This window comes from Plecotus auritus (genome assembly GCF_963455305.1).
Source record: "Plecotus auritus genome assembly, chromosome: 6".
Taxonomy (NCBI): Eukaryota; Metazoa; Chordata; class Mammalia; order Chiroptera; family Vespertilionidae; genus Plecotus; species Plecotus auritus.
Window position 1 is genome coordinate 95,803,745 of NC_137773.1, and position 54,358 is coordinate 95,858,102.

General features: G+C 49.1%; 3 protein-coding genes across 8 annotated transcripts; 1 reads left to right on the top strand and 2 right to left on the bottom strand.

The window, feature by feature from the left end:
- Positions 1 to 378: 378 nt before the first annotated feature.
- CALR3 (calreticulin 3) lies at positions 379 to 19,216 on the bottom strand (the record flags this gene model as incomplete). Its single annotated transcript, XM_080673494.1, has 9 exons — positions 379 to 522; positions 1,941 to 2,033; positions 2,726 to 2,857; positions 2,951 to 3,058; positions 8,423 to 8,611; positions 12,222 to 12,316; positions 14,318 to 14,521; positions 18,847 to 18,948; positions 19,126 to 19,216. The coding sequence occupies 9 exons, from the start codon at positions 19,214 to 19,216 to the stop codon at positions 379 to 381; spliced, it is 1,158 nt and encodes a 385-aa protein (XP_080529620.1).
- A 214-nt stretch (positions 19,217 to 19,430) lies between these two features.
- Positions 19,431 to 37,471, top strand: LOC308249982 (uncharacterized protein C19orf44). 4 transcript variants are annotated; one of them, XM_080672164.1, is made up of 9 exons: positions 19,431 to 19,538; positions 22,804 to 23,569; positions 25,259 to 25,583; positions 28,999 to 29,072; positions 29,784 to 30,201; positions 31,313 to 31,408; positions 32,801 to 32,967; positions 34,184 to 34,265; positions 36,884 to 37,471. In XM_080672164.1, exons 2-8 carry the CDS (start codon positions 22,805 to 22,807, stop codon positions 34,253 to 34,255), a joined length of 1,917 nt encoding a protein of 638 aa, XP_080528290.1. In that variant the 5' UTR covers positions 19,431 to 19,538; position 22,804; the 3' UTR covers positions 34,256 to 34,265; positions 36,884 to 37,471. The 4 variants fall into 4 exon arrangements, 3 of the variants coding, with proteins under 3 accessions (XP_080528290.1, XP_080528292.1, XP_080528291.1); XM_080672165.1 differs by having other exon boundaries at positions 19,468 to 19,538; positions 25,265 to 25,583; XR_013960807.1 differs by lacking the exon at positions 32,801 to 32,967 and having other exon boundaries at positions 19,468 to 19,538; positions 36,884 to 36,902.
- Positions 34,737 to 53,957, bottom strand: CHERP (calcium homeostasis endoplasmic reticulum protein). Of its 3 annotated transcripts, none has more exons than XM_080672162.1 (17): positions 53,876 to 53,957; positions 53,393 to 53,566; positions 49,161 to 49,345; positions 47,987 to 48,124; positions 47,547 to 47,698; positions 45,834 to 45,945; positions 45,650 to 45,739; positions 43,804 to 44,056; positions 42,902 to 43,077; positions 41,092 to 41,527; positions 39,530 to 39,768; positions 38,565 to 38,698; positions 37,745 to 37,831; positions 37,156 to 37,305; positions 36,946 to 37,062; positions 36,418 to 36,512; positions 34,737 to 36,161 (listed from the first exon to the last, which is right to left on the bottom strand). In XM_080672162.1, the coding sequence occupies exons 1-17, from the start codon at positions 53,898 to 53,900 to the stop codon at positions 35,968 to 35,970; spliced, it is 2,757 nt and encodes a 918-aa protein (XP_080528288.1). In that variant the 5' UTR covers positions 53,901 to 53,957; the 3' UTR covers positions 34,737 to 35,967. The 3 variants fall into 3 exon arrangements, with proteins under 3 accessions (XP_080528288.1, XP_080528289.1, XP_080528287.1); XM_080672163.1 differs by having other exon boundaries at positions 36,418 to 36,461; positions 45,834 to 45,978; positions 53,876 to 53,956; XM_080672161.1 differs by having other exon boundaries at positions 45,834 to 45,978; positions 53,876 to 53,956.
- Positions 53,958 to 54,358: the final 401 nt, after the last annotated feature.

Consider the following 54,358-nt stretch of genomic DNA (forward strand, 5'->3'; position numbering starts at 1 on the left):
ACCAAAAGGTTGCAGGTTCGATCTCCAGTCGGGGCACATACAGGAGGCAATAGATTGATGTTTTTTTTCTCTCTCCCTTCCTCTCTCTCTCTCTGAAAACAAACAAACAAACAAACATGTCCTCAGGTAAGGATTTAAAAAAAAAAATAGCATCAGGTTTTTTTTACCAGACTCTCACCAGCCTCTGGTTCCCAGTGCTCAGGTTTATCCAGAGGAAACATCTTGTGCACGGGGTGGGGGCTTGAGGAAACCACCGAGAAGCATAGGAACATTTCTCAAAGAAAATCGGACAAATCCCCATGTGTGCAGACATTTGAGCTTTTAAATGTAGATTAAAGTAACAAGGTTTACCAGTCATCTTTATCTGGGGTGGGGTGACTAAAGTTCATCCCTCTTGTGAAATCTCCTGAAATTATTTTCTCTCCCATCAAACCTGCCCATCAGCAGGTCATCCTCATCTTCCTCACGGGCCTTCTTCACTTCCTCCTTGGCCTGGATGGCATCCATCTCCCTTTCCGGGCCCTGCAGACAGAAACAGAGACCCGGGTGGCCAGGGATTATGCTTCCTGGAAGCTGACCAGATGTTAATGTGCAACCTGCCCCTGCCTTCTGGAAGCTTCCACTCCAGCTCAGGGCAGCTAAAAATGAGCCCCCAAACCTATCAGTTCCTAATCCCTGGAACCTGTCAATATGACCTGATATGGGGAAAAGGTCTTCTCAAATGGGATTAAATTGTGTTGAGATTATCCTGATTTATCAGGTAGACCCTAAATTCCATCATTAAGTGTCCTCATAAGAGAGAGGCAGAGAAATTTGAAACACACACACAGAAGAGAAGAATGCCACATCAAGACAGAGGCAGAGCCCGGCCGGTGTAGCTCAGCAGTTGAATGTCCATCCAGGAACCAAGAGGTCACCAATTCGATTCCTGGTCAGGGCACATGCTCCGATTGCAGTCTCAGTCCCCTGTGGGGAGCTTGCAGGAGGCAGTTGATCAATTATGTTTCTCTCTCATCGATGTTTCTATCTTCCTATCTCTCTCTCTAAAAAAATCAACAAAAACATTAAAAAAAAAAGACAGAGGCAGAAATTAGAGTGATGTGGCCACAAACCAAGGAATACCAGAAGCCACCAGAAGCCACCAGAAGCCACCAGAAGCTAGAAACGGCAAGAAAAAGATCCTCCCCTAGAACCTTCAGAGGGAGAGTGGTCCTGCTAATGGAGTTCTGGCCTCCAGAACTGTAAGAGAAAAAATCTGTGTTGTTTTAAGCTAGCCACAGTTTGTGGTGATTTGTTATGACAGCCCCAGGCAATGAATTCATCCCTTCTTTCCGTTCCCAAAGCAGTGGGTCCCTGTCCTTCAAGCAGCTGACCAGCTGAATGGATGATAAGAGGAGACCTTAGAGCCTAAATGAGAAAATCCAGGGAATGTAAAATAAGGCAACACATTGATAACAGTTTGGCTGTGAGGGACATTGTAAACCCAGCCTGTTCACTCCTGGGCTGTTCACTGAAAGATACATACAGGAATGATTGTAACAGCTTTATGCATAAGGCCACAAGCTGGAAGCCACTCAAAGCTGCCTTGACAGAGAATGGATAGATACCTTCTGGGATAGTCTCACAGGAAGATGGAGCTACTGATGCATGTGATAATATGAGTGCATCTGAAACACTGCCTAAATGAGTAAATATGACTCCATTTATATGAATTTCAAAAGGATGTCAAATTGATCTAGATAGAACAGTGATAGAATAGTGGCTCGTTTGGGGGTGGGTGCCGGCTGGGAGGGGATATGAGGAGGCTCCTGAAAGCATTCTGTGTGTTGATCTAGGTGGAGTGTTCATTAGCAAAAACTCATCAAGCCCTTTCCTACATGTTAGATTCAAGTACAGAAATAAATAAATAATGAAAGAAAAGTTCTTTGCACTCATCGTACCTTGGTTTCACCCCAGGTGGCCTTGCCAAAATTCTCAGCATACTCTTCGTTGTCTGTGATCAGGAAGTTATCGAAGATGGTTCCAGATCTCACCTGCAGATGAAAATAGGGCCTTACTTATTGGTGTGAGAAATGTAACAACTTTCCACCAAGCAACAATTGTATTCTTCCCAGTACTGTGGCAGTAATTAGTTCTCAAAAGCAGCACATGCTTAAACCCATTTCTAGAATGCCATTCCCTCCAGGGTTGTCAACTTGGCTGCCTATTGGGATCACCAAGAACATTTTTGAAACTCCTGATGCCTGGTCTCAACCTTAGGGATGCTGCTTTAACTGGTCTGGGAGCTGCCTGGGCATTGAGACTTTGAAGAGCGCCCCAATGCCTGGAGCACTCAGCAATATTTAAGAAATCCAGTTCAAGAACCTTTCTCTGCAACGTGTGGGCTGTGGACTGGCAGCAACAGCACCACCTGGAAGCTTGGTGGGAATGCAGAACCTCAAGCTCCACACCAGACATGCTGCATCAGAATCTACAACCTTGTCCTAAAGCTGATGGACCCACAGGTCAGCTATGAGCCGAGGAGTGACCAATTCCCAGGGGGCAGAGGCAGACAGGATGTGCCCAGAGGGTGAGGAGGTCATCTGTTTTGGCCACAGCCTTGGGTCCAGCTACAGGTACCAGGCACACAGCAGGAGTTCAAGAAATACAAGCTATGTAAATTAAGGAATTTACTGGTAGGCTGAAATTCAGTTATTAAACTAAAGCAAATTTAAAACCCAGTGACCTGCCAAAGCTCCAGCCCAATGGCACCAATGTTCTCAAATTCTGAAAGGTCGTATTCCGTCAAATAGTGGGTGTTTTTCATCTTTTGATGGAGCCAAACATCTTTATCTATTCCTTCTGGTTTCAGGCCATCCTGCAACAACAAAACGCATGTGGTGGTCCCCAGTGATGCAGCAGGGGAGGGGGCAGCCTGAGGGTGTCACAGGAAGAGGATGCCGCCATGTACCTGGTATGGAGGTTTCTGAAGCATTGGCCCCTGCCAGTCGCCGTCCAGTTCACTGTTCCAGTCACTTGGCTTGCTGGCACTAGCATCCAGAAAATGCTTCTCCCAGTCCTTAAAATATGTGTAAGGAAAAAAAAGATTCTCAGATTTGAGAAAGGAAATTCTTAGCTACCAGGAAATGGCCAGGCCTGTGACCCAGGTCACTATTTCCTCATCTCCTTCTCAATTTGGTGGTTGAAGGGCCGAGTGCTCAGGGTCCAGATCCCACAGAGGGCCTTGGGACCATGCATTGCCGGAATGTTCTCTCTAACCCCCCCGCTCAATCCATGTGACGGTACCACTTTCCCCATGCTATTGACAGGAATAGCAATGTGGAAAACTTGTCTAAAGGTAAAATGATGGGCAAAAAGTGATGATGGGAGAGGGGACCACACATTCACTGATGGTTAGCTGAAATCTGTCCTACATCACAGTCACACATGGACTATTCCAGAGAGAAGCTGGATAACTAAGAAATGTCCCAATATTTACCTGGATAGCAGGAGAAAAGCAATTACTATTGAGTCATTTTATAGACATAGAAACACTCACCTATATACACACAAAAATACTACATATACATGCATATATATACAGTTAAATATACAATCTATGCATAATATATATAAGTATATATATTCAAGTTTATACAAACTCACATATATACACATATATACATCTATATACATATGTGTATGGCTTAATAGGTACTGAATAAATAGTTGTTGAATAAGTAAATGGATAAGAAAAAATTGCTTAGATTAATATTCAGATCAACATATATAAAAGCATAGAAGTTGTATACAATGGTGTTTTCTCTTTTAGAACTGAGAAATTGTAAACATTTTTAAAATATATTTTTTATTGATTTCAGAGAGGAAGGGAGAGGGAGAGAGATAGAAACAATGATGAGAGAGAATTATTGATTGGCTGCCTCCCACACGCCCCCTACTGGGGATGGAGCCCGAAACTTGGGCATGTGCCCTTGACCAGAATCAAACCCAGGACCCTTCAGTCCACAGGCCAACGCTCTATCCACCGAGCTAAACCGTCTAGGTGGTCGGCAAACTCATTAGTCAACGGAGCCAAATATCAACAGTACAACGATTGAAATTTCTTTTGAGAGCCAAATTTTTTAAACTTAAACTTTTTCTAATGCCACTTCTTCAAAATAGACTCGCCCTGGCTGTGGTATTTTGTGGAAGAGCCACACTCAAGGGGCCAAAGAGCCGCATGTGGCTCGCGAGCCTCAGTTTGCCGACCACGGGTCTAGGGCAACGTTTTTAACTTAGCAGCTTTTTCATGATACTCTTAACTTTTCAACAACTGAAACATGGGAGTTAGTCACCTCTCCTACTGCTTTTTGTTGTTGTTGCTAATTATCACCGAGGATAGTTTTCCATTGATTTTAAGGGAGGGAGGGAGGGAGGGAGGGAGGGAGGGAAACAGAGAGAGAGAAACATCGATGTTAGAGAGACACATCAATTGGTTGCCTCCCATACGAGGCCCAACTAGGGTTGGGGATCAAGCCTGCAACCGAGGTACATACCTTTGACTAGAATTCAACCTTGGCTCTATCTACTGAGCCAAACTAGCTAGGTCTCTTCTGTTTTTTGTTTTGTTTTGTTTTGTTTTGTTTTAATATATTTTTATTGATTTCAAAGAGGAAGGGAGAGGGAGTGGGAGAGGGAGATAGAAACATCAATGATGAGAGAGAATCATTGATCAACTACCTTCTGCATGTCCCACACTGGGGATTGAGCCTGCAACCCAGGCATGTGCCACGACCAGGGATTAAACGGGGACCTACCGGTCCACAGGTTGAGGCTCAACCACTGAGCCTTGCCAGCTGGGCTCTCCTACTGCTTTTTGACCCAGACCACAAATAACAACCATGAACCACTGTTGTGTTGGGATCCAGAAAATAATTACAATTCAATCTGAGTAGCAGGCTCCCTAGTAGAATTGTGGGTTTTCAAATTCTAATGCCATAATGAACTAATTTGTTTAGGAGCTCATAGGGGTCTGAGCATAGGGATAAAACAGCCAATCCAGAAAGGAGCTTCTGAAAGACTGATTAGCCCCTGTGGGGACCTGTCTCCATCCAAACTGCTGGGGCAGGGGGTATTGCAGGGATGTTTTGTTGTTGTTGTTGTTTTTGCCATTCTGGGCCTTGTTTAAAGTGCTTTTTCTGGGTGAACACTCCATTTTTTGGTTTGTTTTTAAGGTAAGAACAGGAGGGGGAAACTTTGCCTTTTTTTCCCCCTTGAGATATGATGGAAAAATTTTTATGTTGGGGATTTGCTCTAATCTGAAGGCATTCTCATTGATTGGACATAGTTGATTCCAAATTCAAGGAACTTAACTTTCAATTATCTAAGGGGAAAAAAGGATTGCCAAATAACTTAATAGTCTAAACCAGTAGTCAGCAAACCGTGGCTCGCGAGCCACATGCAGCTCTTTGGCCCCTTGAGTGTGGCTCTTCCACAAAATACCACGGCCTGGGCGAGTCTATTTTGAAGAAGTGGCGTTAGAAGAAGTTTAAGTTTAAAAATTTGGCTCTCAAAAGAAATTTCAATCGCTGTACTGTTGATATTTGGCTCTGTTGACTAATGAGTTTGCCGACCACTGGTCTAAACAAGATGCCATTTTGATTTAATAATTATATTCAGTCTATTCTGAAGTATTTGGTTATTACATAGCAATGCTACCAATAAGTTCTATATTGTAAGAAATTAATTATAGATATCAGCCCAGTACTCATAGTTATGGCAAAGATGACTGTCTTCAGAGAAATGGCTCAGGTTCTGGTATAGTGTTTGATGCTCAAAACAAAATGTTACAACAATAAAGAAACATAGACTGGTCCTAGCCAGTTTGGCTCAGTGGATAGAGCAGGGGTGGGCAAACTTTTTGACTTGAGGGCCACAATGGGTTCTTAAACTGGACCAGAGGGCTGGAACAAAAGCATGGATGGAGTGTTTGTGTGAACTAATATAAATTCAAAGTAAAGGAGCGGAGGGGGGAGAGCAAGAGAACCCTCCGCTCTTTCGGCTCCGCGGGCCGGATAGAACAGCCGAACGGGCCGGATCCAGCCCGTGGGCTGTAGTTTGCCCACGGCTGGGATAGAGTGTCGGCCTGCAGACCTAAGGGTCCCGGATTTGATTCCAGTCAAGGGCATGTACCTCAGATGCAGGCTCCTCCCCAGCCCGGGCCCTTGTCAGGGCACATGCGGGAGGCAACCAATCGATGTGTTTCTCTCACATCGCTATTTCTGTCTTTCCCTCTCTTTTCCACTCTCTCTAAAAATCCATGGAAAATATCCCGGGGCAAGGAAAAAAAACAAACCAGAAACATAGACTGAAAAAAAAAAAGTGGCTGTAGTGGGTAATTCCAAAAAAGATTTATCTACATCCTAAATCTGGGAATGTGAGCTTAAAGGGGGGTGGGGAGGGTCTTTGCAGATCCTATCTAATAAAAGAGTAATATGCAAATTAACCACCGATCCGCTACACCCACAAGCCACGCCCACAAGCCAATCAGGAGCGAGTATGCAAACTAACCCAACCAAGATGGCTGTGGCCATGGAGAGAGCAGGCGGCTTGGGTTTCCCAGGCAATGGAGGAAGCCAAGCTTTCTGCACACCCTATCAGGCCCAGGCCTCCACTCAAGGCTACAAAGTTTCAATTACAGAAGATACATAAATCCCAATAAAAATGGCTGCCGCCACAGAGCAAGCAGGAGGCTTGGCTCTGCTCAAGGCCTCAAAGTTTCAATTATAGAAGATAAATAAATCCCAGATACCAGGGCCTCTGCTTGGGTCGCTGGGGGGCATGGCCGGCCTGCAAACCACCACAGGCCCCTCGCCTAGGCTGCCCCATGCCCCAAGGGAACCCCCACCCTGATCCGGGACAACCTTCAGGGCAAACCAGCTGGCCCCCACCTGTGAACCAGGCCTCTATCCTATCTAATAATCCTATCTAATAAAAGAGTAATATGCAAATTGACCATCACTCCAACACACAAGATGGCTGCCCCCATGTGGACACAAGATGGCCACTACAAGATGGCCAGCAGGGGAGGGCAGTTGGGAGGGACCAGGCCTGCAAGGGAGGGCAGTTGGGGGTGATCAAGCCTGCAGGGGAGGGGAATTAGGTGTGACCAGGCTGGCAGAGGAGGGAAGTTGGGGGTGACCGGGCCTGCAGGGAAGGGCAGTTAGGGGTGACCAGTCCTGCAGGGGAGGGCAGTTAGGGGCAAACAGGCTGGCAGGGGAGCAGTTAGGCATCAATCAGGCTGGCAGGGGAGTGGTTAGGGGGTGATTAGGCTGGCAGGCAGAAGCGATTAGGGGCAATCAGGAAGGCAGGCAGGCGAGCAGTTGGGAGCCAGCAGTCCTGGATTGTGAGAGGGATGTCTGACTGGATCGGGCCTAAACGGGCAGTCGGACATCCCTCGAGGGGTCCCAGATTGGAGAGGGTGCAGGCTGGGCTGAGGGACACACACCCCTGTGCACGAATTTCATGCACCAGGCCTCTAGTGTAATTATAAGGATCTCGAGGCAAATCAATTGGATTATTCAGGTGGACCTTAAATCCAATGATAAATGTCTTTATAGGAGACAGAAGAGACACAAGAAGAGAAAATGGCCATGTGGAGATGAAGCCAGCCAGAGAGACTGGAGTGATATGTGTACCACCCAAGGAATGCCTAAAGGCAACAGACACTGGAAGAAGTAAGGAAGGATCCTCCCGTAGAGCCTTGAGAGGGAGTGTGGTCCTGCCTGCCAGCACACTAATTTCTAACTCTGCCTTCAAGAAGAACTATAAGAGAATACATTTCTGTCCTTTGAGAAATGATAGAAAGGGTCCAGGGTTCGATTTTTGTTAATCCTCACCCCAGGATATTTTCCCATTGATTTCTTAGAGAGTGGAAGAGAGAGGGAGAGACAGAGAGAGAGAAACATCGATGTGAGAAAGTGACATCGATTGCTTGCCTCCCACATGAACCCCAACCAGGAAATAGAAAAACCTTTATGTTAGGGATTTGCTCTTTGTGGTGCTTTGCTACAGCAGCCCTAGGAAACATACATTTATATGTTTACGGATCTTGGTTGTCAATCACAACTATGAGGCCACAAAAATATTTCATGTTCAAATGCAGAATAACACAAAAAAATTGTTTTTAAGGTTGCGGATGCATTTAATTTTGGTTAAGAAGAACAAACCATACTTGTTTTGATCTCAAATATTATAAAACTTTTTCACAATACCTTGAGGCATGCAGATCTGTGGCTGGTTTCAGCACATATGCACTAGAGAGAGCATTTTGATCATTATGTTGTTGTCATCATGATTACCCGCCATGCAGCAATCATACAGGACCTAGTACGTACAAATTTTGCTTACACACTTTCTAAAATTGTTTGGGAAAAATCCACACCTGGAGTTTGTCCTCTTTCTCCTGCTCCCAGTCCATGGACTCTGCTGAAGACTTCTCCATCTTCTTCAGCGATGTTAAGTTCCAGTCATACTCAATGCTGCCGGATTCAATCACTTGGCCATCAATTTTCACTTCGTAAGTGAGATCTGGTCTTAAGATCAGAGTGTAGAGGTGTGTAAAGCCATCAACCTGCACATTTTAGGGGAGGAAAGGATGACAGGGAGATGTTTCAAGTCAGGTCTAAACATACAGTTTAAATTATCATCAATCAAAGACTTGTTATAAACAGAAAGAAGAGGGGTTGTAGGATAGAGGACTGTAACAGTGTAACAGAAGCATTGCCTCTTTGTAGAACACTGCTACTGGCAGCCTTCTCTTGAGTGGCTGATTACCTTTTGGGCAAAGATACTGGCCCCCACTATAATCCTACAGGCAGTTATGATGGGGCAGTTGGTGTAAACCATGGGACGATGGCGTTGTTTATGAAAAGTCATGTTGAAAACTACTTCCTGTTCTATATCCTGAAAGATTCCTAATGAAGTTTGCTCCATTTCTTTTTTTCTATAATTTTGTTTTGTTTTGAATCCTTACCCAAGGGTATGTTTATTGACTTTGGAGAAAGGGAGGAGGAGAGAGGGGGGAAGCATTGATCAGCTACCTTCCATACATGCCCTGACTGGGGATTGAACTGCAACCTAGGTGTGTGCCCTGACCAGGAAATCAAACCCACAACCCCTTGGTGTGTGGGACAACACTCCAACCAGGGCTCCGCTCTATTTCTAACATAGGGGAGAACTTTCTGATGCTCTGAGCTATCCAACAATGGAAGCTCTGTGAGGGCAGGCCCAGTGTCTCTCTGGGTCACGATTAAAGCCCTGGGCCCGACACAGGAAAGTATTCAACAAATATGCAATTAAGGATGGGTGGGGGGTGGGTGATGGGTGCCTGGGGAGGCTGAGGGTGCCCAGGATATACCTGCTTGTCAATAGCAGGGGGAATCCTACTGGGCTTCTCAAAGCATAACCCATAGCATCAGCATCACTGGGAAATGTAGGTTCCCACATGGGTCCCAACGTGCTGCACTGGAACCTGGTGGACCCTTTACTAATTTTCACAGGCCCTCCAGGGACACTGACACTGTTCAGGTTCAGGAGCCACTGCCCCAGCATCTTAAAGGGTCTGTGTCAGGAGGATTCTCTCCCTACCAAGAGCCAAAGCTAAAGGCTTCTTCCGTTCTTGCCTGTTGTGCCCTGCTGGATAGACCACTGCTGTCCACACAGTGGCAAATGGCTTGTCCAAGATCAACACTACAGTCTGCTTGGTGTGACAGCTGAATACCAATGCTCTCCCCCTGCTCTCTACTGGCCTTCCTCTCAACTCCCTTTCCTAATTTCACTTTGGGCTCCCTGACCCCAATGGCTGGGGCTCCCCAGGATTTGGCTACAAGAGCAGAGCCTCCTGGGGATTATATTTACTCCCATACATATGCAAACAGCTCCAAAAGGCATCTTTAACTCCAACCATCTGCCTGAGCTTCAGACCTGCTTCCAACAACTTACTGACACCTCTTTCTGGATGTCTGCTAGGATTTCACCCCTAACCATTCAACATGACCCCCCCGTCTGCCCTAGTCCCTTCTTGACCTTTGTTTCCCTTCCTAATTAACAGTAATGCTACTGAGAGTCATTGTCCACATCCTTAGTACCCACATTCCAAACATCCTAAAGTGTGCCACGCCAGCATGGCCAAGGGTGAACCTGAGGAGGGGCAGTGAAGGATTGAAGAAAAGACAGACAAGAGAATACAGCTGGGGCTCAGTGGATCTCCCATGCCTGGATGAGGACCCAGCCTGAAAGCCGATGCTTTATTTTGTAGTCTGATTAAAACAAGGGTAGATTAACATGTGTACAAATGTTCTTGTTTTGGCAACACTTGCTGCACCTCCCACAGCCCTTAGCTACTTAGGAAGGAATTAGGGAGGGCTACAAGGTCAGGCTTAATTACGCTATGAGAGCTCTGCCCTCCAGGCTGGGACTTGTTTGTGGCCCTGCCACAGGCCAGCCCGAGGCTTGACCCTAGAGCCGCTCCCTACAATAAAGTCCTCTGGACCCCACTCCTGAATAATGTCAAAACGCTCCTACGGTGTGCATTCCCCCAGAGCCTGGGCCCACAATCTCACCTGTTTTCCTGCCTGTTGATCACTCTGTCCCCCACTCACCCTCTCCAGAACATCTGAGCTATTTTTCTAACATGCACTTCAGACCCCTTGAGGTCTGACCACCGCCTGCAGGAAAGGTTCTTGCCCTTTCCTTTCCACATCACAGAATGAATCAGAACCCTAAGAAAATAATGGTACTCCTCACTGGGAAGACCGGAATGCTGACTAGCTGCTGTGAATCAGTGCTCCTTCAGCAGATGCGTGTTATTTTTCTAACAGATTGCAGAAACAGCAGCACATGTCTGAGGAAGGCATCAGCCTTGGGTGCCTCTCAGGGCCCTGTAGGCTTGTTGACCCCTGGTGGTCATGCTTTGGCCTCCCAGGCATGATCTGGGCTGAACCTCACAGCCTCCACAGTGTCTCTCCCACACACCTGATGTGCAACTGAACAATTTCTTGGGACTCAATCGTAAAGACCTGCCCTTTGGTCCAAACATTAAGTGGAGGGAGAAAAATTAAGACTGTGAGCTTCCCATCGCTCCACGGGAGGCGTGCATGGGGTGAGGGGGGAGCTCACAATCCAAGTGAACCGCAACTAGGTGGGAGCCCAAGAGGGATGGTGCTACCAATGGAGACTTACTGGGGTTTTGTGAAGAGGTCCACTGCTCCCTGCTTGGGTTAGGCCTGACTAAAGGAGAGTTATAGATGCTTCCACTCCATGCTGTCAATGATCGTGAAATACACTAGGGCCTCCTGCCCAAATTCACGCAGATTCACACAGGCCTCTGATGTTGGAGCCCTGGGCCCTGGGGGTGTCTCAGGGGACAGGTTCCTGTTTCCTGGTGCTTATATGCAAATGAGGGGGCATTGCAGAACATACTTCCCTTCCACAGGCCCACATGACAGGGACCTAACACAGGCCACCTCTTTGCAGAAGCCCTAGGTGGGGCTATTGAGTTCTAAAGCAGGCCCTAAGACCTAAAGTCATTTTCACAGATCCCCTGGGTAAAAAAGTAAGAGTGCATGCTTTCATTTTAGAAATTTTTCTATTTTAAATGTTTTGGCATTTTGAAGATTAATTTCTCCAATTAATTTTCAGGAATAAAAGCTAAAATGTGACCACTCTGTTGTAACCCTGATGGGGCAAATTATAAATCGATGCCATAGCTCACAGTAAAAAGTGAATGTGCCCTCCTGATGGGAAAAAAACTCCAGAAACCAAACCAGAGAAGTGGACAAGTGTCTCTAATGCGCCTGCTAAATTAGAGAGCAGGGCCGGGGTATGTTTGCTATGACCGATCCCTGGCTCACTTAAATATTTTAAGATCAAAACTACTCTCTCTAAACTTATGTTACTATCTGACAAGAGTTAACACAATCACTGATTTAAATATAAAATCAGCCCGAACCGCCATGGCTCAGTGGTTGAGCATCAACCTATGAACCACGAGGTCAGGGTTCGAAACCAGTCAAGGGCACATGCCTGGGTTGTGGGCTCCATCCACAGTGGGGGGCGTGCAGGAGGCAGACAATCAATGATTCTCTCTCATCACTGATGTTTCTATCTCTCTCTCTCTCTTCCTTCCTCTCTGAAATCAATAAAAATATATTTAATAAATAAATAAATACAAAATAATTTACCTTACACCTGATAGGTTTCTTGTTTGAATGATACTGATTCTTGAAATGTAAAATAACATGAACTTTCTTGATATCAAATCCACAAATATCAGGTCCTACAAAAAAAAATTAGCTGCTCTCAATTTCCCTGCATAATGCATTACCACAACATACCCCCAACCATTCTCCTGAAATAATATCCAAGGCTTCCTAGCTTACATGCCCAGAAATCATCAGATACTTACATGGAGATATTTAAATGGATATCTCCCATTTATATCACCTGAGAAGGTGATACCATTCTCAGTTCAGGTCATTTCTCTGTTCCCTGCAGCCACTTTGGACTCAAGTGTAAATCAGCATGAGTAAGAAAAGGTTTAACAATCTAAAAAGCATCCCTGACATGCCGCCCGAGTTTGGGGTCGTTGCTCGGAAGCTCTGACCAATGTCCCTGTACCCAGGTGAGGGCTTTGGAGCTGGACTGCCGGGCTCTGACCTCAGCTCTCATTCAGTTTTGAGACACAGTTGCAACTATGCAGCCTCCCTATGCCTTGAGTTAATCTTGACTTCACAAAGCTTATGCCAATTAAAAGGGCTAATGTTTTTTTTAGTACATTTATTGATTTGAGAGAGAGAGGGAGAGGGATAGAAACATTGAGAAACATCAATTAATTGGCTGCCTCCTGCACACCCCCCTACTGGGGATGGAGCCCGCAACCTGGACATGTGCCCTGACAGGGAATCAAACCATGACTTCCTGATTCATATGTCAATGCTCCATCACTGAGCCACACCCATCGGGCTGTTTGTGTTTTCAGGCCATCTCTGTGCCAAGAGTCAGCCTGAGATGTAAACTTAAGGTCTTCTCAGGTCTTTTCTGAGTCTTGCCCTGGGCATGTGTGGTCATGTTCTAGTTTTCCCTGCATCAATGTCCTGGTCTTCAATGTCTGGCTTCCTGAGGGGAAAGGGGAAAGAATGAGGGGAGGGGGGTGCTGGCCCTTTACTTCCCCTGGAAGTCACTTTGGCTGGAGGCAGAGAGGATTACAATAGTGAGGGAGATACAACAAAATGGCTGCCCCTCTCTGTCCCCACCCTTGTGACCAGAGGCACCAATCAGTGATCAGAGCTCAGATCCCAAATATTTGGAGGACAGAGTCCTTTCTGCCCACCCTAGCTCCTGCAAGCTGTGTATAAGCTGCTCCAGGAACACCTGCCCCACTGGTGGGAGGTGGGTATATGCTACTGTGCTGAGGGCTAAATGGACTGAATTTAACCTTCCCGGTTTCCCCTGGAAATTGCAATCCTTCTACAGACTCCAGAGTTCCAAAATATTTAAATTTGGCAGCTTCTGCCAGTAGAATTGTTGTCTAGGAGGGGAGACAGATGCCTAGTGCTTCCTACTCTGCCATCTTCCCAGAATCCTCTTCATTCATAAAGCCTTTGGATCTCACACTTTGGTTATGTCTAGTTTCTGTGGCCCATTGTGGTCTCTTCCCATTCCAGCACAAATTTTAATCAAGTTCCCCTGGTGTCAGGAGACATTTACTGTATTCCAGGGTCAGCCAGTTTTTTCTGTAAGGGGCAAGACAGTTAATATTTTTGGCTTTGGGGCCATATGGTCTCTGTTACAATGACTCCACTCTGCCACTGCTGTTTGAAAGCAGCTCTAGACAAAATGCAAATGAACTGAGTGAAGCTGTAGCCAGTAAGACTTCATTTGTGGACAATGAAATTTGAGTTTCATATCATTTCCATGTGTCAAAAATATTATCCCTCTTAAGATTTTTTTCAGTCATTCAGAAATGTTAAAACCCATTCTCAGCTCACGAGCCATAACAGACACAGGCTGTGGCCTGATCTGGCCCATGGACAAGGTTTTCTGACTCGTGATATATTCAGAATATTTGGGTCTACATTAATGTTAAACAAACAACTTTCTCTAAAGTATAACAGAATGGTACAGTTGCCTTTTTATAATGTTAAAATAGATTTAACAGTACTAAAAACCTTTGGCCAGGCACACACAATACTACCATCTTAGCAGTCTTGGTCTAAGGATTCCATAGGTGGAAGGATTTTCAGTCACCAAACGGTTGCTTTGTACTACCTGAACTCACCAAACATAACATAGTACTGGGACTTCCCACTCAGGTTCTTCTGGTCTACATCCGAAGGGAAGATCTTAATGTAGCCCCCTCCACAGTCCATCTTCTGCTCGTGTTTCACTGTGTACTGAATGACCAGCGTCTTCCCTTTATTGCTAAATGGTTTAAACCGTGCAGAGATGGCATAGAATCGGCCATTTTGAGTGGTTTGCAGACCTTCAAACAAAAAACACTCATGAAAGATTAGGAGAGACAGTGCTCAGTTATGCAGATAATTAAATTATTGTCTTCCTCTTACTCCCAATAATAAGCACCTATAGTCCATTTGTACAATATACAATGGACATGACACAGAACTTCTTTGTCACACTCAGATGTTTTTGTACTTAATATACCACTGTTATGTTATAAAAGCACATTAGCTCTAAGTGACAAATATGTATTCTAATAATAAATGAAAGATTAATTTTGCTTCCATTCATCTTCCAAGGGGTGGGGATATACAAGGAAGCTTGTGTAGCAACTGAATTAAAATACAAAGCATTCTACTACTTTTTATTTATTTATTTATTTATTTATTTATTTATTTATTTATTTTTTAAATATATTTTATTGATTTTTTACAGAGAGGAAGGGAGAGGGATAGAGAGTTAGAAACATTGATCAGCTGCCTCCTGCACACCCCCCACCGGGGACATGCCCGCAACCAAGGTACATGCCCTTGACCGGAATCGAACCTGGGACCTTTCAGTCCGCAGGCCGACGCTCTACCACTGAGCCAAACCGGTTTTGGCTACTTTTTTTTTTTAAATATATTTTTATTGATATTTTACAGAGAGGAAGGGAGAGGGATAGAGAGCCAGAAACATCGATGAGAGAGAAACATCGATCAGCTGCCTCCTGCACACCACCCACTGGGGATGTGCCCACAACCAAGGTACATGCCCTTGACCGGAATCGAACCCGGGACCCTTCAGTCCGCAGGCCGACGCTCTATCCACTGAGCCAAACCGGTTTCGGCGCATTCTACTACTTTTTAAAAAATAGATATTTTATTGATTTTTTAGAGAGGAAGGGAGAGGGAGAGAGAGTTAGAAACATCGATGAAAAAGAAACATCAATCAGCTGCCTCCTGCACACCCCTCACTGGGGATGTGCCCACAACCAAGGTACATGCCCTTGACTGGAATCGAACTTGGGACCTTTGAGTCCACAGGCCGATGCTCTATCCACTGAGCCAAACCGGTTAGGGCTCTACTTCTTTTTCTTAATTCTTATCTTAAAATAGTGACTTAAGCGTCACAACAGCCCTAGCTGGTTTGGCTCAATGGATAGAGCGTCGACCTGCGGACTGAAGGGTCCCAGGTTTGATTCCAGCCAAGGGCACATGCCTGGGTTGTGGGCTTGATCCCCAGTAGGGGGCGTGCAGGAGGCAGCCGATCAGTGATTCTCTCTCATCATTGGTGATTCTCTCTCAGCATTGATGTTTCTATCTCTCTCTCCCTCTCCCTTCCTCTCTAAAATTAATAAAATATATTTTTTAAAAAAGTCACAACAGACCGGCTGGTGTGGCTCAGTGGTTGAGTGTTGACCTATGAACCAGGAGGTCATGGTTTGATTCCCAGTTGGGGCACATGCCAGGTTTGTGGGCTCCATCCCCAGTGTGGGGGTGTAGGAGGCAGCCAATGATTCTCTCTCAACATTGATGTTTCTAACTCTCCCTCTCCCTTCCACTTTTTTTAAAAAAATATATTTTATTGATATTTTTACAGAGAGGAAGGGAGAGGGATAGAAAGCTAGAAACATTGATGAGAGAGAAACATCGATCAGCTGCCTCCTGCACACCCCCCACTGGGGATGTGCCCGCAGCCAAGGTACATGCCCCTGACCGGAACCGAACCCGGGACCCTTCAGTCCACAGGCCAACGCTCTATCCACTGAGCCAAACCGGTTTCGGCATCCTCTTTGAAATCAATAAAAATATGTTAAAAATAAAAAAAGAGTCACAACAGCAGCCCTAGCTGGTTTGGCTCAGTGGCTAGAGCGTTGGCCTGGGGACCAAAGGGTCCCGGGTTCGATTCCTGTCAAGAGCACGTACCTTGTTGCAGGCTTCTCCCCAGCCCGGGCCCTGGTCAGGGCTCCTGCAGAAGGTAACCAATCGATGTTTCTCTCTCACATTGTTATTTCTGTCTTTCCCTCTCTCTTCCACTCTCTCTAAAAATCAATGGAAAAAATATCCTCAGGTGAGGATTAACAAAAAAGAGTCACAACAGCAGGTGGAGGACAGAGTGCAGCTCTGTAAATAGTGCTTCACTGTGCTGGATGAGCTGGCTCATGGTTGTCATGTGTGATGGCTTTTTATGAAGATACCATCCTTTGTCATGTGAATCATTTCATATTTGCATTATGCATTTAAGTGTTCACTTTGAGACCAAAAACCCCTTTTCAGTAGCCACGAGGCTCTGTACCAAATCCTTATCTTATACTGAAATTCATCAAACCTGAAAACAGAGCCAGTCTTATTATAACCTACCCTTACTTGCTCTGTACTCTGGCCCCCACAGCTGCTCTGAGTCATCATAAATGGACTTGGTATTTGTATTACTACATCCTGAATTCATGGCTGAACTCCCTACCACCACACCTCTCTGTGTCCTTCATTCTTTCCTCACCCTTCCCTTCCTCAGATTTGCAGCCCCTCCTCCTCATGTGGCCCCTTCCAATGAGGCAATTCCTAAGGCCATATGACTCAACATCTCCCTCTGTGTCCTACCCCCCTCCTCAGCCACACCCATGGCCTTTCTGACTAAATTCTATTTCTTTTTCCAACAATAGCTTCTATGTCATGGTCCCAGGGGACCACAACAGAAGGGGCCAAATTAACAGGTATGCTCGGTGCCTTGCCCCTGTCTGCACTCAGTAGACATGTGCTGTGAATGAAATGCACACAATCTCAGGATTCCAGGTTGAAGGGAGAAAAAACACTGTGGAAAAAAACCAAACCGACTCTAAGTGGGAACCCCTGTCCTTGGACAAGCTTCATAGAATCACCTGCTTGTTTTCACTCCATTTTTGTCATAGAGCCTGAATTTTGACCAACTCTTTGGGTCAACAGCCTATCTAATAAAAGGGTAATATGCAAACTAACCATCACTCTGTCACAAAAGATGGCGGCGTTCAGTCCTCTCAGCCCCGCCGGAGTCCCCCAGTCCCGGGGAGGCGGCTGCTGAGAGCGGGCAGCGTGAGCAGCCTGGTGGAACGCGGAGAGCCTCTGGGCAGCGGGCACAGAGGCCAGTCCCCGCAGAGAGCTACTGGTGCACAGATTCGTGCGCAGGGCTACTAGTGTAACTTATAAAACTTATACAATTGAAAACCAGAGGGAAACATGGGAATAACGGGACCAAGATAAAGGTTGAATGGAAGATGGCGAAGAAGTAAGTTTTTCATTTAAATTAGGGGCTGGCAAGCTTTTTCTGTAGGGCCAGAGAATAAATATTTTAGGCTTCATCTGCCATTTGCTCGTTGTCCCAACTATTCAACTCTGCCTTTGCAGTATGAAAGCAGTTTTATAGACCATATGCAAACAAATGAGCTTGGCTGTGTCCTATTAAAACGTTATTGATAGACACTGAAATTTCATATATTTCATTGAATTTTATATAATTTTTACTTGTCATAAAACACTATTCCCCTTTCAATTTTCCCCCTATTAAAAAGTGTTAAAACCATTCTGTTTGCTGGCTTAGAAAAACAAACAGGTGGTAGATGAGCTGTATCTTGTCCATCTTTGGTCATCAGAAATGAGAAGAAGCCAGAACACAGGTTATTCTAGAACCAGGAGGCTACTGACTTGCAGGGTGGGGGGTTTCAGGCCAGCCTCTGGGAGGGCTGGGAATCCCTCGCTTGACCTGTGTGTATAGGTATAAACATTCATCCTGTTGTATCCCTTAAGAGCTGTGCACCTGACAGCATTTAACATTTACCTCGTTTTCTTTTCTTCTTAAAGAGAAGAAAAAAAAACAGAAGTATGCTTTTTTTTTTTTTTTTTCCTCTGCAGGGCAAGGCCCTGGGGCCCCCTAGTGCATACAAAGCGGGTTTTGCTGGGCAAGTGAAAAAAAGAGGACAAAAAGTAATGCCAGAGCCCTAGCCGGTTTGGCTCAGTGGATAGAGCATTGGCCTGCGGACTGAAGGGTCCCAGGTTCAGTTCCGGTCACGGGCACATGCGGGCTCGATTCCCAGTGCGGGGGGGGGGGGGGGGGGGGGGGGGGAAGGGGTGGTGGTGGTGGTGGTGCAGGAGGCAGCTGATCCATGATCCTTTCTCATCATTGATGTTTCTCTCTTTCTCTCTCTCCCTCTCCCTTCCTCTCTAAAATCAATAAAAATATATTTAAAAAAAAATGTAACGCCAGACCCTACCGAAGCCTTGGTTTCCTCACCTGTGAATGGGAGTGGGACATGTTGGGATGAGCCATACCTACCTTGAAAGGTTGCTATGGGGGATTTAACATTTAGCTTGATTTTCTCTGGAACCCTAAACTAACCTTTGTCTTTTTCTTTATGGCCATAAAATTTCCCTGACGAGAGTCTAAAATGCCCGAATTGGGAGTCATTAGTGGATTGCACCCATCGGTTCCTCCAGCGCTCTGTGGGGGGAAACAACAAGGTTAGGGCTGAAAACTTAATCCGGGTCAAGGGAGGGTGAGGGGGCCCTCCAGGCTTCGCCACAGGCCAGCCCGGAGCCAAACACGACTCGGGCCATCCGTTGGGCGGCAAGGAATGGGGGAGCTTACGCCCCCGCCACCATGGCATCGCCTTTTCACCTCCGTCTAGAAACTCCTCCTGGAAGTAGACGGTGGCCAGCACCACCCGCAACACACAGACAGCCCAGAACAGGAGCCAAGGCTCGGCCATAGAGGGTGCGCGGAGCTTCTTGTAACCGCCCCTTTGCTCCCAGCAGTCTCCGCGGCGAGCCGGGCCCTTCTAGGAACTACAACTCCCGTCACACCTCGCGATTGTGATCTGAGGCATCACTGGTCCTAGCGCGCTATTGTGCTACTCCCAAGATGTCCCGCTATTGTGACCTGGGACGCTATTGGTCCTCGGGGGCGCAGGGCGCGCTGGGAGATGTAGTCTCTTTCGTCCTGGTGCGGTTGCCGGGGGCAACGGTCCTCTTAAGTTTGAGTGCCAGGCGGACAGCTGCGTTGGACTCCGTGGATGGACATCGAGGGCGGAGGTTGGCTGGACAGGCTGGGCGGCAGGGGCTCTGGAACAGAGAAACGAGGCGCGGCTGGGGTGGGAGGGTGGCGGTAGGGCAGCCCCCAGCTGCGCCTCATACCCTAGTTCCCCTGTTTGGATCCGTTCGGGAGTGTGATCCGATGTGGAACGCTCCAGGCCTGGGGAAAGACTCCAGTGCTTCGATTTTTTATTTTTAACATTTTATTGAGAATTCATTTATATACCATACAATTTATGCCTTTTAAGTGTACAAGTCCATTATTTTTCAGTAAACTTACCAAGTGGTGCAGCCATCACCATGGTCCAGCTGTAGAACTTTGCATCTCTCCAAGGAGATAGATCCCCCGTTCCCCTTTGCAGTCCATCCCGGCCCCCACTCCTAGCCCCAGCAACTACTGATGTGCTTTCTGAGTCTAATGATTTGTCTTTTCTGGTGTTTTGCATCTAGCTACTTTCACTTACTGTAATGTGTTTGAGATGTATGCCTATTATGTGTATTGATATTTGTTCTTTCTTATTGCTGAATAGTATTTCATTGTATGAATGGACCTCAGTTCTCATCCATTCTCTAATTAATGGACATTTGGGTTGTTTTCTCTTTTTGTCTATTATGAGTAATAACTGTTATGAATATTTGCATATATTTTATTTATCTTGGGCCACATGGAGTGGAATTGCTGGATCATTTGGTAACTATGGTTAACCTTGTGGGGAATTACCAGATATATTCTAAATTGGTGACTGCACCATTTTACAATATCCCCTCCCCAACAATTGAGGGTTGCAATTTATTTGCTTTTTCACTAATGCTTGTTAATATCTGTACTTTTTTATTTTTTGGTTATAGCCATCCTAGTGGGTGTGAAGTGGGATCTTATAGTGTGTGTGTTTTTTAAAAATTTTTTGGTAATCCTCATCAGAGGATATTTTTTCATTGATTTTAGAGAGAGTGGAAGGGAGGAGGAGAGACAGAAAGAGAGAAACACTTGAATTGGTTGTCTCCTGCACGCTCCCTTGGGGCCGGAGTTTGAGTTTGCAACCGAGGTACATGCCCTTGACCAAAATTGAACCCAGGACCCTTCAGTCTGAGGGTCAACACTATTCACTGACCCAAACCGGCTAGGGCAATCTTATGGTGGTTTTTATTTACATTTTCCTAATGGCTAGTGATGTTGAACATCTTTTCAAGGGTTTGTTGACAATTTGAGTATTCTCTTTAGAGAAATGTCTGTTCATGACCTTTGCCTTTATTTTTAGTTGTGTGTATTTTAAATATGTCTATTTTAGTTGTGGTAATGTACATAACATAAAATTTGCCATTTTAACAATTTTTCCATTGGTTATTTGTAAACCTAGGGAAAATTTCAGAACCACTACGTGCCAGAAAACCTGGCCTGGTGGTGGGGCCTCCCCTCTGACTCACAGAATGGGCTGGGCTGAGTCATCTCCTGAGCCTCACCTACAGAAATGTTAATAAAGATAGTTGTTGACGCCATTCGGCGCAGTATGGAGACAACCCACAGTTCCGCACACATCTCCCTCATTCCTTTGTTTTCCGCCTCATTCCTTTTAATGGCTGTAAAGTATTCTATCATCTGAATGCTGTCTCCTGGACTTTCCCAGGTCTCTATGGATGGGTTTGGATTTTTATGACTACAAACAATGCCACCATGTCAGTCTCAAAAATTCTCTGTGCACATTGAGAATGTTAATTATAAGTAAATTCCCAGACATGGAATTCCCAGGTCGTGAGAGCTGTGTAGTTCATATTTTCATTGCTCTTGCTGAGTTTCTCACTAAAGGGTGCAGCAAATATAGACCCACCACCCCGTATTTCTCCATCATTTTACGTCTTTAAAATCTTTGGAAACCTCTGTAAATCTGTAAATCTTGGAGTTGGCCGTTCCTGTTCTTCAGGGGCACACAGGAACTTTAGAATATGATGAAAACTCTGGTCCTTCTCCCCAGAAAAATGTACACCAGGTTGTGTACATAATATATGGCTGACATTTGTTGAGGGGAGGGTGCTGTGTCTGTCCATAGCTTTCTCCTCCTTCCAGGTCAGCGGTTCTCACACTTTTAGTGAAATAAGATTTTTCTGGGGACCTCAAATATACAGACTGTGTGTGATTTTTGAAATCCTCACCAGAGGATATAGTTTTATTGACTTTTAGAGAGAGATTGAGAGAGAGAAATATCCATCAGTTGCCTCTGGTACGTGCCCTGACTGGGAATCGAACCTGCAACTTAGGTATGTGCCCAGGCCGGAACCGAACCTGAAACGTTTTTGGTGTATGGGACTATGCTCCCACCAACAAAGCCACCCAGCCAGGGCCAGATTGTGTGTGTGTGTGTGTGTGTGTGTGTGTTTTAATATATTTTTTAAATTGATTTCAGAGAGGAAGGGAGAGGGAGAGATGGATGAAAACATCAGTGTTAAAGAAATAGAAACATTAAAAAAAAAAACCACACACACACACATCAATGCTGAGAGAGAATCATTGATCAGCTGCCTCCGACACGCCCCCTACTGAGGATTGAGTCTGCAACCTGGGCATGTGCTCTGACTGAACAGTGACCTCCTGGTTCATAGGTCCTTGCTCAACCACTGAGCAACACCGGCTGGGCCAGATTGTGTCTTAACAGCTCTTTGTTAGAGAGTTGAGAACGGATAAAAGAGGAGCCCTGCCTGACTGGCGTGGCTCAGTGGTTGAGCATCGACCTATGAACACAGTTCAATTCCTGGTCAGGGCACATGCTTGGGTTACAGGCTTGATCCCGAGGGGGCGAGCAGGAGGCAGCTGATCAATGATTCTGTCTCATCATTGATGTTTCTATCTCTCTCTCCCTATCCTTTCCTCTCGGAAATCAATAAAAACGCGGTAGGTCAGTGGTTGGCAAACCGCGGCTCGCGAGCCACATGTGGCTCTTTGGCCCCTTGAGTGTGGCACTTCCACAAAATACCACGGGCAGGCGCGTACGTACAGTGCGATTGAAACTTCGTGGCCCATGCGCAGAAGTCGGTTTTCAGCCCGGGTGAGTCTATTTTGAAGAAGTGGCGTTAGAACACTCAAGGGGCCAAAGAGCCGCATGTGGCTCGCGAGCCGCGGTTTGCCAACCACTGCGGAAGGTAATTGCTTAAATGGTACCAAGTGTCTGACCATTTTCCTTGTCATCATCAGGCTTGCAGGGAAGGCTCTGTCTGACCAGACTACAAAGGGGTGGTTTGAATGCATGATACGTTTTCTTTCTTTTCTCCTTAGAATGGCTTCAACAAGAAAAAACAGCCATCCCATGCGTAAAATCTTTGGTGATTTTAATGATATTTCCTTAGAAGATTCAAAGATGGAAAAAATAAAAAACTTGAAAATCAGTAGGAATCTTACCAAAATAGCTCCCAGTAATAGCAGATTTCTAAAAAGAAGCCAAACTATGGGTGAAAAACACTTCTTCCCGAAAGAGGATGCTGGCCTGGGGAGTGGGCCCTGGCTGTCCTCAGGGAGACCCCCGACCACTGCCTCAAAGCTCAGGACCAGCGCCGCGCTTCGGAAGCTGGCCCAGATCGAGTCCAAGATCATGAATCGGAAGGTACAGATGGACTTGTCTGACATGGAATCCAACTTGAAGACCTCCAAGGACAGTCTTCCCTGGAGAGCAGACAAAATTCCTCCTAGGAGTCCAGCTGAACTTTCTTCACAGAATACAGACCAAACCTCCCAGAAGCAGGCCCGGGAGATTCCTCTCGCTGGGAGCAGCACACCGGGTGGGAAGGTCAGTAGGTTTCTAAAGACGAGAGAGCCACCTGTTGAAAAGCTATCTCCTGAAGCCCATTTTGGGAAAGAGAGGAATTTTTCAGTGCCCAAAGAGAAAGCACCCATTAGAAAACTGGATTCGCCAGACAGTGATGAAGAGGAAATGAGAGAGTTGCTGGGAAGCTTGATGGAATCTTTCAGAGAAAAAGAAGCACGCACGAATCAGGACTTTACCAGCACCAGAGTCATTGGGAAAAAACAAGTAGAACTGTTCTCGGTAAGGTTTGCATGCATTTATTTTCAACAAAGTCTTTGCTTTTGTACCTTTCTGTCATAGCACCAGAGACTTTTGATAGCAGGTGTGACCCAGGAGCCACGTGAGAAAAGGGTTTGATGAGGAAAGGTTGGGTTTCAGACCGTCACAGCTACCTGTTGTAGGCCTGCTCTGTAGGGATGGAATTTGGGACCCGTTAGGCAGTTTTGCAATAACTTGTAACTGTGTACACCACAGGACAGCACTTTGTCTGACTGATTGAACACCAGCAGTGATAATGCCATAGGCAATCCATGCCTACTTGTCATTTGTATCACACAGGAGTCATTAGCTTGGGAAGGCTGTATTTCCATTATTTTTATTGAGATGAAATTCACATAAAATTGACTATTTTCAAATGAACAAGTCACTAGCATTTAGTACTTTTGCAATGTTTTGCAACCACCACCTCTATCTAGTTCCAGAACATTCTTATCATCCCCAAAGGAGACCCTGTACTCATTAAATAATCACTCTCCATTTCTCTCTCCCCCAGCCCCTGACAACCACTAATCTGCTTTCTGTCTCCATGGATTTGTCTGTTCTGGTCGTTTCACATAAATGGAATCATACAACAGTGTGGCCTTTTGTGTCTGGCTTCTCTCGCTCAGCATGGTATTTTCAGGTTCATCCACATTGTGGTGTATGCCAGTGCTCCACCCCTTTTGTTTTTGTTTTTTGTGTGTTAACCTTCACCTGAGGATATTTTTTTCCATTGTTTTTTACAGAGAGTGGAAGGGAGAGACAGAGAGAGAGAAACATCGATGTGAGAGAGACACATCAATTGGTTGCCTCCTGCATTGTGCCCCGACCAGAGCGGGGGGCTGAACCTGTAACCCAAGTACATGTACATGCCTTGACCAGAATCGAACCCATGACCCTTCATGGGCCGATGTGTTTACCACTGAGCCAAACCGGCTAGGGCTCACTCCTTTTTATGGCCAAATAATATGCTATTGTGTGATGGACCACATCTTATTTATCCACTGATGGGCATTTGAGTTGTCTGCCTTTTGGGCATCCTGCTTCTATGAGCCTTTGTGTACAAGTATCTGAGTCTCTGTTTTCAGTTCTTTTGGGTAAATAGCTCGTAGTGGAATTAGTGGGTCCTACAGTAATTTTATGAGCAACTTATTGATGATCAGTCAAACTGTTTTCCACAGCGGCTGCACCATTTTACATTCCCACCAGCAGTGTATGGGGGTTCCAATTTTTCTACATTCTTGCCAATACTTATTTTCTGTTTTGTGATTATAGCTACCCTAGTGAATGCTAAGTATTGGGAAGGCTGTGTTTTATGGGGAAACCCTCTGCATATTCATTTTGGTTCTGTTGAAGGTCCCAGCTATCACAGATCATGTACTTAGGGGCCTTCATTTAGAAATGTGTAATTAACAGTATGTATTTGAAGGCAAAGTGCTATTTCTGATTATTTGTGGAATATTTTTTAATTCTAACATTACCTTGTCTAAATGTTGTACCTTGACTTCCAGAAATGAGGGGAAATAGAGAAAGGGCCATGAGGGATGGATAAGTGATCTAGGAAGCCTTGGTCTCATGCACCCTACTAGCCTACTAGCCACATTGTCAAATGATATGGACTTATTTATCACACGTTTGGTAATTTTGTTTCTTTTATTTCTGCCAAAGTAGGATCAGATCCCAACTCAACCAAAACTGCTTTCACTACCCAGTGAGGAACTTTCCAGCGCAAAGCCACTTGGGGCATCACATCTGCCAACTTTCCAATTAGCAGACGGGACTCTTCACAGTGTGCGCTCAAGAGCTCACTCCCCGCAGACTCACATTCCTGGGGACACAGCCCCCAGCACGGTGTCATCACTTTCCGTCACCAGCACTGTGTCAAAGCCAGTGCCCCCCAGGAAGGCACGTGGCGGGCTCTCATCCTCTCCCGTGAGGAGTGAGGCCGGGCCTGGGGAGGAGTCACTTTCAGAAGCCTCTGACGACAGCCTAAATGGTAACCCACAGCTCTGTGCAAAGGTGTTCCCCTGGGTAGACAGGGTGAGGCCTCCTTAGGGTCCCCAGGATGGTGGTCATAGGCTGTTGTCACCGGGAGTGCATGGTAGGCCTTGTCACACCCTCCACTCCCTGACCTTTCCTGAGGGGCCAAGTCGGATTTTTGTTCTGTCTTTTTTTTTTTTAAATATATTTTATTGATTTTTTACAGAGAGGAAGGAAGAGGGATAGAGAGTTAGAAACATCGATGAGAGAGAAACATCGATCAGCTGCCTCTTGCACACCTCCTACTGGGGATGTGCCCGCAACCAAGTTACGTGCCCTTGACCGGAATCGAACCTGGGACCTTTCAGTCCACTGGCTGACGCTCTATCCACTGAGCCAAACCGGTTTTGGCTGTCTTTTTATTTTCTTACGTCTGTTTTTATTGGTTTTTAGAGAGAGGGGAAAGGAGAGGGAGAAACATCAATGTGAGAGAGAAACATCAATTGGCTGCCTCCTGTTTGCACCCCGACTGGGATGTGGGTGTGTGCCCTAACCAGGAATAGTGTGACCTTTTGGTGCATGGAACGACACTCAACCAATTGACCCACACCGGCCAGGGCTGTTCTGTCTTGAATCTCTTCATCCAGTAACCCTGACCAATTACAGAGCAATAACCCAGATCCTCCTAGAAATCCTTCTAGAGCCATGTGCAAAAGAAAGGCAACTCAATTCTCCTTTTTGTAAAAGAGAAATTTACCTCCTTTTTAAATGTGGAAAAGAAAAACATCTCTAGTCACAGACATTTCCACATTATTTAACATTTTTATTTTAAAATTGTATAAGAAAGAGGAGAAAGCAAAGAGATGTGCTGCCAACGTAGATTTCTTCCTTTGATCCTCGAATCTAAACGAAGGAACTGTCTTTAGTGCCTGCTGTGTCCCTGCAGGATGACCAGCGAAGGCCAGCCTGCCCCACGGGTGCCAGTGACTGACTGTAACTCGGGAATCAGTTGAAGGGGAGGAAAAAATAGATTGTTTCCTTTTCCCCTTCTAGGTTCTCCGCTGCGGCTCTGTAACAAAAGACAGTTGAGCCCTAGCCGGTTTGGCCCAGTGGATAGAGCGTCGGCCCGCAGACTGAAGGGTCCGGGTTTGATTCTGCTCAAGGGCACGTACCTCGATTGCAGGCTCGATGCCTGGCCCTGGCTGGGGCGTGTGTGGGAGACAATCAGTCTCTCTCATATCGATGTTTCTCTCCATCTCTCCCTCTCCCTTCCACTCTCTCTAAAAATCAATGGGAAAATATCCTCAGGTGAGGATTAACAAAACAAAACAAAAAGACAGTTGAACAGGAGAAAAGCATGACATAGTAAATAAATATTTAATGTAAGTTTTACATGACATGGGAGCCCCCATAAGGAAATGAAGACCTGAAGGGACGGTCAAGCCCGAGCCTGTGGGTGCTGGGTTTGGTGAGGCGTGGAAAGGCCTGGAAAAATGTGGCAGGACAAAAGGAAATGGGCTAAGGGCAGTAAACTGAGCAAAGCCTGCTCTTTGGGATTCCCCAGTACCCCTCTGTCTTGGCCACAGGGGTGCTCCCTTCCTCTGGGTAGAGGGACAGCCCCACTCAGACCTGCTTCAGGGAGAAGGGCAGAGTCCTTGCAGCACCTGCCAATTCTCAGATTCTTTCAGCTTGAAATACTCACTCTGCCAAGGTGCCACCCCAGGGGGTGAGGGGAGGAAGAAGCACTGCCAACAAAAGTCCACCCCTCCCACCTCCCAGGTTAGGTTAGGGTCAGAGCACGCAGGGGGCGGGTTTAGGCTGTGGATATGAGAAGACCCCTTTGAGCCCCTTCAGGGGCTGCCAAATGCCATTTGACGCCTGACCTATTCTGGCAGGATCCTTGGGCCTGAGGGACTGGTAAGTGGGTATCCCCACCATTCTGACCCCACTGCTGGCCTGGAGGGGTCTGTCCTGGTGGCCAGACCCCACCCACCCTCATCCAGTTGCAGCCTCCAGGGAGGGAGGCAGCTGGGAATGAGTGGTGAGTACAAGTCCAAGTTTGGGGTCTGACATACCTGGGGGACATCCTAACCCCACTGGTTATTGGTTGTGCAGGCTTGGCCTTTCTGTGTCTCAGTCTCCTCACTTGTAAAGTGGGACAGAGCCAAGTCCATGAGACAGTTCGTGTGAAGTGCCTCCGCTGGCCCTGCTTCACACGTGCGTTTAAAGATTGGCTGATGTGACAGTGATGTTATTTCTCAGCCAGTGCCAACACCGTTCCAAGTGCTCAAGGCCATAACCTCCCTTGGGGCCGTTGTCCTGGGCCAGCTGGGAGGGCTCAGTTCAGAGGTTTTGTCTGTGATCGCATGTTTGGACCTATCTGCCATGTGAACTGAGATGACGGTTTGTATTAGAGGAGCTTGGAGGAGGGGCGAGTCCTCGGGCTAGAATGCCAGGCTGATTGGACCTGGTCTTTCGATGGGTAGGTGGGGAGGGCATCGGGCACAGCCCCTCAGCTGGCCTTTCCAGAGAGAATGGGAGCTTGCTCTCCTCTCTCCCACCGCTAGCTCTCCTCCTGCCCAGAGGGCCCTGCTCCCATTTGTTCCTGCTAATACCTTAGCACTCACATCGTCCGGCCTTGGCAGTCGGCCAGCTGGAGTGCCAAAACGCTCACTCAGTGCCAGCTCCCAGGTCCTTAACTTGCTTTAATGAGAACATAAGATGCATCAGGCCCAGCCTCACATCTGCCTGAGGTGCCACTCCACTAGGCCCTGCAGCCTTCTTCCCATCGCCCCCAGAGGCTGGGGTGCCCCTCCCACCCCGCATACTTCAAGATCTTCATTGCATTGTGATCATCTGCTCATCCATCTAAACCAGGACCTGGGAGGCCCAGGGTTTGTTGTATAAATTTTTATCAGAACACAACACAGCCACACACATTTGTTTATACCTTGACTGTGGTGGCTTTCACACACTAAGGACAGCTGAGTAGTTGGGACAGAAACTGGACAAAAATATTTACTATCTAATTCTTATTTAAATATATTTTTATTGATTTCATAGAGGAAGGGAGAGGGAGAGAGAGATAGAAACATCAATGATGAGAGAGAATCATTGATCGGCTGCCTCCTGCATGCCCCCTGCTGGGGATTGAGCCCACAACCCAGGCATGGGCCCTGACTGGGAATTGAACCAGTGACCTCTTGGTTCATGGGTTGATGCTCAACCACTGAGCAACACCAGCCAGGCTGCTGTCTAACTCTTTAGAGAAAAAGTGTGCAGACCCCCTGGACTAGCTTACTGAGCACAGGGATGGCATGTTTCCCCATATTCCTATCCCTAGTGCTTAGCCCAGTGCCTACAACACGATGGCAAACATTTATGGAGCAAATAAATGAGTAAATATTATCATGTTACATTTTTAATTACAGATTTTAGAATAAATATTTTATCCCTTGATGATCTGGCTCCAGCTGTCAGCACGCAATCGGACTTAGAACAGAAAGTAAGTACAACTGTCTAATTTTTCATTGTAAGTCATTACTTAGAAAGGTTTGCAACTGTTACACTTCCTTTAGGTCAGCAGTTCTTAACAGGGGGTGACTGTGCCCCCAGGGGACACTTGGTGATGTCTAGAGACATTTTTTGGTTGTCATGACTGCGGTGGGGTGTGCTGCTAGCGTTGAGTTGGTGGCTGCTGGGCTGGGTGCTGCTCAGCGCCCTGCAAGGCACAGGACAGCCCCCACTGCAAAGAATATCTGGCTCTCAAATGTCGAGTGCCACAGGAGAGACCCTGACTTAGGTGATAACAGGACGAAGTTACTTAATACAGTGGACAATTAAAGCGGGTCCCCTTTAATCCACCCATAGCAACACCTGCCTGACTTGTCCACTGCCCTGTTGTGATTCTTGCCGTATTAGTGACCACCTCAATATCAAAAGCATCTAATAATACACAATAATGACACTTTAACAGATTTCACTCATGTGCTCCCCACATACTGAAATCAACAGTGTTACATGCAGCAGCCCCGTGCTGAAGCATTTCAGGAGTCTCACTCAGTTACTCCCCCTGCCCACATCTAATAAAGGACCATCTTGGGCCCTCGCCAGGTGGGCCCCCAGGGGTACCGCACCTCGTCTAAGGCAGTGGTATCTGGAGCATGTTCATCACTCGAAACCACTTTCCAGTTATCTCTACTGTCCTTCGTTTTAGAAAGGAGGTCTGAGGGAAAAGGCACCCAGCAAAAGCCCCAGGACCGGGGGCCCCCCTACCGGAAGCGAGGTCTCGGAGCACCTGAGTGAGCCATCGGCCTTCTCTGCTGCACCCCAGCCTGCTGCTAGCCTGAGGCCGACGCCTGGGGAGCCTACAGCCAGCATGGTGAGCTTGGCTTATTCGGAAGATTTTGAGAAATCCCCAAGCCTGACAGCATCAGAGCCAATGATCCATTCTGAGGAGTCTCTGGACAGGACGTTGGCCACTTGGTCTGAACTTTCTGCAAGCCTGAAGACAGACCACCCCCCACCAACAGGTGCCTCTCGGAAAAAGTGGGCCCAGGATGTGACAAGAGTCACAGTGAAGGAGCAGGCTGTGCAGACCCTTGACCCCGCCTTCACCTACCAGTGGACAAAGGGTAAGTGTGAGGCCGGAGTGCCCAAGGAGGGTGGCGCAGGCCTCGGTGGCAGTGACAGGCACTCAGGCTGTGCAGTGGGCACCTGGAGGCATGACAAGGAGCTCTGTGTCTGGAGTCTGGCTGTCGTGATTAACTAGCTGGGGGTCCTCGGTGCCCTGATTTCCTCTTACACAGATGAGGGGCAGCTGCCCTGGGTGCTTCCTTCTCTTCCGAGCACTCAAACATTATGAGTTCCCAGAATCAGTGACCAAGGAGGTAGTTATCAACTGGAGTGATTCTGGCCACAGGGGACATTGGCAAGGTCTGGAGCCATTTGGGGCTGTGACAGCTGGGTGGAGGGCAGGAATGCTGCTAACACCTCACAGTGCCCAGGACACCCCCACCAAAGAGTGATGTGGCCCCAAATGTCAGTGGTGCCCAGCGTGAGCCTGGGGAAGCAGCGTTGCAACAGAAACTGCCTTCTGGAAGCTCATGGGGCCAGTGCAGGTCTCCTAGGGCTGCACTAGCTGCTGGTCTTAAGTTGGTGTGGATTCCCTTCTGTGGTGCAGGGGGCCCTTCTCATCATGCCCAGTGTGACTTTCCAGACATTTCTCTTGTCCCCATGTCAGCCTTGGCCCTTCTGGAAAGAAAGTTCCCTTTCCTTTTTTTTTTTGTTTTTTGCTTTTTGTTTTTTGTTAATTCTCATCCAAGGATATTTTCCCATTGATTTTAGAAGAGAGGGAGAGGGAGGGAGGGAGGGAGGGAGGGAGGGAGGGAGGGAGGGAGCAAAAGAAACATCGATTGGTTGCCTCCTGACCGGGGCCAGGGATCAAACCCACAACCCTGGTACATGCCCTTGACCAGGAATTGAACCTCAGACCCTTCAGTATCTGGACCAACACTCTAACCAATGAGCAACACTGGCCAGGGCAAAAGTTCCCTTTTCTTTAAGCATTGTCTTGCTCCCTTGTCTCATCTAGACAACATCCGCAGCATAGACAGAGCTTGTTCCTGGACTGAGCAAGGGGTATAATTCTCCTGGACTGGTTCATTTAGATTGGGGGGCTTAGCCATACGGTAGCCATTGCTCCAAATCTGGCCACTTACCCCTCCCGCTTTTTCCTTGGGACAGAGGCTGGTATGGCGACCATCGGGCCAGCCCTGGGAGGTGCCTATGTGGATCCTACACCCATCGCCAGTCATGTCGTCAGTGCAGATGCAATAGAAGGTAACAGCCCAGCTTGGGGGTCCTTTGGTGAAGTGGATGCATTTCATCTGCAAATTCACCCCCACCGTTGGAAGTGCGGCGCCCCGTTTAGTGCTGGGTGTGAGGAATCTGTTGGTGGGGATTGTCACAGCCATAGGCAGCTGCTACAGTTCCTAGGATCCCAGACGATAGACTGACTGATCAAGAACCTTCCGTCTGTCTTGCCAAAGGAGACAAATGTCAGACAAAAGAGGAAGGTTATAAGTAACACACCTCTAAGCCTTTCCATTCCACCAAGCTATTTTTATTTTGTATGTTCCCCTTTGAGCCTTTTAATCCAGAATCCATTATTTGTTTTTCCTCTGAAGACACTCAGCCAGTACTGTGACTGGCCTCCTTGCTGAGTCTGGGGGAGTCATGGAGCCTAGGGAGACCCACCCCAGGCTGGAAGACACACAACAGTTCTCCAAAAGCCTTTTTCTTAGGAAGCCCAGACTTTGCCAGGTCCCCATGGGGCACTGATGGCTCACATGACACCAGTAAGGTTACACTAGTACTTGCTATTTTCCCCCCATTTTAGTTTTCTTAAAATTTTAAAAATATGAAGTTATTAAAATATAGTAATTGTTACAAAAAAAAACATTTACATGTTTAAAAATAGATTTTAAAAAACTTAATATTAACCTCAAAGACTTTTCCATCTATATATATAAAAACCCAGTAACTGAATGGCGGAATGACCAGAATATCCTGTCGACCAGTCGCTATGACATGCACTGACCACCAGGGGGCAGATGCTCAATGCAGGAGCTGCCCCCTGGTGGTCAGTGCGCTCCCACAGCGGGCCGATCCCTGCAGGCCACGCCACCCCCACCAGTGCACGAATCCATGCACCGGGCCTCTAGTGTTACTATATATTTGAATAATGATCATTTTTAACACAGTTTTAATTCTAATTGTATTTTTATTTAAATTTTTTATTTAATTACATTTAAAAGTGCATAAATCAAATTTACCCCCTTTCCCATATTTAAGTGGATAGTGGGTAGTGTTAAATAGATTTACATTGTGTAATTGTACATTTTGGGTGTCAATTTACTAAACTTTCTGTGTGTTGGATGTGGAGGTGAAGACTTCCGAATCTGCCTAAGAGGTGAGCATTCTTAACATGCAGCTCTGAGGTTTACACACGTCAGTAGAAGGCAGTTCATTTATTAGGGACAGACAAAAGGCAAGGCCTTCACTACTTCCCAAGGTGGCATTGCTTCTGAAAAGTATGGAGACAGAACGGGAAGAGTGGGGCCTGCAGAGCACCTGGGCCCAAAGCGGCTGATGCTGACAGGATGAGGGGACTGGGCTGGGATGGGAGGACAGGGGCTCAGGGGCTGCTCAGTAACTCGGTGCTGGGGGCAGCCCTGACAGCTTACAGCCCGGCCGTGTTCGCACTCAATGACATGCTTAAGCAGCAGCTGAGCCTGACGCAGCAGTTCATGGAGGCCAGCCGGCACCTGCATGGGTCCCTCCTGCAGTCCCTGGACCGAGACGCGTTCCACTACCACACCCTGGAGGAAACCAAAGAGGTGACTACAGCACAGCTACCCTCTTCTGGGAGAGGGAGGGCAGGCAGGGCTCTGACCGTGGGGACAGCACTCAGCCTAGGGCAGCAGGGAACTATTTGATGTGTAATATATGTCACGTTATAATATACAATATATAAAATACATTACGATGTACTAGGTATATATTACATGTAACTTCTTTATAGGAATGGCATATTATATGAACTATTCTGCATGATTTTAAAAATAATTTTATCTACTGATATTTCAGTATTTCTAAAAAATAAGGACTTTTAAAAAATAGTCACAGTACCATTATCATACCAACACCCAATTAACTTTATATTGTTTGAAATCCAGGGTTCAGATTTCCACTTACCTCATAAAAGTTGAACATGTTGCTATTTTTTTTTAAAATCTATCTTTGATTTCAGAGAGGAAGAGAGAGGGAGAGTCAGAAACATCGATGAGAATCACTGATCAGTTGCCTCCCACACACCCCACCCTGGGGATCGAGTCCTCAACCTGGGCCCATAACCCTGATCCAAATCGAACCATGACCTGTTTCATAGGTTGATGCTCAACCACTGAGCCATGCTGGCCCGGCCGTTCCTATTTTCTTCATCAGGATCCAGACACAGTCCATACATCGAGATGCCTTCTGTCTATTTAGCCTCCTAATCTGGAAAAGTAGTTCTCAGCCTTGAGCAGTGTAGCACCCCAAGTCTGACTACCCAGGTTGTTGGCATGGTGGCCCAGTGGGGACCCACTTTAAGAACCACTGCTCTACACCCCCATCCCCATCTCTTGTTTTGTTAGAGAAAACAGGTTGTTTGTCTGACAGTCTCCCACATTCCGGACTTTGCTGATTGCACCGTGTGATCCCTTTTGTTCCTCTGTTGGACGTCCATCAGTTGACTGGACGCAAGCTGGTGATCTGACCACGTTGCTGTCTATAGCCTACCATGGCTCCTCACTGCCTGCTCTGGGCCCGTGTCCTGAGAAGGGCACCCAGCCCTTCTTCGTTCCTGACAGCAGTCACTCATCCTTTCAGACTCAAGCCATCAGCCAGGGCTTATTTCTCCTCATCTGTCCCCACAGCATTATCACATGGCATCTGTCATTTTTTGTCAGCATGACCAGGAACTGCTGGGGACAGGCACTATCTTCAGCACCCAAAGCCCCAGTAGGCTGAGGCATAGTGGTGACATGTCCCTGTCTGTCCTCTGCTCCACAGTACATTAGGCACCACAGACCTGCCCCACTGACCCTGGAGGATGCTCTGAAGGAGGTGAAGGAGGAGCTGTGAGCACCATCAGGTAAGACTTGGCTTGTGGTTCTAACAAGCTGGTCTAACATGTTAGTGTCCAGGGGATATTTAATGTGAAAGGGGGGCAGGTGGCACCTAGGACTCACCTGAGTGGAATTCCCCTCCAGCCCCCAAGGACAGACCATAGACCAGTGGAAATGGAAACCGGGTGACATTATCACTCATGGCAAGACAGAGGCTGCCAGCCTGTCTGGAGCCCCGTGCAACGGGCTCCACCTGTCCCAGCACTGGCTTCCTAACGAGCTGAGGTCGATGGGGGATGGGAGTCCCATTTACTAATGAGGACACAGGGCCAGGGGTCCATTCTGGGGACCTTGGTGTGAGACACCAGGCAGAGCTTTTGACCTGAGCCTAGAACTCAAAGTCCACACTCAGACACACCTCCTCCCTTCTGAGCCTGAGCACACTTCTGAGCTCAACACACCAAGAAAAAGGTCTTTAAAAAAAAATAAAAAAAAAGGTCTTTATGAAAAAGTCTTTATTTGAAGGCAAAACAGTAAAACCCACAAGAAATTGTTAACAGCACGTGTTTATGCTTTATATCCTGAATCAGACACATTTAAACAATTCACAGCTACAGGAAACCTAGAACAAAATCAAATATTTTATCACATCAGGTTGAAAAGTTGGAGGTTTTGCATATTATCGAAAAGAATTTTTTGAAAATGTTTCTGTACAAATAAACGGCACTGCACCCCGCTGCCTGAAGATACTAAGTGCAGCAGATCTGAGCATGGTTGCCAGCGGCTCCCTCCAGGCCTCACCTCCTTGTGGTTGAAGGGGGTTGGGTGGGAAAAGGAAGTGACAACAGAGCAGGAGGCGTGGCCTGTGGCTCCTCCCCACACTGGGTCTGAATGGACTATTGCACACAAGTGCTGGTGTCGGGGTTCTTTTAAGTGAAAAACACAAGTAGACATTAAGGGCACAGATCCTCCAGGGGTATCATCCTGTGACCTGAAGATGTCTCAGATCCATCTCCTTAGATCCTTTTCTTTCTGGAGATAACAGCAAATGGCTAATGTTTAAAAAAAATTCAACTTAACTAAAATAACTAAGGGCCAGTATGTCTTGGAGGAATCAAGTTTCAAATTATCTCACTGGGGATCATCTTAGATCAACATGTTTTTAAAAACTAAACCATTTGGAGTAAAAATGAAAACCTTGTTTAATGTTGCAAATCAAGGTTTTGTTTTTCCTTTGTTAAAGAGTGAGCAGTACTAGCGCCTGGCCTGAGCTTTGTCACGACCTAAGTGGGAGGTGCAGGCTGTAGAGCTGGCCATCTGCACCCCTAGTCCGGGCACCTGGTGTGCTCGCCCAAGGCCTCCTCCACACATGCTTGCTGATTTAAGCAGAGACTCGCATCTGACTGGAAAGAGACGAAAAATCCATTCCTACAGGTGTCAAGGATTCTTGTCCAGGGGATGAGAGGCTCATGTTTCTCGCTTCACTGTCCAGGGAACGAGTGCAGGGTGTCCTCATGTGAATCTTTCTTCTATGTGAAAGCTGGTTTGCATGTGGGGCCTGTGCCTCCCGCAGTAGAGCATGGCACTGGTCACTAGGTATGCTATGGTTGTCCTCTTCTGTAGCTCCCCCAAATGGAACCGAGAAGTCCCTACCATCTTCCACATCCAATAAGCCAGGAAGGTCCCAATTGCCAAGCTGCCGGCGGATGGCATAGCTCCTCACCACATCTACTTGCACTCGTCCCTGGCCTTCATGCGGGCGATGAAGGAGTAGCTCTTGTTCCTACGGTAGTTTTCGTAGGGGTCGTCCAGGGCCACACCCACACCCTTGTACTGGTCCCACTTATCCCGCACGTCCCCCCCCTTGATGGGGTCCTGGATCCCTTGCTCCTTCACGCCGAGGCCACCAGATCCACTCCAGCCTTAGGAAGAAATAGGGATGAGTGGTTACAACCTACAAAAACTGCAATCTGGTGCCTTTATCCCGACAGTTAAGTAGGAATGCATTAGGGGAGGTGAGTAACATGCATAAATGCTGTTTATAAACACAAAGCTGGTAAAGAATGCCCAGCAGGCCCACCCTCTTTCAAAGATAAGGTGGTAAGTTGGGACTTCCTCTGAAGCCATCATCCCCAACCTCAAAATCCCAGAGCAAGTTGTTCTTCCCCGGAACCTTACCCATTTTCACCAGCATCTGATGTCCTTTGTTCTCTTCCCCAAGCCTGGAGTCAGGTATAGGAGGTGCTGAATTAGAACCTAGACCAGCTGAGGAACTAAAATTAAGACAGGTTACATCTTTTAAAAAAGAGCAGGTATATTTATTGGGATGAAAACTTAGAATATTACAGGGTGTGGCATATGAGAACAGTCACAGTGCAGGATGGACACACACACTTGTGTCTATTATTCTTCATCCTCTTCATAAGCCAGACAACGGGAACTAAGGTGATTGCCCCCGCTTCACACTGTGCAGCAAGGGTGAGTCACACCAAGGCCCTAAAACAGTTAGAAACAGAGCCCAGCCACCACGTGCGATGAGGAAGTGCCACTGTCACTGCGTTAATGCTTGGGTGTACCTGAGGCCCTGTGCCAGCATGGGCCACCACGAGCATGTCTTCTAAATGACACATTTCAACATTCACAGCAAAGCCTCAGAGGATCCAGCACTACCAGTGGGTCACTGGACAGTTAAGACAGAAATCTTACGGCGGAGTGGGGCTCCTGGACCGCGACCGACGTCTCCTTCCTGGGGAATATGATTTGGACCTGGAGCGGGAGCGGGACCTCGAGTGGCTTCTTGAGGAGCGGGATCGGCTACGGCTCCTGTTGGGGGAGGGGAGGAGGGAGAGCCCTGCGGGTCAGTCGGGCAGCCTTGAAGCCTCAGGCCCAAGTTCCTGAGAGGTGGTACCTGCCTACCTGGAGTGGGAACGGGAGTAGGAGCGGGAACGGGAGCAGGAGCGTGACCGTGACCTGGAGTATGAGCCAGACGACTTGGAAGACCTCGAGTTGGAGCGAGAGGAGGAGCGCCCTCGGCTTTTGGATCTGCTCCGAGACCGCGAGGGTCCACTGCAGGGAGAGGCTGGTGAGCTGGAGCTAACACCTCCCAGGTTCCACACAGGCTGAGCCTGCCACCCCCACCACAGATTTCGAATGACCCCAGGGGTCCGGACATGCCATTCACACCACTACCGCAGTCACATTCCTAAACAGCTTGGTGAATACAGACCAAAGCAAACTTCTCTTGTGCTGGTGTCTTAACTCAGGCTTGTGGGAAGGGCTCCTAGCACCTTTAACATAGGGGGCTAGACCCAAGACCCAGGCAGAGGCTAGACCTGACTTCCTCTATGATTGGGTGATGTCATATGTTTTATGACAGGTGTTGGGGGCATGATACAATGTTAGGGTGTGACAGAACAGTGTGTCTGGTTCACTCTAAGCCAATTCATGACAAGATGTAGCCAGGGAGGCATGATGACTCCACACAAGTCAGCAGGGACGCCCTTACCTGTTCCTCTTTTCCTGGCCTTTCCGCCGTCGGGCCCGCATTTTTGCTCGGAAGAACTCGTAGAGGCCATTCTGCTCCCAGCCTTCGCTGTAAGATGGGCAATGTGACCACAACAGCCTCCTTCCCGAAGGGCACTGGGAAAACTCATCAGGAGGCTACTTTCTACCCCACAAGCCTCCCCTCCCTCCCTCCCTCCCTCATTCACTCAGGATGCTGATCACGGGCCACCACAGACAGCACTTGGGCTGTCATTTCCACGGGACACCCTTTCTTGGATGAGGAAGCAGGCTAAGGTCGGGACACCTGCTGCGAAGTGGAGAGACTGGGCTGTATACCTGACACCACCAGCTCTCGGCCTTTCTGAACTGCAGTTGAAAGAGCTGAGGGTCTTAGGGCCTGTGGTAATCATAACTGGGAACCAGGGGCTGTGACTCATAGATGGGAACCCGTGCCTGGCACAGGAAAGGAAGCAATGTCAGCTGGGCTGGTGCTAAGGCCTTTGGGGGAGGGTATCCTGAAAGGGACCCATGACAAAGCCTGGATTTGCAGCAAGATAGTGTCCCAAATAGAAAAGCCTTTCATCAAGGGCCACCATGTGTAACACATATCACCCACAGTCAGGAGAGAAATGGACCCTATAATGCAATTTCTCTTAGAGACACCATACTCCTCACCTGGGCCTCACACCATGCTGGGTAGAAGATATGCATGGTAAGAGTCTTTCTTGTGAAGCAAACTTGGGGGAAGACAGGTTGGGAGATGGGATAGAGACTCGCCTCCCATCACTGGCCCCACTGCTGGGTCTCCCCAGGCCCTGTACCTGTTCCTTGGCCTGTCATGGGAAGGAGGGCTGTAAAAGGCCTCCACGGCCGCCAGTAGCCTCTCACTTGGTGGCATGGGAGGTGGAAGGCGGATGTCTTTAGGGTCCAAAGGCTTGTACTCGTGATCTTCTAGCTGCAGTGGAGAACACAGCTGTCACTACATCTTGCTGGAGCCGTCAGGCCCACCCAGAAAGATGCAGGTGCAGGAGACAGGGCCTGGTTTGGTGCTCAGGTTGCTCTGGGCAACAGAGTGCTCACCCAGCCCTCGCTGGAAGGCCCACCCTCTTTGAGGCAGATAAAAGCCACAGAATTCTTTCTCCAAAAAAATGACCACAGAAGACATGGCCTTCAGGATAAGGAGACAAAAGAGCCCTGGTTCATTCATAGACACGCTGTGAATCTGATGCTCTGCCTGCAGGTGCCACCCTGTGCCCTGACTTCCTACCCAGAGCTCTGTTATCTCCCTTGAGGGCCCTCCCACAATCAGGAGCCTTAGCCCGGCCCAGGAACTGGCTCATCCGCTGGTCCCTCTGCCTGCCACAGCCCCTTGCTTACCTCACCCCTCACATGCATTCCCAGGTTCCATGAAGGCACACCTCCGAGGTTACCCCTTTCCTGAAAAACCCCTCTGCTGTCAACCCCTGGACAAGGTGGCTTCCAAGAACCAATACTAAGAGGACCCGTGCCTCATGCCCAACCCAACCTGCCCCAAGTGGCACCAAACTCGTAGCACCAGGAGAAAGATGCAGAGGGATCAAGGGGACACGGGCCTCACTGACTCAGGTGTGTTCTCACAGACTGGCTTGGACAAGTTCACTGGGGAGTGGGAAATGAGAGGGGAAGTGGCCTGGGGAAGCAGTTTTGTAGCCTACGGGAAATTCGTTTCATCTATGAGCTTTTCACATGGAGACAGGCACTGGCCCAAGCATGTCCCACTGAGCTTGGCACTCACCACAGACCTTACCTTCACGAGTGGGGCCATTAGCCCGGCGGGGAGATCGAAGTAGGGAACGTTGGGGACCAGACTGGGGTCATCGTGGTTGATGTGGGGAGGGCCCTGTCGCCGCATGTGGGGCGGCTGCCCATTGAAGCCATGGGGAGGAGGGCCAAAGTCGGGGTGTTGGGGTCCCCCCCAGGGAGGGTGTTCATTGATCCCAGGATGTGGCATGCGATGGCCAGGGTGATGGTGAGGGGGTCCCATCTCTGCAAAACAGAAACTTATCTCAGGCTCGCAGGGAATTTATAAGCTGGGTGGCACCAAGGACCTCAGAGAGAAGCAAGGATGCCAACACCCACTTTCTGAGCAGCCCTTCTACCACCTTCCCTCCCACTGCTTCACTCACTGCTCAGGCAATGCAGCAAGGGGGGAGGAGCTGAGGCTGGGAGGGGGTGGCACCCACAGCAGCACCAGATGGACCTCGTAGGTTAAAGAAGGAACCACAGGGAAATCACAGAACCTTCTAACGTCAATGTTATGGGCTAAATTGTATCTCCTCCCCACCTCTCACTCCCCCGCATTCACCACCACCAGTCCTAACTCTCCATTTGAAGAGGTAATTAACTTAAAATGAAGTCATATGGATGGGCCCTGATTCAGTTTGACTTATAAGATTAGGACACAGACAGGTAGAAAGAGACAATCGTGTAAGGACACAGGGAGAAGGTAGCCATCTACAAGCCAAGGGGAGAGACATTAGAGGAAACTAACCTTATTTCTAGACTGGGAAACAGTAATTGTTGTTGGATCCACCCAATCTATGGGACTGTCATGCCACCCCAGGATATTAACATAAGCAATAAACTAAGTGATCTCCGAGCTGAATTTATAACCAACGGAGGATTTTAAGGTAGAGGCAGATTTACAGTAAGAATAAAATTCTTTTAAGCCTGGCTAGTGTGGCTCAGTGGCTGAACATCAACTTCATGAACCAGGAGGTCACGGTTGGATTCCCAGTCAGAGCTCATGCCTGGGTTGTGGGCTCCATCCCTAGTAGGGGATGTGCAAGAAGCAGCCAATCACTGATTCTCTCCCTCTCTCTGAAATCAATAAAAACATATTTAAAATTTTATTTTAAAAGGAGAAAGTTAAAATAAAGACTCTTCAAAAAATAACAATAGAGAAGGTGATGAAAACTGTTGGGACAAGGAATGGGAAACCAATCCTATGACAGCGGTGTGGCCCTGGACTCGGTGCCTGTTGCTGTGGGCACTTGGGGGTTACTTTTCCTTTTGAAATCTATCTGTCCTTCTCTGTAGGACAGAGAGACAGTGCCCTATTCCTAGGAAGAGGGACCAAAGTGTCATACCTCTACAGCTTGGTGTGTGGTCTCTTCTCCTCTGTCATCCTATGACCCCCTGCCTATGACCTAGCCTCTGGGCACATCAGGTGCACACCATAGACCAAGAGCAGGACCTTCCGCCTGCTCAGGAGGCCAATCTGTCAGGTGCCTCCTCAGGCAGGCAACCTGGACTTCTCCAGGAACCAGGGGCAGTGTGTACTGGGCCTCAAACACGCAAAACACTCACCAGCAGGGAAGTCCCCCTGAGGGTAGTCAAAGCGGTGAGGATAGGGGGGCCGCTCGAAGGGGTGTCTCGGAGGAAAGTCATCCTGCATGAAGCGGGGCGGGAAGCGGTTGAAGTTGTGGGGGTGTGGTGGCTGGTTGAACTGTGGGTGCTGCTGGTGGGGTGGGAAGGGCCCGCGGAAGTGTGGTGGCCGCTGCATGCGGAAGGGCGGCTCTCGTTGGCCACCACCCCAGGGCGGCTGCTCATGTTGACTGTTCCAGGGGCCCTCGAACTGACTGTTCCAGTTGGGGTCGGGCTGGCTGTTCCAGGGTGCGTCGCGCTGGCCATTCCAGCCTGGGTCCCCACGCTGTTCACCCCACATGCCCTCATGGCTGTTGTTCCAAGGTGGGCAGTGGGGTGGCCCACCCTGGTGGTGTGGGTAGGGGGGCTGCTCGGGAGGCTATGAGACAAAGAGCAGATGTTAGACACTCTTGAGGCCCATCCAGCCTCCGCACTGCCTGGTGCTGCATGCTGATGGTCTGCTGGGCGTTGCCCTGGGCAGGCCATGGTGCTTTGTTTACTCTGTCGTGCACAGTGGATGCTGTGGTATCTGCCCTACCACTGGCCCCTCTTGTCCATGCTGATAACCTGACTCCCAAGTTTCTGTATCCCCATCGTGGCTAAGGACTTCCTCTGGGTCCTCATACAGGACTTTCTATAGGCCCATGTACAGGGAATCCGAACACCCCCTACCCCTGAGCCCCCTCATGGACAGTACAGAGGTGCCTCCCCCACTGCATCCAGAGTATGTGTAGTGGCTGAGCCCCAGAGGCCACCCACCCTGAAGACAGCCTTCATAACTTCCCTCTGTGCTGTTCTCCTGGGACATTTCCCACTTAACAACTTGCCCTCAAGTCCTATTTCAGGGTCTGCTCCTAGGTCCAACCCTGGAAACTTGTTTCTGAAGGCTGAAGATAACATGAGCTCTAATCTCACCCAGCTGCTGCTTTGAAGACTTAAAAGTTGGACTGCAACCCAAACTCAAGAGCCAGGGAGGATGTGTCCAGATGAGGCCAATCAGAGAGCCCATCTCTAGGGTCATAGCTGGTTAGCTCTACTGACGACTACCACCAGAGACTGGCCCAGGCCACCATACCCTCAGGAAGCCAGAAAACCAAATTTTAAATATGGCAATCATTTCGAAACGTGTAGGATGCCTCATGGGCAGGCCAGGCCAAGTGCATTGCCAGGCCATGGCGTCTGACTATGGACTACCGACCGAGGGCAGACCCTCAGTGAGGGGACCCTGTTGTGAGCCTCCTAGTTCTGCTATGCTGGATGAGATGACCCTTGCCCTTGCCTAGAAGTTTCTGACCCCAAGGAAACGAGAGGAAGTGACCAGTATCTCAGCCCCGGAAAATGCTACCTGACACTTGTGACCTTCCACCTTCTTATAAAAGCACCATGTTCTTTCCAGGGTGACAAGATGTTGACCCTTTGCTAGTTGAACAAGTCAAAAAAAAAGGGAAGGAAAGGGAGCACCCTCCTATACTGTGTGGAATTCCCCTGTACTCACAGGAAAACAGGGACCTGTTACTGAGCATCCCAAATGATCAAAGCACCAGTGAAGGAGGCAAGGCCTGACTTTCTTGCTTCACCTAATCCCAGTACCGGGGCAAGATGGGGCTATCATACCCTCTCCCTCACACCCTGCTGCAGAGCTTCAACTCTCCCAGCAAGCGGCTAAAAGCCCCTCACCTACAGAGGCTGCCCACCACCCTTGTCGTCAGTCTCGTTAGGCCCAAGCATGCTCACCTGCCCCGGTAAGAAATACCTGCTGTTGACCCCAAGGAGCAACGGGGTGAGGCTGGTCAAACCACGGGGGTTTGTTAGGTGGGATCTGGTCGTGGGGTCCAGGGCCCCGGGGGCCAGTGGCTGCAGGGTCCTGGACCCCTCCTGAGGCATCATATTCAGAGGAACCAGGCATTTGGATGGGAGGCTTGCTGTCATCTGGAGCCAGGTAAGAAGGCAGTTAGTGGAGGCCATAGCAGCAAGAGGTACCACCCAAAACAGTCATCAGCGGACACCCAGGCAGCCCAGACTGGGCTTCATTTCCTAATAAATCCTTGCTTCATGACCCAATGAAAACTGCTGGGAAGGCAGCAGGACACACACTTCTTTTCTGAAAGCTTTACAGTAAGTACCGTACTTCTACCATGTTGACTTTAGTTTGCTGAAGAATTTTTATCATTGCTGAATTTTATTACCTATTCTGTATCTAATTCAAATATCACTTCCATTTGATGTTACTTTATTAGACTTCTTTAGTGTTAAACCATCCTTACACATTCCTGGAACATGTCCTTTTTGGTCATAAAATATTTTAAAGATACTTGGCTGGATTTAATTTGCTAGGATTTTGTTTAGTATTTCTGCATCTTTATTCAGAAGCGACGCTGTATTATATTGGTAATTCTTGTTCTGTCCTCGCTCAACTGGTGAGAAAGTTATCTTGGTCTTGGAAAATGATTTGGGCAGCTTTCCTTTGTCTGTTCTCTGGGACAGTTTATAAAGGAGAACTGAGTTGTAAAAGTTTTAACATTTAAATGTGTAATTCCCCAGCCTGTTGCTTTAAACTGATTAGAATCTGGCCTGAGACTCTGAAACTAGAGACCTTCTCTGTGGGAAAGCTGCTTTCTGGGACCAGCCCCCAGTGAGTGCAGGGGAGCCACATACCGGGCTGGGTGGTTGGTGGGATGGCTGGGGCGGGCGTAGGGGCTGGCGGTGGGGCAGGTGGTGGTGGTGTGGCCTTGACTTCAGCTTCCATTTGTGGCATCTGGATCTGCTGCTGTTGCTGTTGCTGCTGCTGCTGCTGTTGGGCCAGGCTGTTGACAAACTCCTCATGCTGCGTCTTGAGGGTCTGGATCTGCTGTTGGAAGGCCAGCTGCACTGGCTGGACCACCGAGGAGTACTCATTGATAAGTGTTGCCTAGTAGAAAGAGAAGGGCAGTGGCACTCAGTGCTCGAGCCTCAGGGCCCACCCCTTCCAGAGCAGCATGGGGACAAATGCTAGGAAAGCACTGGGAAGTCGGGGTGCTGCCAGGGGCAGTGAGGCCCAGAGGCTGGAGCAGGCTGGCAGGTGACCGTCATATAAACCGATCAAAACTACCTGAATCTAGCCAAAATCTTAGTGATGTGCAGTGCAGTTTAGAATTCCCTGATAATGGAATCAGGCAATGATAGCTGTGCTCTAGGCGGCCACACAGACTTTAAACATACATCACTGACAAATATTCTGAGACATGCTCATGGGCTGTGCTTACTTGCTGCCTGGCTTTGAGTAAGTCACCACCTCTCTGAGCCTCAATTTTTCTCAGCTGCAATATGGGACAACATTGGGACCAACTTCTGAAGATTTCAGGGAGAAGTCAGCAAATAACACATGGAAAGGGACTAGTATGGTAGAGGCTTAGTAAACACAAGCTATCATGTTTACTAAGCTGAACTCAGGGAAAAAGCAGTTAGCCTTAAATGTTGTATAGTAATACAAGTACATTTTTATTTAACGCTAGAGGCCCAATGCACAAGATTCGTGCAAGAATGGGCCTCCGCCCCCCCCCCCCCCCCCCCCCCCAGCTGCCAGCACCGCCTTCGCACTGGCTAGAGCTGCCTTTCTGCCTTCCCATGCTGCCCAAAGGCCCGGAGCAGCTGGGGTGGTGCAGAATGCCTGCGTCATCACCATGGCAACGATGCAAGCGCCCTGCCCTGCCCCCTGGGCACCTGCGTATGTAAATTAACCCACCATCTTTGTTGGGTTAATTTGCATACTCACTCCTGATTGGCTGGTGTGTTTCGCAAAGGTACGGTCAATTAGCATGTTACTCTTTTATTAGGTAGATAAGAGAAAGTAAGTAAAATGTAGAGAAAGTATGAAATGCACTTTCCTCATCTGTTTCTGAGCATGAAAGCCTGTCTCCTGTGGAGAGGATGGCATTTAGGACCATCACTGAGGGAAGCAGCCTGCACAGAGCTCCTGACATTCAGCCAGGCCTTTCAGCCTGAGAGAAGAGGTGTGAGCTGTGCCTTTTATTCCAGAAGCTGTGCATAGGGCAGTGATGCTGGTACCATGGTAGGGGGGACCAAGAAGACCCTCCCTGCCCTGTGCCCCTCCCCTGGGCAAAGGCAGACACATGTATGGGAAGCACTGACTGCACAAGATGATGGCCACAGCAGCCTAGACTACCTGGGGTCTCCTCAGCTTCCCATCATGTGAATGCGTGCCTGGAGGACCAGTGCAAACAAGCCAATGACACCCTGAGAACAGGGTCTAAATTGGGAAAATGGGTCACAAGCGCACCGGGAAGCTTCCCTGGGAGGGTTCCCCCCTTCCTGTGCATGGGACAGGGTCCCCCAAGGCTGCTGCTCAGATCCCAGTTTAGAAAATGCCATCTGGGCTCTGAGGTCACCATTCCATCAGATGTTCCCAGCCCAGGTTGGGGAGGTGGGCCCTCTGACTTCTGGAAGCTGCTGGGGTGGTGTCCACCCTGGCCCCGTGTGTAGTTCGGGAGATGGTGGCACTCACCTGGTACTGGCCGAGCCCCAGGGCTGGGCTCTGCAACTGTTGGATGATGGAGTCATCAAAGTAGCCGTTCTTCTCCCATAGCTGCAGGAGCTGGACATGGGAGGATGAGCGATCATGTCAGGGAGAAACAGCATGCCCCATCCCCTGCCCACCTTATTCTACCCCTCCAGGCTGCGCCACGTACCCGGGCAATCTTTTGCTGCTTGTCCTCCTCCACGGCCAAGAAGCTGGTGCAGTAGATGGGTACCACAACCTTCTGCAGGGCGGCCAGCAGCTCCCTGGCCTGCTTGCGCTGGCTGTGAGGGAGAGACCTTCCGCGCGTCAGGGCCCTGGGGCGGGACCCGGCCACACGCCCGTTACCATCGTGGCTCCAGCCATAGCACCCTCTGCCTTCTCAGGGAACGGGCCCCCAACCCAGCTGGGACGAGGGCTGGGCTCCCCACAAGACCTGTGCTGGCACTTGGGCCCCAATGACAGACAGCAGTGGGAGGAGGGAAAAACCACAGGGTGGGGACCTTCAGAGCAATGCCTGTCACTTTGGTCTCCTTGTTAGTAAAATAATCCTTCCCTCCTGGCATAAGAATGAACAGACACAGAGCCTGTGAGAATCCCACTGTCCGCAAAGGACAGGCTAGAGCAGCTGTGGGTTCAGGGCCTTGTCTATGTGGCCTTGCTCAGCACTTGGATCCCATGTGCACAAAAAGCTCTGACTTGGGCCCCATGTTTCAGGAGGCAGAGGGAGTATGCCAAGTGTGCCTGGCATTGGGGACCTGTGGCTGGCAGGGCAAGGCAGCGTGCCCCCACATCCTTTGGGGGACACTCTGAGGATAACTGGGTGTGAAGGTCCCCTGCAGCTGTACAATGAGGTGACGCAGGACCCCCAGCGTGGCAGTAAGCCCAGATGGCATGAGGCAAGTGGCTGGAACCCCTCCCAACACCAAGTTCACCAGAGAGAGCTCACAGACTGGAGCAAGTGCCTGGAGTAGGGAAGTGGGTCAGGGGAGGGAGAGCAGTCCAGGCGGAGGACAGGGCTGTCTCTGCAGAGCTGCCTGGAGTCAGAAGAGGGGTGGATAAAGCAGGAAGGCAGGGAAAGTTCCAGGCGGCTGCTTATTTCCCCACATGCAAAATAAGGGGGAATGATGATGTAGGGAGTGGCTGAGTGTGGCGCGAGGAGGGCAGGGACCCAGGATATATGTGTGGCGGAAGATAGGGCAGGGCAAAGGACTGAGAGGGACAGGTCAGTTTCTGCTGCCCTCACAGGCACCATGCCCTTCAGCTGGCCAAGCTCAAAGCCAAACATGGCAGCCACACACCGCCTGCTTCCTTCTGCCTGTCTCCTCCCGGGGCCTGCCTTGGCTCAGGCATCTGGTTCCTTAAGTTAACCTTTATTATAAGGCCCCCAAAAGGCAGTGGAGATGTAACCACTGACCTGGGGAGGGCTGTGAGGGTGGGGTATTTGTCTTGGTGGGCTGGGACATAGGGTCAGCAAGGGGAACCCAGCATCAAGGACCCTGAAGCAGGGCAGAGTCAGCTGACTGAGGGTGTGTAATGTGTATCATTAAAGCAGAGCTGACAGCCAACAGAGAGATGCTGAAAGATGCCAGAATTTGCCCTATGAGAGTAAGGAGTGAAGGAACAGTGGCCCTAGGTGAGGTGGGGATGGGGGTGGGAATCCAGGGAGAGGCTGAGGCGGGGGGGTGGAGGGGGTGGGAGGAGAGTGGTGGGGAGGTGTGTAGGGGCGGGGAAGAGGAGGAGCTTGTGGCACAGATGACCCTCTCCCAGGGTCTCTGGACAAATGACCCACATCCTGAGACCAGCCAAGTTATTGAGTAAAGTACAGTGGCCACAAGAGGGCCAGAAGAAGAGGGAAGGCAAGCGGGGCCCAAGAGGCCCTTACCAGTGGTGCAGCACGTCATTGATCAGGTAGATGAGGTGCAGCCGCAGCTCAAAGTGTGCCCCATCAGCTGTGATGCGGTTCCGGAGGTGGCCTGCCATTAGCTCACAGTGCGGAGGGGACTTAGCATTGCTGAACATCCAGTTCTTCCCAGCCTGCAACAGACAGAGCAATGGGTGAGCAGAGTTGGGCTCCCCCAGCCAGAGCATGGGCAGGTGCCCAGGGAGTTCAGGGCACAGCCGAGGGTGTGGTGCCCAAGGGCTCGGCCACATGCTGCAGCCTCTGCCTGCCTTCCCCCTCTCTTGGAGGTGCTCAAGGGGGAAGGGCAAGAATAGATGGGGCATCGCTACAACAGCCCTGGCCCAGAGGCTTTGGTGGGCTCTCACCTGTCAGGAGCACTAGGTTCTGGGAGCACTGAGCCCACCCGGCCCCACTGCCCTCACCGAGATGGCATCTTTGGTGCACGTGTCAATGATGGGCTGCAGCAGGTTGTCAAACTCGTTCATGTCCAGCTGGGTCTCCTCCAGGAGCTTCTGCATCTGCTGTTCCACTGCATGGGCCACGGCTGCCGTCACCTGCTCCTGGGAGGCCAGGTGGGACCAAGACTGCCCATCAATGTCCCACCACAGCAGCAGAAGGCCCCGTCCCTCACATCCACAGCCTCACCCCCACACCTGGAGCAGTCACGGCCACGGCAGGCAGAGGTTAGAGCAAGAGACAGAGGGAAAGACATTGTCTACCCCTACCCCAGGTGACAGATGGAATGATTAAGACCCAGAGGAACAAGGAACCTCTGCAGGCTAATTAAACACAAAAAGAAAGTGAGCAGAGAGCATAGAGAGGACTTATGAATGGTCACTAGTCAGGAGAAAGGAGAGCAACCAAGGAATGGAAAATTAAAACAGGATAGCAGTTTCATCATTAGACTGGCAAACTGAGAGACTGCTGAAATCTGGGACTTCTGTGGGGACAGGCAGTCCAATCAGGGCTGGCCGAGGCTGGACCACCCATCCTATGAGAAGCTCCATCCAGGGTGAGTGATCTGGCATGTTTTGTTGTCAGCAATATGACAGTAATCTTAAATATAGTAATAAAACAGGGGCTAGTGTTTTAGATGCCTTATTTTTTTTTTAATTAATCTCATTTTCCATGTGATTCATCCTTCTATATTTGGCGCAACTATTAGAACTGTAATGGATCAGGACAGAAGGGTCGTTCCCCTCAACAGCTTGGAGTGACCTGACTAGCCAGAACTGGTGCCAATGGCACCAAAGGCCACATGGTATTCTGTTACACAATTTCTAACGTGTAGTCCCACTCATAGGTGTCCACCCCAGCAAACAGATTGGGTAATGATTTCACTGGAATGAGAAGTAACCTCTGTCCAGAGGGACTGAGCTAAACACGCCATGGATAGTGGCAGCACTCTCCACAGCACTGATGCTTGGTAGTAAGTCCTCCTGATAGTTATTTGTGAGTCCCAATGTACATATGCAAAAACTGAGGCACAGGGGTGAGCTCCAGAGACCACCTTAAGACAAAAAGGGGGAAGGGGAGGGCCCTAAGCCTACTCAGGGCTGATGGAGTGGGAGGGAAGAGGAGGAGCAGGCCCCGTACCTGTCTGAGGGCAAGCAGGTGCTGCTCCTGCTGCTGCAGGTTCCACTGGCTCTGCTGGATGAGCTCATCCATTGACGGGGCTCCCTGGGCGGGTGGGATGGGTGCAGCAGGGGCCAACGGGGGCTGTGTGAGGGGTGGCAGCGCTGTGGCTGGCTCCAGCTCTGGGGCCTGCTGCTTGCAGATGACTGGCAGAAGAGGAGAAAAGGTGCCCCTGTGAGAAGGTGGCTGGGGTCTAGGTGTCTCCTTGGCTGCCTCTTGGGCAGCCCTAGGCCACAAGGGCTCCCCGCCCTACACTTACCATCCACAAGAGGACTTCTGCACTGTGCTGCAGCCACACTCCCACCAAAGTCTGCCAGGCTCCACTCACTCTTAGCCTGGTTCTCCCACCCCTCTCTCATTCCCCCAGAGCCTAGAACCAGCCCCTTTCCCATGTCCCATCCACCACCTTCCGCCTTTGTACCAGTCCTCTCCTTGGAGATTTCAGGACTGTACCCCTGCCACTCTTTCCAACACTGCTTGTCTTGCCCAGTGTCCTCTGGCACAGACCAAGCTAGAGCCCATCCCCCTTCACCCTCCCCACCTCACCAAGGCCTAAACTGATGCTAAACCCAGGCCAAAGCTCTGCCCCCAAGAGCATCTCTCCTAGTCCCTCAGCCTCTCTGCTACCATCCCCTAATATACTCTTTACTTTCAGGTTATCAAAGCCACCTGACGCCCAGCCAGGGAGCCCAAAATAGGAGCAGACCAGCACCCCTGATCACATGCTGTGGCCCATCACCACGTGCCTCTTGATTTCCTTATCCTGACTCTGTTTGGGGAAAGGGACTCCTCGGAGTCAAATGAGATTGAGCCAGGGTGAGACGACCATCCTACTGGTAGGAGACTGGGTCAGGTGGGTGTGTGCCCTGAATGTGGCCAGATGAGAAGAGATAGAAATTTGGGTGGTGGGATGTGGGGGGTTCTGCTGGGAAGGGTCACTGAACAAAATGGTCTCCCCATCGGCCACTGGGTCTTGTCTAGTCTGAACATAACCATGCACTTCTGGAACCCTGCTGAGTCCCGTCCCAAGGGGACCTGGTCTTTGAATAAAGACAGGCAGACAGAACAGATGGTGTTGTCCAGGGCCCATCTTGGGGCAGTCAGTCACTTCTTAGGTCTGGTTGAGCCTTCTGGCGTTGACACCCTCGGGGATATCCTCCTCCACCTCCCAGAGACATTTCTTCAGCAAATCTGTTCTCTTGCTCTCATTTCTTCATTTTCTCCTTCTTTCTGACTCCTTCCCAGCAGCCCCTAAATATACCTGTCTTCTGTCTTAAAAAACTTTCCCTTAATCGCATGCCCCTCATCTCAACAATTTTACAGCCAAGATTCCGTTTCAATTCATCTCTCCTTTACCTTACTAGCCCAGAGCAAGTCTAGCTCTGTCCACCCATCCCACCCCCTATCTCCACAGCCCTTGGGGACATCCTTATTCAGCCTGATGGCCCTGTCACAGGTCCCTGTCTCACTCAGTCTGTGTGGCCACTTCTTCAGCCCCTTCCTCTCTCTCTCTGACCCTTAACTGCTGGGATGCCATGGCTGTCTTCTCTCTGAAACCCCCAGGGCTGTGGTTGGCAAACTGCGGCTCGCGAGCGACATGCGGCTCTTTGGCCCCTTAAGTGTGGCTCTTCCACAAAATACCACGGCCTGGGCGAGTCTATTTTGAAGAAGTGGTGTTAGAAGAAGTTTAAGTTTAAAAAATTTGGCTCTCCAAAGAAATTTCAATCGTTGTACTGTTGATATTTGGTTCTGCTGACTAATGAGTTTGCCGACCACTGCCCCAGGGGAATGCAATTACAATCAGCATACCATAATTCCTAAATCTATCATGTTCACCTTGGATTCCTTGAGCTCTGGACCTAATTACAGCTCGAACAGCCCATAGCTTTCCACAGGCATACATATCCTCTTGCCCCATGCTCCACCCAACCAAGCCCCATTCCTGATCTCTGTGGCTGGCATGGCTATGCCCATACACCCAAGACAGAGCCTAGAAGTCACAAACCCTCCTCTTTCCCTTGCACCTCACACTGACAAGTCAACCCGTGCTGACATCAGTTTCCTAGATCACATTCTGGTCTGTTTGTGTCCCTGCCACAACTCTGTCACCTGTATCACCCTTGAAACTGGTCTCCCTGAGTCCAGTCCGGTCCCCTCCACATGGCAATATAGTGATGCTGCTCAAAGTGTGGTCTGAGGAGCAGTCAGGTGAAAGATTCCACAAATATAGAAGTGGTGAAGGAGTACTTGATGCTTTTATGGCTCACATTTTTACTCTATTTTGCAAAGATATACTCTCTACAACAGAATTTTAAAAAACAAAAACTGGTCCTTCAACAGAGTTTGCAAAACACCGTTATAGAACAGTCCTAGGCCTCGGTCTTTACAATGACTAACCCTGCTCCACAACACAGACCTGAAACCAACCCTTCAAGAGACCTCCAAAGCTCCCAGGAGAATTCCTAAGTCCTTGGCAAGCCAGGCCTCCCTACTCTGCACCCTCACTTTGAGCCACTCTAAGAACCCCTCTTTCTCTGGGCTTCAGACATCTTGAGCTCTTGTCCCCTCCACTTCCTAATCCCTCCTAAGGCATTTCCCTCTGCCTGAACATTTTTCTCTCTTCAGTTCCCATCTGGTTAAGTCTATGCATTCTTCAATCACAGCTAGATATTGTTACCTGCAGAAAACACTTCATGAGCCCCAATCTTCCCTTGCTAGAAGCACCCTATCCTTCCTGGGTTATGGCACCAAGTCCCAAGCAGCTCTGGATTTCTAACCCTACAGGGCAGGGTGAGTGAGCTTCCCTTGCAAGGGAAGCAGCTCTCACCCCTGGTCACTCCAGCCAAAGCACTATCCTCCCCTACCTGGTTATGTCAAAAATATCCATCTGGTGCCTTAGTTCATGGATTCGACCCTTTAACCCCAGAATACCCCCAGGCTGAGTCCCTCAGGCTCAACCCACTGTCCTAATTCAGACCTTACCATCAAATGCCCCTTTTCATTCCCTGATGGCCTCACTGGTCCCAGCCTCCATTCCTGCTCCCTCCAGCTTTGCCACATTGACCATACGAACCTGACCCATCACTCCTTTGTCTCAAACTCTCTCATGACTTCACACTTCCTGTAGCAGGGGTTTTAAAGTGGTGTGCAGGGGCTAAGGAGTAACTGCTCCAGAGACATGTAAGCACACACAACATTTTGCCTATAATTTCAGGAAGCTGATCTCACTTACCCCCATCTCAAACATAACTGTGCACAAGAACCCCTGAACTGAGGGTGAAAACCCAAACATTCCCCTGGCATTTCCACTCCAGACCAAATGCTTCCCTCCCCCACACATGTTCTGTGCTCCAGCCATACTGGGCCTCTCATGGCTTCTCCCATGGATACCTAAACACACCAAGCTTGTTCAAGCCACTGCACCTTAGCAGTTTCTTACAAATTCTTTATTGAACGCTACTGTGTACTATGTATTAGGGCACAAGAATGACCCAAAACAAAGTCTGGTGCTTGTAGTCCAGGGAACATTCAGCTTTCAATGCCCATCAACTTGAGCAATCCCCTACTCATTCAAATGTATTCAGAAGCTACATATTCATTACTGAACAAAACGGATATAGGACCTTACCACCTGGAGGCTATTTGTTATTCAAAGGCCAGCTGTGATTTCTAACTCCATCTTAAATCCTCTGAGGGCAGGACCAGAATCCTGATATCCAACTCAGTGACCATTGTAAACCTCTGCAAAGAACTAAAACCCAAAGGTACAATGCTTTTTGATTTGGACTGTAAGCAACTGAAATACACAAAAACCTTGCTGGACCCAGGAAGAGCCCACAAAGGGAGCTGAACAGTGGCTCAAAACAGAGTCCCAGTCCAGCCTCTATCACTTCCTTCCTGGGAAACACCGAAGCAATCACTACTCTGCTGACCTCAGTCATCACGTTTGCTAAACAATAGAAAAACCCCTGATCTCGAGCCCAAAGGTGGATCCATAACCTCCTTCCCCATTACACTCGGACCCAGCAACCACTTGCTGCAGGCCTGGGAACAACGGAAGAGATCATGAAGGCCTAGCTTCCACAACTTGAAAGAGCATGCGACCCAAAAGAAGGCGGTTTGTGGCAGAGCTGCACTGGTATCAGAGAAAGAAATCGCTCCAGGGTGCGACCAGAGAGCTGGAGAGGACTCACGCTGCTGCTGTTCCAGCGCTAGCTTGCACTTGTAGTAACTGTAGAAGTCGCCTCCGAACAGAAACGAGAATTTTGGGTTGTCCTTCTGCTTCTCCATCGTCATCTTCTCAAACTCGGGCCCGTTGCGAGCCACGAACTGGGCCAGTTTGTCGATGACATTTCGAAGCTCCTGGTCTGGAGAACGGAGAAAAGGCCACGCGGGGCGTCAGCGAGGACCGCCCAAATCCGGGGGCCCAGGCGCACCAGCCGCCGTCCGCCAGGTCGGGATCTCTAGGGGTGGGCCCCGCAGAGGCCGCCCTTGTACGGGTCCTGGTAGGGGCCACAAGCGCGCCGGGAATGCGGAGACCCGCGGGAGAGGCCGCAGGCAAACCCGGGAGGCCGAGCCCCGCCCCCTCCTAGGCCCGGGGACCTCAGGAGGCAGGGTAGGCCAACAGGGGATCCGGGGGAGAGAGAAACGGTCCCTAAACTCGCGCTGGGCCTCACCGTCGGGTGGCAGCGGCATCTCCATGGCTCCTGCCGCCGGGAACGACCTCCGGTGCCTCTCGATCCCCCACCAGCGCCGTCTGTGGAAGCCGGCAGGAAGTGGCGCGAGGGAGCCGTTTACGGCGGGCCTCGTGGGCTGCTTCCGTCCGCCACTTACGGCCGTCGCCGGGAAACCCCGGAAGTGAGGGTGGGAGGCAGGCGGGAAGAAGCCGCGTGAGGCCAAGCGCGCGGGAGGGGCTAGCGGTGCGCAGATGCAGGGACTCTTTTGCGCTTGCGCGGAGGCGCTCCTGTCTCCCGCCGCCTCAGAACCGCTGGGACGGCGGAGCCGGCAGTTATCTGTGGCAGGGGCTCTTTGCTTGCTTCGTTGCAGCCCGGGGGCCTGGTGGGGCACTTTCTCCACGGGGCAAGGGGGTTGGGGAGTCCTTGTCTGGGTCAGGGCCTGTGTTGTATTGTCGGGGGAGCTGCAGTGAAGAGACTGCGAGG

Bases quoted from the DNA above. Each gene is read 5' to 3' on its own strand.
- LOC308249982 (XM_080672164.1), top strand. From the start codon at position 22,805: ATGGCTTCAACAAGAAAAAACAGCCATCCCATGCGTAAAATCTTTGGT. The intron at 30,202-31,312 runs GTAAGTGTGAGG...TCCTTGGGACAG, and splicing joins CACCTACCAGTGGACAAAGG to AGGCTGGTATGGCGACCATC. The intron at 32,968-34,183 runs GTGACTACAGCA...TCTGCTCCACAG, and splicing joins CCCTGGAGGAAACCAAAGAG to TACATTAGGCACCACAGACC.
- CHERP (XM_080672161.1), bottom strand. From the start codon at position 53,900: ATGGAGATGCCGCTGCCACCCGACG. The intron at 37,832-38,564 runs GTACAGGGCCTG...CCCATCTTACAG, and splicing joins CATGACAGGCCAAGGAACAG to CGAAGGCTGGGAGCAGAATG. The intron at 37,063-37,155 runs GTAGGCAGGTAC...CTCCCCCAACAG, and splicing joins TACTCCCGTTCCCACTCCAG to GAGCCGTAGCCGATCCCGCT.